Genomic DNA, 62,745 nt, shown 5'->3' with positions numbered 1-62,745 from the left:
TCAAATTGCTTTATATCTCCCATAAATTTTACATGGAAATGTTAAAGATATACATGCTAATGTTCACTAAAATTTACCCTTTTAAAATGTTTTATTGATTTGAGATTTCACACATGCATACAATACATTTTTTATATTTACCACTTACAGTTCCACAAACCTGCCCAGAACTCCCTCTCACTTAGTGTGTTTTTAAAATGACTCTCTGAGTCTGCCTTTGACCAGCTGAAGAGGTGTTGGACTTTTATAAAGTGCCTGTTCCACATTTATAGTTTTTGAAATGCTTTCTCCTGGTCTTCATGGAAAAGGAGACATTTTTGGCACACTGATATATCTTAGGACTTCAGTGTTAGATTGTGATAATGAATCCTGACTCCCAACTTGACTACATCAACTAAAAGCCAAGATTCGGGGCACCCCTTTGAAAAATTTTTCTTAATCAGATTATTTGAAGTGGAAAGACGCACTCTAAATCTAGGCCTGGCCCGCTGGCGGCAGCCCAGGTACAAGGACATCAAAGAAGAAAACTGCTTTCTGCCTGCTTGCCCTCAATCTCGCTGGTGAGTTCACCTCTCCTGCTGCTGTGGCATCACTGATACTAGATAACCCCAATCTCTCTGGGATTCCAACAAAAACTGAAGACCTGCAGCGCTTCAGGAGTCCTCCAGGCCTTCAGCACTGGAGTGGGACAGCTGAGACCTCCAGCCTTGTGGAATGAGCAACTACGGGATTCTCAGTCTCTCCAGTGTGAGGTAGATACTGATGGACTACCTGGACCACATCCTGTAAGCCAGTCTTTATATATATATATATAATGTAATTATAATATAATATAATATAATATAATATAATATAATATAATATAATATAATATAATATAATATATCAATTCTGTTCCTTTGGCGAACCCTGGCTAACACATAGAAAGATCATAAAAAAGGGTGAAGACTTTCATCCTATTAATTTACTTTGAATTTTTTAAAACTTTCATTGGTTTGCTTTAAATCTAGCAATCATAGCTGCTTGCCAAGGTTTTTTCCTATGTTTTGAAGTCCTATAAATCCTTCATGTCACTTCCAAGTGTCTTAGGCTGGTGATCGGCTAAGGCATGCTAAGAGATTTTTTTTATAAGTGATAATTATATTTCATCACCTAATTTGGAGCATACAGAGATTGTATTATCTGTAAGTTTCGCTTTATTAAAGCAAAGGGGAATTATGAAATATTCATACATAAGTTAATACCTTTATGTGTATTTGTATGAAATATAAAGTAAAGTATATTACTCTGTAATTTATAATATCCATGTTTGTTGAGTACTGTACTGTACAATGTTATAATACAATTACAGATCGCATGTCTCTACATTATAAATCGTATATGAGTTTCATATGTAATATATTGAAAGGGGCTCATTTGATTAGTTGAAAGTTAGGAAAATGTTGTTCCAATGGCTCATTTTTCATAAACAGAACCTTTGAGTATTGAGGTTTAGGCATTTGGTATTCGCTAGCTATGAAGTTCTTCTCACAAATTACATTGGGGCTACGCTATGTCAAACTGATTACAGATTACAGTTGCCAGTGCTGTTAGGTGTTTATTTTTCTACCCCATAGTAATGTTCATTTCTTGATTTATTAACAGCATAGTGGAACACTGTTGGCTGAAGAATCAGTGAAAAATCATCTTGACCTGCCAAAGAAAAGTTGAACAACTGGGTGATCCAAGAATCACAGCTAAGTCAGAACCCCGCTCTCTAGATCATCCAGAGGACTGTTGACAGAAGATACACAGAGCTGGAGGAGATATTGGCGAGATGTGGAATGAGGGTGAGACCTGAGGAGTGATGCAGGTCGACTTAAACCACTAATTTTAAGGCATTTTTGTTGTTGCTGCTCCTGTTTTTCAAGACAGGGTTTCACTAGGGAGCGCTGGCTGGCCTCAAACTCACAGAGATTCACCTGAGTCTGCCCTCTCAGTGCTGGGATTATAGGTGTGTGCCACCACAGCTGGTTTTTAATGTCAAATTTAAGACTCTATTGGTCTTTGGGCTTTGTTGATGATTATCCTAGCTAGTTGCCATGGCAGCTTGTTAATACAGAAACTTCGTGAGTGAATTTTGACAACTAACGTCGATGGCGTACCTGGAAGGATTTCATATGCAACATCTGTTCAGAGTCACTGTAACAGATGTGCCGTCTGTTGCACGGCACAGGCGGGTCCAAATGGAAGTTGGGGCGGAGTTCTGGGGTAGGTACACTCATGTGAGTATGTACTCGATGCCTGTCTCAGTGTTAGTCTGTAACAAGTATCTTTTCTGTTATGATTTACCGGTTTCCGTGCTTACAATGTGAGTTGCGTGTTCAAGATGAAGAAACAGGACACAGAAGACAGAAAACCCAACAGAGGTAACAAAGCTAAGAGGCAGTCTTGGCTTTAGCACCCGCACTTTCGTCTGTCCTCTACGCCCTCTGCCTCTTCACTCAACTTCTCGGGACTTCCATCTCTCAAGCTGAAATAATTGGGGGCAGGTTAAATCCTGCGTGGAGTGGGGGTAATGTGTGTGCTGATGGAGCGTGTCAATCGCCAAGTGGGCCTCTGCTTCTACACTTCGCACTGAACTCAGTACTCTCAAATAACTCAATCCAGAAACTCATTTAAAGCCAGGTACGATGCCACACACCTGCCGTATCCACACTTGGGAAGCTGGAGCAGGTGGATCAAGAGTGGAAGGATAGCCTGGGCTACAAAAGGAGGCCCTAGGGGAAAAAGAAGAGTAAGTCAAGGGGAAAAAAAATATTCCAAGAATGAAAACACTCAGAAGCAGCCTCCTCAATCTCCCAAGGATATCCAGAGGGCCAAGCTCAATGGGAAGAAAGGCCTCCAACTATCACTGTATGTGAGGTTTATGGTTCCTTCAGCCTCACTCTGGTGGGTACCAGAGTTTGAGTGATAGATCCAAGCATTTCTCCTGTGGTGACAATACTCTGCGGATTTGGAAATGCAATTTTTGTTTGTTTGTTTGTTTGTCCATGTAGTTTTGGTGCCTTTCCTGGAACTCACTCTGTAGACCAGGCTGGCCTCGAACTCACAGAGATCCGCCTGCCTCTGCCTCCTGAGTGCTGGAATTAAAGGTGTGCGCCATCAGCGCCTGGCACAATGGTTTTTAATATTAGTACACAACGATGGATTTATTTGGAGGTAAAAGGCGTTGGCATGCTTCTATCTGAGCCAGCTATATGTCTGGGTTTGATTGATGGTTGTTTGTTTATTATTGCCAAAAACGTCACCCCATTCCTTCTTAAGGCTCCTTTAGGCTGATGATCAACTCTTGATTTCTCGTGAAACATTACCATCTGCCTTGACAGGTACCACTCTTCATCTCGAGTGATTGATGAGTAACTGCTACTTTGTGTTTCCGGTGCCTCTGCTGGCTCATCTGTGATCTAGTGTTTGAAGCCACAGATCAGGAAACTGAATCTTAGAAGAGAATCTGTACTGTTTCCAGCTTGGAAAGAAATCTCGGAGGTCTTTCTTGATCCAGTAATGCTGAAGCTCCGTAGGCTGTTTTGTGAGCTGTTGGAATAATGGGATGCTGTGGGTTTGCAGTTGTGAGATATACCTCCACATTCTCCCAAAAGTCCTTAGTGAAGTCTTATCTCTAAGGCCCAACTTGGTGAATCAATGAGTTTCTTGGAGTTTCTTACAAGAGTGTTGCATTGTGGAAAGTCCATGCAAGCAGGGTGACAGCTCATGGCTGGAACCCTGGAGCTCTGCACAACTTACTAGCAAGTCTGCATGTTGGAAAGTCTTCTCCTCAGTAAGTCTTTCTACTATGTCACCTTGAAGAGGGGGTCTTGGGAATCTGGTGCCAGAGACTTCCAAGTTGTTTATTTTCTGAGTCTTAAAGCCCCCTTCCAGGATGGAATGCTTTCAATTCAATATCTGCCCTTCTCTGTTTCTGTGTTCCTAGGAGGTGGGCTCCTGTGGACAGCAGTTCTTTGACTCCCTCAGTGCCAGGCTTCTGCTTGGGTTTGTCCATTGCTGGGCACTTTCAAAAGACTGGAGGTCAGAGCCACATCCACCTCGACACTTTAGCTATGAAATGACATCTCTTTCTGATTTCAACTCTTTGTATTGGTCCTCTGTATTAGTCAGGGTTCTCTAGCCGAACAGAACTTACAGGATGAATATACATGGGATTTGCTAGAATGGCTTATTGGCTGTGGTCCAGCTAGTCCAACAATGGCTGTCTACTAACAAAAGATCCAAGACTCCGGTAGTCATTCAGACCTTGAGGCTGGATGTCTCAACTGGTCTTCAGTATACACCAGAATCCTGAAGAAGTAGACTCTAATGCCAGTGTTGGAATGGACTTGCTTTCAAGAGCAACAGCAAGCAAGCAAAGAACAAAATCTTCCTTCTTCCATGCCATTTATAGAGACCGACAGCAGAAGATGTGGCCCAGATTAGAGCTGGATCTTCCCACCTCGAAGATCCAGATTAGAAGTGGGACTTCCCACTTCAAATGATTGAAGAAAAAAAAAATCCATCACAGGTGTGCCCGTCATTTGGGTTTTAGTTAATTCCAAATGTAGTCAAGTTGACAACCGAGAACAGCCATTACATCTTCCTTGTAGATGCTCCCAGGCACCGGGAACACTAGACCTGACCTTTGCCATTTTAGACCCATTAGCAGTTTTATAGCTCTTGGTTGCCCTTTTGAACCTTCTCAGACTTCTATAAATAGATTTTTTTTTTCTTTCAATCACTTGGCTGTCTGCAATAAAACTTATTTTCTGCCAGGATCCTAACACTATGACTAGCATTTGGTTAATAATGTAAACTATTGTTACAATATTATATCATTAGTAGTATTAATATGAATATTGAAATAGTTTAGCCGGGCGGTGGTGGCGCACGCCTTTAATCCCAGCACTCGGGAGGCAGAGCCAGGCGGATCTCTGTGAGTTCGAGGCCAGCCTGGGCTACCAAGTGAGTTCCAGGAAAGGCGCAAAGCTACACAGAGAAACCCTGTCTCGAAAAACCAAAAAAAAAAAAAAAAAAAAAAAAAAAAAAAAAAGAAATAGTTCAAGAAGTAAAACAAATAAACATTATTAATAGTAAATACCATAATATGGCAAATATGCATATTGAGTTGAAGTCGGGGTCATCGGCATCTCCCAAATAAGGCAGAGGCCACTTTATGTCTACAGATGGCTATTTTGCCTACATCTTGGGATAAGTTTCAAGTACTGTCCTGGCTAGTTGTAAGTCAACTTGACACAAGCTAGAGTCATTTTGGAAGAAGGAACCTCATTAAGAAAATGCCCCCACTAGGCTGGCCTGTGGGCAAGGCTATACTGAATTTTCTTGACTGATGATTGATGAGGGAGGACCCAGTTCACGGTGGCCGGTGCCACCCCTGGGCTGGTGGTCCAAAGAGCTAAAAGAAGGCAGGCTGAGCAAACCGTGAGAAGCAAGCAGCATTTCTCCACCGCTTCTGCATCAGCTCCTGCATCCAGGTTCCTGCCCTGGCCTGGCTGTCTTAGATGATGAACTGTGATGTGGAAGTAGAAGTGAAATAAACCCTCTCCTCCCTGAGCTGCTGTTGGTCATGGTGTTTCATCGTAGCAATAGTAACAGTGACTAAAACATGTGACAGAAAAGTGTAAGACCTTATATAGCACAGGGGTTGGGAGTTTAGTTCAGTAGGAGAGCACTTACCTAGAAAGAGCAAGGCTTCCAGCATTGAGAAAAAAAATGTCACAAGAATTTCTGCAACGTGGTAGGTCTTAGGGATAAAGATGATAAAATACTTTGATGGTTGTTGTTGGGGGTAGATGTGTTGTTCACCCTTGGGTCTGGTTTTCTCTACAACAACTCAGTCATAGCTACAGTATAGTTTAACTTTACATCTCCCCTCTGAAGTATAATTTTTTTCCCTTTAACTTTTCATCTCATGAGCAGGTGGCCACCATCTCAATCATACCCAAGAAGTTACAATGGTTACACTTTTAGTAATCCCTAGGCCTTTACCTGCTGAAATCCCTGAGTCAAGTCTTTGAACCGGCCACAAATGTGGGATTATCTGGACCCTGCCTGTGTATAGAGTACAGGTCATGTTCATTCTCCCTCTCTTGATAAAACTTGGCACTTTGAGCTGAGAAAGTACTGGGCGATCTATTAACTTGTTATATAAGGCATGGAAGTCTCATTCCGAGTGGGAGACACATTTGAAGAAATTGGCACTGTTGAGGAGAAAAATCCACGTCACTGGTCTTATGTTTATTTTTAAATAATATCCATCTACTCCACCTGTATTTTCCCAAGAAGAAATTGGATCCTATGGTACATTTGAGCCCAGCAACTTGTCTCTGGGAGATGGGCCCTTTGTTCCTAGTCTGTTATCTAACAAAACTGTACTGTAGGGTTATGTCAGCTGAATGTATGCACTCCATGTGGGAAATGACCTTGAACCACCCTAGATACTTGAAGGAATTTTATATTCCCTTCTTTGGTATACTTAGGAGAATCTATTGTTCTCCTAATGGTTCCTGGAATTTTATATTGACTTTTCCTGGGCAGACATGGGCAAACTTGGACTTGCCCCAGATAAGGCACCAATGACAGGCCCAAGGAACGGTTCTCTTCAAGTCTAGTTTGGTGACTCAGTGAGGATTTGGGCTTACTTACAGAGGATGCATAACCCCAACACAACTGCATCACTGAGAAGTCTAGTCCCAGTATGATGACTTCCCATGTCTGCCTAGATGGACATCCCTTCAGCTAACCTACCCTCTGGGTATGCTAGCACTTCCCAAGACCCACAGGCAGCTGGGACAGAACCCTATGCAGCCAGGAAGGAGTGGCTGGGATCACAAATGAGGGCCTGATGGCCTCCTCTAATCCTTCTTCTATGAGGAAACATCAGTGGGTCCAGTCCTGAGGGTCACTTGCCCATAAGCACAGCTTCTCTAAGTGGCTATGGCTATGCTTACAGGACAGTGTCTTACTACATGGGGTGAGGTGTGAATGTATGCAACACGTGAACATGGAGGTCACAGGTTATAAGTACCGCTAGCCCTTTGTTGTTGTTGTTGTTGTTGTTGTTGTTGTTTTTGTCTCTTGTCTTCGACACTTTGATGCCCTTTGACTCTGAGAAGTTCGTTCAACTATATCGTGCCTGATTTTCTGTCTTGGTTATTTCTGTGTCTGTGTAACCAGAATACTAACAGAAATCATCACTCAAAGTGTCATCGAGACTTTAGTCCATTGCTGCAGGAAGGCAAGGCGGAGTGGCTCCATCAGTGGCAGAAGGAACATCAGACAGTGGCTGGTTCATACAGAACAGACAAGAAGAGAAGGCCGGGTGGGACGAGGGACTAGTGTAACCTCAAGCCCTCTGCCATGGGGCTGGAGAGATGGCTCAGTGGCGAAGGGCGTGTGCTGCTCTTGCAGAGGCCCCTAGTTCAGTTCCCAGAACCCATGCTCAAACCATCTGTAACTCCAGCTCCAGGACAGTTGATGTCCTTCTCTGGCCTATGTGGCACCTGCGCACACATGTTCATGCCTGTATGCACACGCGAGCACACTCACGCGCACACACATATGTAAAAATAAAATGTATTTTTTAAAAGAAACCCCTAGAATAGATGGAATTTTCCATTTACACCACTGATCAGTTCTGTCCTGCCAGTGGTTCCCCACATAACCACACAGAGACTTATTATTAATTATAAATGCTCAGTTGATAGCTTAGGCTTGTTATTAACTAGCTTTAACAACCCATTACAACTTAAATTAACCCATATTTCTTATCTACCCTCTGCCATTTGGTGGTGCCTTCTTTTAGCACGGCATGTTTATCTCCTAATTCCTCTGCATGTCTCTGGAGTGCGACTCCTCAGACTCCTCCCTTCTTCTTCCCAGTGTCCTCCTTGTCTGGCTCTCCCACCCAATCTCTTTCTGCCCAGCTATTAGGCCAGTCAACTCTTTATTAACCAATGAGAGTAATACATATTCACAGTGTACAAAGATTGTTCCGCAGTCACCCAGTGACTCCCTTCTGCTACCAAGACTCTATTTCCTAAAAGCCTCAAAGCCTTCTAAATAGTACCACAAAACAGGGGCCTATTGGGGTCATTCCAGGTCCAAACCTTAATAGTTCCCCTTTTGTATAAAATGAATAAAAGTAAACAGAATTTGCTTTAGAGGATTAAATACTTAGAATAGAACTTGGCAGAGCACAGCCACCAAGGAGTGCCAATCACCCATTGCAACAAGACAGTTACTAAGTTTGACTGTTCATTCATTTACTTGCTCACAAGATCATGCCTTCCTTTGTTCACACAACTAATGATCTCTGAGCACATTTCTGCTCTGTTCCAGCCACTGTGCGGTTGGGAACAGTGATGGACAGGCTACTTCATATTTGCTGTGAGAAGCGTATCATTTTGCTGTGTAAAGAGATGATAAGCACATTTACGTGGGGACTAAGTGTGAACTCTGTGGATCCTGGATGTGGAACTGCATTGTTGTGTGCTTTGGACTAAAGCCTTTGAGGAGTGGGTTGTTTTGACTGGCTTTGAAACCATTCGCTGCAAGTCCAAGGGATCTGAGACAGAAAATGCACATTCCTGTATACAAGAGCAATGTACGACATTGTTCCTGACTTCAACTTTTATTATTATTATTATTATTATTTGCTTTTTTATTATTTTATTTTATTTTACAATACTATTCAGTTCTACATAACAGCCACAGATTCCCTTGTTCTCCCCCTTCCTTCCCCCTTCCCCTTCCCCCCAGCCCACCCCCCATTCTCACCTCCTCCAGAGCAAGGCCACCCCTGAGGACTGAAATCGACCTGATAGACTCAGTCCAGGCAGGTCCAGTCCCCTCCTCCCAGATTGAGCCAAGCGTCCCTGCATAAGTCCCAGGTTTCAAACAGCTAACTCATGCAATGAGCCCAGGACCTGGTACCACTGCCTAGATGCCTCCCAAACGTGGCACATATACACAATGGAACACTACTCAGCAGAGAAAAACAATGACATCATGAGGTTTGCAGACAAATGGATGGATCTAGAAAAAATCATCCTGAGTGAGGTAACCCAGACTCAGAAAGACAAATATGGTATGTATTCACTCATAGGAGGATACTAGATGTGGAACAAGGATGCCTGGACTGCTACTCACATCACCAGTGAGGCTACCTAGAAAACAGGACCCCAAGAAAGACACAAGGATCGCCCAATGATGGAGAAATGGCTGAGATCTACATAATCAACTTTCATGAGTGGAAGTGGGAAGGGGAGTGGAAGTCCAGAGTTTCGTCGTTCTCTGTACTCAGCCTACCCATATGGAAACCCCAGCTCAACTCCCACTTAGTGTGACCGGGGCCAGTGATTTAGCCTCTTGTTAACTCATTTTCATTATCAGCAAAACATACTTGAGCTTCTTGGGAAGCTGCAGAGGAGTTGTCTAAAGAGTGTTGGTCTCAGATGAGTTGGTTCAAATGAACTGTGGGTCCTCGGTGTTTTCAATCAGGGTTTAGGTCAGTCTCACATCATTTTTTTTTTTTTCCTGAGGCTGTGGAAGGAATGTTGATCCGCTTCATCACAGACCCACAGAAGATTCAACCAGCCACAACCCCGAGAGACCCCCATTTCATCATCCGTAAGTAGAGATAGCAATGCTAGACCATAGGAGATTACCCTGAGGGTAAACGAGATGGCAGCCTTCTGGGCAGTCCACTGCCTTTCAAATTTATTTCTCTTCCCTCATCCCTTAAGCTTCAAAACCATTTGTGCAGATAGTATAAAAGATCAAGGCAGAAAAGGATGAAATATAAATCTGGAGAAATGAGTAAAATATGATGTAATGAATTCTCAAAGTTGCTTGTAACATTAAAAATTATTTTGGGGACCGGAGGGAAGGTTCAGCAGTTCAGAGCACTGGCTACTCTTCCAGGGGAACTGGGTTCCATTTCCAGCACCAACATGGCAGCTCACAACCATCAGTAAGCCCCTGGGGATCTGATGCCCTCTTCTGGCCTCCTCGGGCATCAGACATGCAAGTGGTACACAGACATACATGTAGGCAAAATATCCATACACATAAAATAAAAGTAAATAAATCTTAAAAAAAGCCTTTATTTTTTAAATAAATACTGTATATGCACAAGAGAGAATGACTTACCCACTTTCATTATTTCCTGTTGTTTATTGGCATAGGAGAGAATGAAATGGAATTTACTAAATGATCCTATAGCTCTCTCAAGAACCCGAACAAAACCCCAAATTGGGTTTTCTTTAGTTATTCTTGTTTTAAAGTGCAGGGTCTTTGCACCTGTGCTGCCGTTCATAAACAGTGAGAAACATGTCTCAAGAAATCCGGGCTCTCTTTCTAAGTTAGGAAGGAGACCTTTGCCAGCAGGGTGAGTGGAGGACCAGGGTGACTCCCGTGCTGGCCCGATGTATCCTCCCAACCCACAGACACTTTCTGTCCTTTTGGTTTCTGCTGTTTCACTGAGATGAGAACCAAGAAGGAGAAATGTCAGGCTAATGTCCCCATCCGATTCTCTCAATGACTGATGTAGCATAATAGCTCAAAAGTGGGGCACCCGAGAATATTCATCAAGGCCTTCCTAAATGTTTGGTGGTGTTAGGAACACTAGGCAAAGAGCAAACTCTTTAGTTTGGGGCATCACCTGTATACTAGAATGCCTTTAAAAACTCGACTTCAGCCGGGCAGTGGATGCGCACGCCTTTAATTCCAGCACTCGGGGAGGCAGAGCCAGGTGGATCTCTGTGAGTTCGAGGCCAGCCTGGTCTACAGAGTGAGTTCCAGGACAGGCACCAAAACTACACAGAGAAACCCTGTCTGGAAAACAAAAACAAAAACAAAAACAAAACTTGACTTCAAATTTCTTCTCTTGCCAAGGCAGGTTCTTTTTTTTTTTTTAAATTAATTAATTAATTAATTAATTAATTAATTTATTTTGGCAGGCTCTTTTAAATCCAGCTTCTTTGCTGCCATTTTTCTTCCCTCTGACTGGTCAAAATTACATTGCCCTCTCTGCCAAAAGCTCCAGTTTTGTCTGCAGGCCCTGGCTCTTGGCGTCCCCGGGAGGGAAAACACAGAGGTATGAAGAGATGGTTTTCGTTTTCCCCTTCCTCCGGTCTCCCTGTGCCTCCAGACCCAGTGTGGTGGGGGAGGGACTCCTTGGGCTTCTCTGGGTCAAGTTCTATTTGTAGATACAAGGCAGGGGTGGCCTGGATCACTGGGTTCTCTCGCTCGTCTCAATGTTCTGCCACAGTGGGACTGACCAGTTCAGAACCTCAAGGGACAGGGACAACTGTCACATTGCATCCCTTTCCTTCCAGAGCTGGCCTCCAAGCTTGGAAGCTGCCTGCTAGCCACCTCAGTCACTGACCAAGCCGGGCCTTGCAATTGTTTGAGACTATTCCCCAGGGTCCAGCTTCCCTCTGCAGCAGGCCGCTTGCCTTTGTCTAAGGACCCTCTCTCAGTCTGCATGGACAGGTAGGGACCGGCCTGAGTAGACACAAGAGCGCCCCCCCCCCACACACTTATTCCTATCAGAAACATTTGCTGCGGGGGGGGGGGGGGGGGGGGGGGGGGGACAGGCTGGGCCTCAGCTATTCACACGCCTGAGGATGCAAATCTTTCTTCCTAGCAGGGTTTCCCAAAGGCAGTTTCACAGATGGTGTGTGATCCACAGTTGAGATCACTCTGATGGTTAAGGTCTGTGTAAATTAGCGAACACTTTCTAAAATATCTTTTATTGAAGCATGGAGGGGACAATTTCATAGGTTAGCAGTCAGCTGTAAATACAGTGAGTAAACAGAAGCCATCCCAAATGAGACCACAGTAGGGAGTGAATACCGGGCCTCCATGTTCTTCACAAGTACATTTTTATGATGTTGACAGCCCGATCTCCATTCTTTTTCCTCCCAGGCATTTTTTTTTTTTTTTGGTACTCCCTCCCTCCCATTGTGACTATTTTGTTGTTGTAGTTTAAATTGGTAGTGTCTATTTTTAGACAAGGTCTTCATAGCCCAGGCTGGCCTAGAACTCACTGTGCAGTTCAGATCTGCCTTTTCAATTGGGTATGGGTGCGAGTCACCACCGTGGGCTCTTGTTACTATGAGGTATTTTCCCTATTTTTCTTTCATGTAGAGATAAGCATCGTGTGTGTGTGTGTGTGTGTGTGTGTGTGTGTGTGTGTGTGTGTGTGTGTGTTTCTTGGGAGCAATCCACCTTGGTTTTGAAGTCAGGGTCTCTACGTGAGACCTGGGGCTTTGTGATGGGGTCAGGCTCGGCCTCTCCACTGCTGTGGTTACAATAGCTTATTTATAATTGGGTGCTGGGGATGGCAAGCTCTCTCTACAGGCTCATGAGTAAGTAATATTTTTCAGGGGACTTCCCCATAACCTGAATAGAAAGGGGCGTGGGGGAGAAGGGCTGTAGCCTACCATCTTCTCATGGTGGTGGGTGTGGTTAGGTTCCGTACCTTTTCTGAATTCTCAACCCTCGCACACTCCTTGACCCTCGCACACTCCTTGATGCAGGCAAGATTCTGAGAATCTCATTCTGATATGATAGATAAGGAAATAAGCTGGAAAAGGCTGGGCAGCTTAACCGCAGCCAACTTAGCTGACGGTAGTCCTTGTCTAAGTTAGAACGCAGGCATTGCTGGGTATACAGGGAATTCACAAGCTGTGAGACTTCGTCCTCTTCAAGAACTCAACGGACAAAATGTGCATGGGGCAGAGAACAAGTACAGACCACGGTGCAGGCACATCCCCCGAGCGAATGGTGACCGCACATTCGTTAGCCACTGGAACCCCGGGATTGTCTGCAGTGGGCTTCTGTGACAGCGTGGAGGGCAGTGCTCGGTAGCTCCGGTGCGAGCTGTCTTGCACCACAAGCTAGGGTTAGTTTGGCACAACTGCGGGACACCTGACCATCCTCACACAGCTTCTCCCTCCCTCTTCGTCCAGCCGGACGCCCTCCTTTCCCGCGGAGTTGTCACAAAGGGAAGCCCTTGGCATCTTTACTCTCCATTGCCAAGGAGCACCGACTTGACAAAGTTTTAGGACGCGTTCCTCTGGGATCGCTGCCCAAGAGTATAGCTTCGGCCAGGAGGCTCTCAAGTGGCCCCGGGAAGCCAGGGAGATCAAGCGACCCTTGTATTCATGTTCAGACCCGACCTCGCCGCAAATGCACACGGTGCTGGGCGGGGACACACGGGGAGCCTTGTGGGGACCAAGAGGACTCGGGTCCGGCCCTCCCTCCTCCTAGCGGGGCCTGAAGCCACCGGAGTAGACGCAGCGCCCCTACAGCCAGCTTTTCCGCCTCCATCTCCTCCTCCTCCTCCACCTCCTCTTCCTTCCCCCAGCGGGCGTGCAGTCTCAACCGGTTCAGACTGGCCAGGGTGCCTCAGCAAAGAAGATCGGCGAATGGGACCACCCCGGGAAGTCACTCGGGGGGGGCGGGAAGGTGGAGCCGGCGGGGAGGGCTGCACTCCATGTGTCCCCGGGGCAGAGGGCGGCGGCGGTGAAGTGCGCCCAGCGGGACCGGTCGCCCAGCGCACGGCCGGGATCAGCAGCCGCGGCCCAAGCTGTGTCCGCGGCCCCAGACGAGCCCGGGACTCAGGTAAAGGCCCCAGAAGCCGGGAAGGTCCAGGTCGGAGAGACCGGTCCCTCAGCAAACTGCAGCGAGAGAAGGCGGCGCTGTCACCCGCGGGCGCACAGCTGGTGGTCGGCTTCTGGTCCGGCTGTCTGCCCAAGACTGAGAGTGCCCAGCGAGCGCCACAGCGCGCTCTGCACCCCCCTTTTAAAAAAGAATGCTTGCCTTTGCATAACACTTCCAGGAATCCAAGGGCTGCATTTTGCATGGAGTAAGGGGAGCAAGGGAGATGAGATCCGGGAAGTAGGCGGGTGCCCCCTGATGAGTCTCCCGGGATACCTTCTGCCGGTGCTGGTGGCAGATCAGAAAGAGGCGTGCAACCCAGGTGGGTTCTTACTTCCCAGAAGGCCGTTCCAGGAAAAGTAGGCTCAGGTGCTGGGGTGAATCCGGGTTGGGGCTAGAGGTGCGTCTAACTACAAGGACAGCCGCGCAGGGTGCGGGCGGGTCCTGCCGGGTTCCAGGCAGTGCAGCTCCCGGGCTGCGCTCCAGAGTGGGAGAGCCCAGCTGCCAGGCAGCTCCTTGGCCACCTGGAAGCTCAGAGGAGCAAAACTTGGAAGGATTTTGGTGCGCATGCTTCAGCTCTGGTTCGCCTAGGTAACCTACTTTGTCTTTAGCAGGGCACGGAGGCTTTGGAGAGGGCGGCAAGCTAGCCATTGAACTTGACTCACCAAGTCAGGATAAAACTTCGTTCTTGGGATGTCAGGTGTATGCAGCCCAAACAATTCGGAAAGTTTAGGCAGCGTTTACACTACATATATTATTTACGTATTATTATTTATGTTGATATCTTAATAACTTCATTGGACCCATCTCATGGGCTACAGTTCAGTTGGGATATCTAGACTTCTTGAATAGCCTAGATCGTCGTGTTCACCTAGAGCGGAGCAGAAACAGCTTAGATATTCTCAGGCTTTAACTCAGGTTTGAGTTAAAGAGGATGTAGAGGAAAGAGCGTGTTCATACTGGTTACAGCCTCCATTAAACCATACCCTCCCTGAACAAGCAAATAGAAATTAGACAATAAAATCGTTTCACCTGCCAACTGGCAAAATCTTGTATCAGCACTACTGATGTCCCAAGAACAGACTTCTTGGATAAGTGGAGAGGCAGGCACCCTTCTTCTCCAAGGAAGACTTTATGGAAAAGTCAAGGGTGTGTGATAAGGTGATATGGAATGGCAAGCATCCTTCACATCTCTAAGGAAGACGGGAAGGGCAAGGAGTGCGACAAAATGGTGGAGAAGGACCGAGGAACTCTCGCCTGGCTTCTTAATGTTTTCCTGGCTGCTCTGCAGCACTAGCTAGCTATGATGGCGGGCACGGGCTGGTGTCTGAATGTCAGAAAGGGTGTGCTTAGCTTCAGGTAGACCTGGCCACTGTCTAAACCAGTGGTTCTCAACCTTCCTAATGCTGCGACCCCTTTAATCCAGTTCCTCGTGCCTTGGTGACCCCCAACCATAAAATAATTTTCATTGTTGCTTCATAACGGCCATTTTGCTATTGTTACAAATCATAGTGTAAACATCGGATATACAGGGTATCTGATATGCGACCCCTGTGAAAGGGTCTTTCAACGCCCCCCAAGGGGTCTGGACCCACAGGTTGAGAACTGCTGGAGCAGACCGAGAGGCTGCGGATTAGACAAATGAGGTCAGATTTCCCGATTATATTTCCTCCCCTGTTTTGAACCCTTCATTTTCTTTTGGTCCTTTTTCTACATTAAGATTTCCCCCAAATTTTACTGATAGATTACAGTTGTGTGGAGAAGTTGTGTGGGCCAAGGTGACAGGAATCAGTGTCTTGCTTGAAGGATTGTGGCCCTCGGGACAGGAATCATCTAGCATTAAGTATCTTCAGTTGTAATTAAAAATTGTCAAAGAAGAAGAACATGAATTCTAAGCCAGCTAGTGTTTATGTTTAGTTTTGTTTTTTTTTTTGTACATACCAAATGGTTCTTTGAGGATGAAAGGGTTAAACTATAATTTATTATTGAGTCAAAAAAAAAAAAAAAAAAAAGGCGTGCTCTCCGTTGAGTTTAGTAGGAAAGACAACATGCTCCTATGAATGTAAGATGCCGTGGAGGGAGGAGGAGTCCAAAGGCAGCCGAACCATAGTGTACTATTATCGAGTAACAAGAAAAGAGGGCTTTGCCGGGCAGTGGTGGCGCACGCCTTTAATCCCAGCACTCGGGAGGCAGAGCGAGGCGGATCTCTGTGAGTTTGAGGCCAGCCTGGGCTACCAAGTGAGTTCCAGGAAAGGCGCAAAGCTACACAGAGAAACCCTGTCTCGGGAAAAAAAAAAAAGAGGGCTTGATCCAGGGTTATGGATGGAAGAGTTTTGTGGTGGGTGCAGGGTCTTAATTGAGACTGGAATGGAAAGAGGATCTCCCTGATGGGAAGGAGTCCTCCTCAACCAGAGCTTAGCACAGAGAGAGCCGAGTCTGGTGTGTTCAGAGGAGATATAGCCACTGGCAGTAGCTGGACCCTGGAATTTACACTAGATGATGCTGGGAGGCGAGATGGTGCGGAAACGCCATACCTGATGCTAAGACATCGAAGTGTGGCTGAATATTGCCTTTATGATGCGCCCCAACAATCTGGGTGTCCTTGACTACGTTTGTGGCTTTCAGTTTGGTTTTGTGAACTACCTCTAACTAGATAATTGATTAAAATCTCAGTGTTGGCTTCCCATTCACATTACTGGGAGGAAACAAAAAACAAACAAACAAAAAACCATAGCTGGGCGGTGGTGGCGCACGCCTTTAATCCCAGCACTCGGGAGGCAGAGCCAGGCGGATCTCTGTGAGTTCAAGGCCAGCCTGGGCTACCAAGTGAGTGTGGTCGGCTCCAATAACTATTCACATCCAGTTGTGATTTTCTCTAGCCCTGTGTCTTATGATTTTATGATGTAGCTGTGCTCAGCCTGAACATAGCTTTCCCTTCCTGGGCCAGCAGAGTCACAGCATTTTCTGTCCCGTCTCACTTGTTTGTAATTCTGGTAACCATTAATGCTTGTTAAACCTGCAGTCAAGAGAACCACACGACTTTTGCATTGTTTTGATTTTAGACCGAGAATTTTGATAAGTTCACTCGACTAAGGAAACAGTTGTCTTGGGGCTGGAGAGATGGCTCAGTAGTTAAGAGCGCGTACTCTACTGCTCTTGCAGGAGGACCTACACTCTGTTCCCATCCCCCACGTCAGGTGACTCACAGTTGCCTCTAACTCGAGCTCCAAGGGGATAGAGAGAAGTCTCTGACCTCCACGGGCACCAGCAGTCATGTATGCGGACACACACATACACACAATTAAAAATAATAAATCACGTTTAAAAAGAAGAGAAATTAGTCGATCCAACATTTTAACCCGAGCCTGTCCTTTGAGATATTGCTTTGTGTTGTGAGATTATTCATAAATGTTGACTCTTATTAATACTGTGAAGTGCTGAGCCTCCTTCCCGCAGACCTCACCCCTGTTGTTCTCATTGATGTGTTCAGTTATGGGGTGTATTTCAGTGTCTTTATTCACCTTAAAGCTGTTACACTGAGGTAGGAGTGGTGACTCACACCCCTCATACCAGCATTCAGGATGATGAGGCAGGAGGATTGGACATGGAGACCAGCCTGTCTATACAGTAACAATCTCCGGTAAACAACCCAGCAAACCCTATCACGTGATGTGCCTTCAAAGAATTTCTGAAGTTTGAGCAGCAGTGGGATATGGAATAAGAAAAATGTTAGCAGACTCTGACAGCCTCACATACGAAGATGAGCGCAGCCAACGTCTGTGAGGGACTATTGATCTCCAGAGCGCTCATTATTCCCCCAGATCTCCCAGTTTCTCTCTCTTAGGTTATCTGTGCTATTCGGCCATTGTGATGGGGAAAAAATACTATAGAACAATAGATAGTCTTCCGAGTCATTCAGTTACTTTGAAAATACAGTAGAGGATACTTTAAGTAGCTAGCGCAGTGTTGAGCTTTCAAAAGTACTATCTATTTTCCCAGGAGAAAGCAATCATCATGCCTGTTAACCCCATCAGCAGATACTTTGAGGCCTTGTATGACTTAGCTTTTCACATCACTGTGACAGCCTCTTGGTAGACTGGTGAAAGGGAGGAGGCTTTATTCTGGAATACAATTCGGGGTCATATCGAATGGAGTCTTCAGCAATCAGATTGGATCCTGAATAATCACATGGAAGTTGTATAAAACTATGAAACAGAAGGACACGTCAGCAACTTTAGTGACATCATCATGGATACCTTCACCAGGACACTCCCGGCCCGAGCTTTCGGCTAGACTGTAAGGAATGGCCATAGCAGGATCCCAGCAGCCAGAGCCCATGTGAGGGCAGGGCACAGAGAGGCGATGTTGCCGATCTGTGTCTAGGTAAGAGCTGGGCGTGGTAGCTGTGTGTTTGTATAGGCTTGATGCTGTTACACACCTTTTGACTCCAAATAGTTGACGCATCCTGTTTGCCGTCTTCTCCGAGGTTGGACGGGACTTAGAATAGACGGCTACTCATTGGCTTGGTGAGTAAAGTCAGTGGCTGGTGAGACAGGCACGGAGTGAACAGAGAAGCCAGGGACTGTGCCCAGGACACCAGAGAAAGCAAGATGAGACACTAAGTTCCCTGAGTCTTCAACCAGACTCCGGGACTTCCTAGAGAGTCGACGAAACTGGAGAGATGTTCGTCCAACAAAAGTGACCTCACTGAGCACAACCAAACAATCGTGGGACCAGATTTGGCCTCAGCATGGACAATGTGTGATTCAGTGAGTGACCTTAGCCTGAATTGACTCGGCCAGCCTCTTCCTTCCTGGCTAGAATGTGTCACTCTGCTCCTTTGGTGGTGATCTGTGGCAAGTGTTAGGCTGCTGTCCTGGCTTCCTCTCTTGTGGCTGGGCTAAAACACTGCCCATGAGCAACTTAGGGAGGAAAATGGTTTATTTGGCTTGCATTTCCAGGTTCCAGTCCATCACTGGGGGAAGTTAAGGCAGAGCTCATGCAGGAATCTGAAGCAGAAACCATGGAGGAATGAAGCTTGCTGGCCTGCTGGCAGGAGCTTTCTTGCTTGGCCCAGAACCATCTTCCCAAGAAGTAGTGGCCTGGACTAGCCTACAACAATCATTCACCAAGAAAATGTCCCCACAAAGGATATCCCCTCATGCCAGTTTGATCTGGGTAATTTCTCTCTGAGGTTCCTTTCTTGGGTGATTCCAGAATCCACTGTGCCAAATGGACAAGTCAAGCTGATAGGTCAACTGACATGTCAGTAGGTTCAACTGCAGACATCTACCAAGCCTTGGAGGGTCAAAGGGCAATCTTTGCTCATGACCCTGCTGTTGATCACAGAGACTTCAGCAGCTAATGACTCCTGTTAATTATTCCTTCCAGTGACACTTAGTGTGGCTGGATTCCAGGACCCAGAGGTGTTTCTCTGAACCTTTTCCCTGCTCTTCTTCTATACTCCATCCCAGTAAGACATAAGACTGTCTTCCCCTAGGACAAGGTGTATTCAGAGGCCAGCTCATGGTGCTCAGAACTCTCCATTGCCTTCATCCTGCAAGATTTGCCCATGCATTCTCTTCCTCCTCCTCCACTTCCTTCTCCTCTTCCTCCCCTTCTCTTCCTCCTCCTCCTCCCGTTCCTCTTTTTTCCCCTTCTCCTTCTGTTCCTCCTCCTCCTCTTCCTCCTTCTTCTCTTCCTCCTCCTCTTCTCCTCCCCCTTTTGAGATAAGACCTTACTATGTAGCTCTAGCTGGCCTGGGGCTCACAGAAATCTGCCTACTCCTTCTTCCTAAGTGCTAGGATTAAAGGTGTGTCATCATGATGCCCAGCCCTCCTTAAACAGAACAATCTGTGGATCTTCTTGAATATCAACTAAATGAGTTAAGTTCAGGATTTTGCTCTTGTAAGCTGAACTGTAATAACAGTTTTCATTGTTTTATAGTGCATTTATCTGAGTTCAAAAAGGGAAAAGAAAACAAAGTCATAGGTTTCTTTAATGATTCCCAGGGAAATTATGCAATGAACTTCTTTAACTGAATTGAATTTTTAAATTGTTATTTTATGTATGTATGCATGTGTGTATGTATGTATGTAGTATGTATGCATGCATGTATGTATGTATTTTGGGGGCAGAGTCTCACTGTGCAGCTTTGTCTAGCCTATCTATCTGTAGAAAAGGCTGGCCTCAAACTCACAGAGCTCCACCTATCTCTGCCTCCCCAGTGCTGGGAAGAAAGGCCTTTGGCACCACACCCAGCTGCACTGTATTTTCAGAGATGGATTCTGGGATGTGACACGCTTGTGTGGACCCCTTGATCCACGCCAATGAACTATTTTATAAACAAGTGGGCCTGGCTGTGGCTTGAACTTCAGAACAGCGGTTGATGAAGAAAAGAAGAACACATTTGAACAAACAAAATGAGAACAGTGCATTCAGAAAGGTCATGGACCTTATGTGCCTGAGCTGGCCTGGAGAGGGTTCACAGAGGGCTCAACATGACAGTTCAGAGCCACAGTATGTTCTTATTCTGGGCTCATACACTAACAAGTCACATGACAAATCAACCCTACACTTAATGACTATAGTAGCCATCTCTGAATGTTTAACTTAAAAAAAAAAAAGGATATGCTGTCTTTCAGCATTTGTTTGAGTCTTATTTTTAGTTGACATAGAATTTGTACATATTTGTGGAGTATGGTGTGATAGTTAAATACATGTGTGCAGGGTGTAACAGTCAAATTAGTGTAATAAACAATCTCTATTGCTTCAGATATTTATCACTTTATGTCTGTTTCATTTATCTTGAAATATGTGATGAAATGTTCCTAACTGTAGTTACCCTACAATGCTAAGGAACGTTACGATGGATCCCGCTTTAACTGGGTTTGGGTAGCGGTTTTCCAGCCTGTCTCCCTTCTTGTCACTTGTATTAGCGGTGGGTGTCCTCTGTTCTACCAGATGCTCTGAAGTGATGAACTTTCTTAGCTTCTACATGTGAATGAGAACACTCAGTATTTGTCTTTGAGGGCCTGGCATATTTCACTTTACAAAGTGTCCACTTCCATCTGTATTGTTGCAGTTCACAGGATTTTACTCTTTTTTTTGGTGGGGGGGGGAGGACGGGGGGCGGGGAGAGGGGGACGGGGACTGAATGCTTACATATGAAAGAGTCTGGTAATTATCTCTAGTTGTCAGAGACATATTATCTGACATTATAATTTAAGACTTCCTATTTATCATCTATCTATCTATCTATCTATCTATCTATCTATCTATCTATCTATCTATCTATCTATTTATTTCTCCTGACAGTCTTACTATATAGCCCTGGCTGGCCTGGAACTTGCTATGCAGAACCAGGCTGGTCTTGAACTCACAGAGATCTATCTACCTGCATGACCATCTGTGGTTCTCGGGAGAAGTTTTGGTTGGTGTGTCAGAAATAGTGACTTTCTCCCACATCTTCCCAAGCATTTCAAAGACAATCAAGTCAGTAGCTTTGGCTGTGGTTACTATTTCTACAAGAATTTTCTTTTCATTTCTCCTTGAAAGTCTAGAAGGCTGTTGGATCAAGATTTTCAGACCTGGCTGTTGTGGGTGGGTGAGTGGTGGTGGGGTATTCTGTGGCCTAAATACTGTGTCCTCTCCTTGTCTAGAAGAAATATGGTTTATTATACTTAGATTTTAGCATGTCCAACAAGGCTGAGGCAAGAGGGGAAAGCTTTCTAGGCTAGCCTGTGCTACATCGGAAAACTTGTCACTGAAAATCCTCAATAGCATCAAAATTGGGATCTCTAAAACAATGAGATTAGAAATGTTAGGCATGGGGCCCTCGGGAAGAGATTAGATCCTAAGATGTAGGGAGCTAAAAAACTCCACTCCCACCCACCCCAAACATCACTGAGGACTCAGTAAGATGACAGTATTCACTTGAGTAGAAAGTGACCCTCACACACAACGGAGTGGGCCTTGGACTTGGCCTAGTGGTTCTTAGGAACTGTATGATAAACTTCTATTGTTCATAAACCACACAGTTTATAGTGTTTTGTTATAGCTTCCTGAGGGTGCAGGGCTGACACTTGCCCTAGTCCCTCTGTTTGCCCAAAGCCTCTTCCTGTCCTCTTCTTCCTGTCCTCTTCCTATCCCCTTCCTGGCCTCTTCCTGTCCTCTTCCTTCCCTCCAGTGTCTTTCCTCACTGAGGGAGCCATGGGACGCTTGGCCAGGATGTCTTCTTCCATTCCTTGGGACAGTGACTCTTGCTTCCACAGCATTAGAATCACCCAGGAAGCTAATTGGAAGGGGCAGGCATGCCGGTGGAGTAGTCTGGTAGTGAGCGCTGGCATTGGTGTGTGAGCTTGCTCAATGACTTTCTCAGAGAGTGACTGCATGAGCTGGGTCAGAACCACCATGATCTTGACTCACTAAGACATTGAGACCTTGAGCTAGAAACTCAAAAAGGAACTAAATCCTAATCCTGGTTGAAGATCCCTTACCCAAAATGCTCTAATCAGAAGTGGTGGAGATTTGTTTTTAGATTTTTGGATTGTTTTTCTTCTCTCTCTCTCTCTCTCTCTCTCTCTCTCTCTCTCTCTCTCTCTCTCTCTTTCTTCTTTTTGAGACAGTGTTTACCTGTGTAGCCCTGGCTGTCCTGGAACTTGCTCTGTAGCCCAGGCTGGCCTCGAACTCACAGAGATCCGCCTGGCTGTGCTTCCCGAGTGCTGGGATTAAAGGTGTGCACCACCACTGCCAGGCTTAGATTGTGTTTCTTTTGGGGGGGCATTTCTGGGGATTTAACCCACAGCCCTGCATATGTTGGCTGGGCATGCCTACCATGTGTAGTAGCCCCTGTCCTGGAATGTTTGCATATACAAAATGAAATGTGTTGGAGAGGAGACCCCGATTTAATTATAAAACTCAAAATTTATGTTTTATGCAGACCTTATGTATGAGTGCCTGCCTTGCTGTGATCAATCCCCTGGCAAAAATATACCAGGAGTGGTAGTCCACGTCTGTAATCACAACACTGGGGGAGCGGGACAGGAAGATCAGAAGTGTAAGGCACCCCCAAACAGTAATTTGCGGGGCCACCCTGCACTACATGAGACCCTCACTTAAAACAAAAACTGTTTTATCAAAGTATAGTTTGCAATAATAAAACCAAGCAAGGAAAAAAACCGTACCATGAGTTTGAGCAAATGGGCCCAATTGGAGTGTATATTCATTAATAAATAATAAATAAATAAATAAATAAATAAATAAATAAATAAATAAATAAATACCGGTTGTATTAAGTCCATTTCCCATACCATACCAATCACCTATGTAAAATTCGCTGTTTGGTGATAATTAACATCTCATGAGTAGAGTGGCCATCTTCACTACCAACTGTCGGATGTTCTCACACCAGAGAAATCTCAAGATCATTAATAGTCACTCCAAGTTCCTCCCCGAAGCCTCAACGTCCCTGCCTCCTGGGAGTGACCTTTCTCCCTGGACTTCTTGCTCTTAGCATAAGGCTTTTACAGGTTCACCCATTGATTTATCCCGTCTGGTAATTGCCAAATAATCCTCCATTGTGTGGCTGTGTCATAGCTGACTTCTGGACTCAGTGATGGACATTGGGTCCTTTATCTGTAAATATTCATTAACCCTATCACTCACATATAGAATATTTCATCTATCCTGTCTGTATTCTATGTCAATAATTATGTTTCAGGTTCCCGGTATCTCAGTTCCCTACACTGAAGTGGTGGAGACTAAACAATAATGTTCAGAGGGGCAGCAGTCACTGTTTAGGGGAGTGTGAAGTATCGGCGGCGGCGGCAGCATGTCTTCTGGAAGAGCAGGGCTAACTTTTAGTTTATGACACTTGTTACCTACATTGGGGTCAGGACTCAGACAAAATGTTTTGTTAGATTTCAAGTGCTTTATATTAACTGCTTTATTGAGATATTCACATATGATAAAATAGACCCACGTGATATGTCCTAAAAAAAATTTTTTTTCATGAATTCACAACATTATGTTACCTTCGACACAATCTGCTTTTGGTACAGTTATTATTAGTGTGTGTGTGTGTGTGTGTGTGTGTGTGTGTGTGGAGGGTGGTTGGTGCACATGCCATGACACGGATGTGGAAGTCAGGACGATGTTGTGGAATCCCTGGAGTTCATTCTCTCCTTTCACATGGGTTCAGGGTCGTGGAACTCAGGTCAGGAGGCTGGAACAGAAACGGCCTTTACCCACAGCGCCATCTCCCCAGCCCTGCCTTTATGCAGTGTCGGCCCCCAAAGGAACCCTGTACCCTTCAGGTTCCCTGCCCTCAAACTGCTTCCCAAAGTGGCTCTGCCTCTCTGTGTGCACCAGCAGAGGACGAGGGTTCAGTCTTTCACATTCTTGCCCATGTTTTTCAGCTTTCCATGCACCCAAAGTGGCATGCCTGGTAGCTGAGGGGAGTGTGGGGGCCTCTCTTCCCCCTCCTCTCCTTCACTGTCTACTCTTCCTTCCTCCCTTTCTTCCCATTCTTTCTCTTTAGCACAGTCCCCCTGCCTCAGCCTCCTCAGTACCAGGATCCCAGGTATGAGCCACCATGACAGTTTGAGTTACATTTGTAACGTGAATCTTAAAAGGTCTTATTAACAACACAAAGCCGGAGCCAGGTATTTGGGGTGAACGCTGACATATCAGAAAAACAGAACCAGCCACAGCTAATCTCACCTCGCCAATTCCCCAGCTGATCCTTTTTCCTCGAAATGGAAGCCTCTATGTCCTCAGCCAATGGATCTCAGCTGAACTGCTGCTAGAAGCCTAAAAGCTTAACCAGGCTCTAGTTCCTGGTCCTCACGCCTTATATACCTTTCTGCTTCCTGCCATCACTTCCTGGGATGAAAGGCATGTGTCACCATGCCTGGCTGTTTCCAGTTGTGGCTTTGAACTCACAGAGATCCGGATGGATCTCTGCCTCCAGAATGTTAGGGTTAAAGGTATGTGTGCTACCATTTTCTGGCCTCTATATCTAGTGGCTGTTCTGTTCTCTGACCCCAGATAAGTTTATTAGGGTGCACAGTATATTGGGGGACACACTATCACCACATACATTTTTTTTAAATTCACTTCCCAGGCGACTACACTAGACTAAATCAATCTGTAGTCAACCATTTCTCCAAAGCTCTTGAGATCAGTGGGTTAGCACCGGGCTATTTTGATTGTGATAGACGACGTTCAAACAAACAAACGAAAGTACTGTCTTCCACCTCTTTTCTTATTTCAAGTGGAAAAAACTAATCTATGAATCTTTAGAGAGCAATTACAAATGATTTTCAGAAAGAGGCCATTAGAGATGGATGGGCTATGGTGGGGAAGGGCATTGTGAATCGCTCTGTATTTAAAAAAGGAAATCAGCACAGTACATATGAGTGCATTTCAAGAAACTTCCATGTCCGTGCTAAATGTTAATCGAAATGTCAAATGCGCCATTTCTGACAGCTTCTCTCCCAGAAAACAAAACCAAAAAAAATTTCTGCCAGTTGTTAAGTTTAAAACCCGGGACAAACGGCTGAGGTGCCTATTTAAGTATCAAAGCTGGGCCAGACCGCCAGGTTCTCCCAGCATCCCTCAGTCCCTACCTGTTCCAGGCATGACTTGCACACCCCACCCTCTACCCTGAACTCTCCAGCTCAGGGGCTGGGCTGCCCTTCCCCCAGAGGCTCTTTCCTGTCAAATCCAGATAATTTGGTCACCTGCCCCTCCCCTTCTTGGCTGCTGCTCCTGGTTCCCCTCTCTCCACTCTCCCGTCCCCTCCCGCTTCCCACATGACCCAGCTCAATCTGGTCATGTCCACTCTGGACTCTCCCAGATGTCCCTGCCTCTTCTATGCTCTCCCTTATAGCTACAATAAACTTTCTCCTCCACCATACCTAGGAGTGGTCATGTCCTTTACTTTTTATTTCTTTTCTTTTCTTTTCTTTTCTTTTCTTTTCTTTTCTTTTCTTTTCTTTTCTTTTCTTTTCTTTTCTTTTCTTTTCTTTTTATTCACCAGTGTAAAGAATTGAGGGAAGAAATGAGTGTGGAACAAGGTGTAATGTGAAGAAGGCACAGGGAACATGTTCACCAGGAACATGGACTTTCCTCAATGGGGCTTTTCACATTCTGGAGGAAGTGCTTGCAGCTCACTCCTAATAGAGCAAACCCCAGCTCAGTGGCAGAGACTGACCCTCTCCCCATAGCCCAGTTAATTGCTGGGGTAACTAAGTTTATGCTTTCTCCTTCACGGGTGGTCCACAGTTCACACGGTTCATTATAAGTTAAGAAGAAATAGAGTGTCGTGCCCTGAAAGGGGTGTCTCCACCAAATTCCCTCCCTCTGGCTTCAGGGAACGTGTGTGTGTGTGTGTGTGTGTGTGTGTGTGTGTGTGTGTGTGTGTGTGTAAGAGGAGGCAGAAAGAAGTGCAAGAGCCTGAGGGCATGGAGGACACCAGGAAAACAAGGCCTCTGAATCAGCAAGACACATCTGAACTCCTAGAGACCGAGGCAGCATGCAGAGGCGCACGCATCTGCACCAGATGGGCTCCTAGAGCTGAAAGGAGAAGTGGACACATGCCCTCACGCCTAACCCAGAAGCTGTCTCCGGCTGATAACCACTCGCAAATAAAATTCTAGTTTTCTTCAAGGGAGTCTCATTGGAGCCACACAGAATGCTTAAGGGCCGGACTCATGTCCAGTAGAAGATGGCCAACCGAAAACCTATTCAGTGGCATCTTTGGAAGTTTTTTGTCTCATAATGAAGGGTCAAGACTTTCTTTTTTTAAATTTTATTTTATCTTATTTTTCATATTTTTATTTTAATATATATATATATGTGTCTCTTTTTTTACCCTGCAGGTCCTTTGCATACATACTATGGCTTCCAGTTTAGTGTTTTTATGGGATTCCTGAGTGTGCAAATCAGTGAGTCTCGAAATCTATACCTCTTTCTTGTGCCTTTTCTTGGGTTCTTTTTCTGTGTGTTTGTTTTGTCCTATTCCGATGTGTTAGTTTTTGTTTTATCTTATTTTATTATTATGCCTTAGATAATAATAGAAGCCTGTTTTCTAATAAGAGACAGAAAGGGGGTAGGGAGGGGAGGGGGGAGGATTGAAGGGAGGGGAAAGCATAATCAGGATATATTCTGTGAGTAACAAACCTATTTTCACTGAAAGGAAAAAAAGAAGAAGAACTAGAGTGTAAGTTAATGTCAATCTACAAATAGCCTACTATACCCTGTTGTTTGACAGAATTACACAAGTTTTAAGTGGCCTCTGAGTATGGGTCAGTCCTTGAGTGATAATTTAGTGAAAAGAGATTTGAAATTCTCAAAGAATTTACTAGGATGTACAATGTGTGCCTTTCCTTGATGCACATTTCCGCACACCGGTACATGAATAAGATTCCTCAATGCTGAAAGTGCTTATGGGTCTTGATGCCCAACAGTACAGTGTCTTCTGGTACCAGTGGGCCTTGGGATTGGGAGAGGGGGATGAAAATCCATTACTTAGATATAACATGAGTGGCTTATTAATGTTAGGAGTTTTTGTGTGTGACGATTACTCTCCTGTGATCGTCAACTCGACTGGATTCAGAATCACCATGGAAACACATCTCTGTGTGGGTCGATGAGGGTGGTTTTAGGAAAGTCTGTCTGAGCAGGGAAGAGACATCCTCAGTGGGAACTGCACCAGCCCATGGCCCAGGGTACGAGACTGAATATAAAGGAGGATGAGCCAAGCATCCGAGCCTGACTGCTCTCACTCCCACGGCCGTGCCTCTCAGTCGTGATGGACTGTGTCCCCTCAGCAAGTCAAAACAAACAAACCTTTTGTCAGGTTGCTTTTGGCCATCTTGTCACAGAGACGAGAAAATGTCACCAGTGCGTTGTTAAAGCATAGAAGGAATCCTTTGTTGGATGTAAGCATAAGGTACACGTCCTCACATGTCAGCAGAGTGAAGCGGGTCTCATCTTGTTTGCCTCTGTGAGCCCTGTGAGTGGCCCCCTCTTCATCCATCCCTCCCCTCTGCTTAGGTTCCCGTTGCTCCTCATGCCCCTGACACCCGTTCATGAATCCCACTGTCTTTAAAGCCAGCCCCATTGATAAGAAGGCATCTGCTCCGGCTCCTGCCTTAACTGCTTTCACTTCCCCTCCGTGTTTGAATACTGAGAGTCCCTCTACCTCAGCAGTCAAGAGAGCAGCTGGGCAGTGAAGGGAAGCACAGGGAATCCTTACACAGCATTGTTCGCTGCCTCAGGCTCCATTGTCAGATGGAATGACACTTGTGTGACCTGGGAGATGATGACACCAGGGATCAGGTGTCAGTCAGCACCATGAAAACTTGTCTATCAAGTCCCAGGGGATAGCTTAAATAGGCACTTCCTTTCTCAAAGAGTTGCTGCCCTGAACACTTCCTGTGAGAAATTATTCTTGCCCTCTGTGTTGAAATATCACCCGGACTTGACCCATGACAAGGTGGGACAAGGGTTGTCACTGAAGAAAGGAATTCTTTAGGTTTATGAGGGACACGGTGTTGACCCTCACCTTCCAGAAAATCCAGATTTCTCCATGGTCTGCCTCTGCCTGTCAGCCTGTACTTTCCCAGAGCATTATAATTTGGGATTTTCAATGGAGTCAGCTCTCAATCATCTTTACAGAGCCTGTCCATTCTATTAGATGTTTGATCGCTCCTGCCTTAGAGCATCTAATTTGGGGTATTAAAACTCTATTTTCCTTAAAGGGGATTCTGAACAGGAGATATCAGTTCAAGCCCTTAGAGAGGCTGGGGAGGTAGCTCGGGTCAGTAACGTGTTTACCAGAGAAGCACAAGGCTCTTAATTTGATCCCAGCACCCACATAATAAGCCAAGCTTTGTGGCACATGTTTGTAACTCCAGGGCTGGGGGTGGGGGGGTAGGGAGCAGACGGACAGGTGAATCCGTGGGACCCACCAGCCAGCCAGCTTAGCCTAAGTGATAAGTTCAAGGCCAGTGGAAGACCATGTCTCAAAAACTAAACTAGGGACCAGCGAGATGGCTCAGCAGGTAAGGGTTGCTTGTTGCCAGGCCTGATGACCTGAGTTCGCCCCCTGGAACACACATTGGAGGCAAAGAACTGACTTCCACAGGTGGTCCTCTGATATCCACACCTGTACTGTGGGTGTGCATGCTGGTGCACACCCAGAGACACAAGCGAAAAGAAAAAGCAATAAAATAAAAACAGAAACCATAGACATAAAAGAGATAGGACATCCAGGATTTTTTTCAATTTGGAGTCACTGCACTTTTTTCCCCCCTAATCAATGTATAAACTAGTGCATAAGTGAGCAGACAGCCATATGGTAAGCTACTGTGTACTGATTTAAGACAATAAGAAAGACTAGAATCACGTGAAACCTCACAGGATGCTCAACATGTGGAACAAATGTCCAAATGCTGGGTTTTGTCAAAAGACAAAATGTAAGCATGCTTGCTTGGCTTTGCTTACTTGTGTATGGGGTAGCCCTGGGAGAATGCTCAGGTTGGCTAAGGTTGGGATGTGCCATCAGCTCCCCTCCAGACTCCAGGAGTCAAAGCATCCTTGTTCCAGCTGCTGGAATCATAGTTGGTCAAAGGCCTTCAGCCGACAGCCCTTGGGGACAAGAGTCCCTCACCCGAGCTCACCACAGCTTCTCATGGTCATCAGGAGTGGGCGGTCTTGATGGTGTGAAGGCCAGCCCCAGGGCTGGACTGAAAAGACATCCCAAGTGCCCAAGCCCCTTCGTTTTTAAAAATTCCATTGTAGGGCTGGAGAAATGGCTCAGAGGTTAAGAGCACTGGCTGCTCTTCCAGAGGACCGGGGTTCAATTCCCAGCACCCACATGGCAGCTCACAACTCTCTGTAACTCCAGGTCTAGGGAATCTGACACCTTCACACCAATGCACATAAAATAAAGGTAAATAAATTATGTAAAACAATTCCATTGTATTTATTTATTGTGGGGGTTGCGCATGCTCATAGTACAGCGTGTGTTGGAGGTCAAACCACAACTTAAGTTGTCTGTTTTCATTTTCCACCATGTGGGTCCAGGGAGATTGCATTTAGGGAGATGACAGAGCAGGCTGGGGTACCTGCCTCCAAGCCTGATGACCTCATTCAAGCCTTTTCCGTTAACCTCTCCCTCTCCCTGCTTCATAGGTTCTGACCCAATGACACTCCTATTATGTCTCTTTCTTATTAACCCTCCACTTCCTGGGGAGTCTCAGAGATAAAAAGCTAGGAAGCTAAAATCACTGGTTTCTTATGATTGAAAAAAGAAGGGAGCCTGGTGAAGGAGGTCAAGGTTGGGAAAGACATTTCACGATCTGCCTTTTGATAATTAAAAGAAGTGTACCAGTGGTTGTATGATTTATATAAATTATAAATGCAATGTGAACTTAACAGGGCAGCCATATTTTGTAATCATCCATGTATATGTTTAGATAATCTTTTTTAATTTAGGAAAAGATATTTAATTTTTATTTATTTTGCTTTTAATTGTGTGTGTGTGTGTGTGTGTGTGTGTGTGTGTGTGTGTGTTTGTGTGAGTGCAGTGTCTGCAGAGTCCAGAAGATGGCAGTAGAGCTCTTTTTTTCTTTTTTGAGATAGGGTTTCTCTGTGTAGTGTTTTTTGTTTTGTTTTGTTTTGTTTTGTTTTGTTTTGTTTTGTTTTGTTTTGTTTTGTTTTGTTTTGTTTTCTGTGCCTGTCTTGGATCTCGCTTTGTAGACCAGGCAGGCCTCAAACTCACAGAGATCTGCCTAGCTCTGCCTGTGATGTGCTGGGAATAAAGGCGTGTGCCACCACCGCCCGAGCTCTTAAGCAGTAAAAGTTACCATTAGTTGTTTGCCACTCAATATGGGTTCTAGGAACCAAACTTGGGTCTTCTGCAGTTAACAGCCAGTGCTCTTAACTGCTGGGCCATCTTTCCATGCCAGGAAGAGGTATTTTATTCCCAAACCCTGTGCCCATCACATTCTGAATGTTCTTTTCTCTTTTCTTGTTGTTTTTTTAGTACCTGCAGAGAAACACCACGTTGATTTCATCTCACAATGGAGTTTCAGAAGTCACCTGACGGAGGGTGGGGCTGGGTGATTGTGACCGTCTCCTTCTTCACTCAGTTCCTCTGTTACGGATCCCCGTTAGCTGTTGGGGTCTTGTACATAGAATGGCTGGATGCCTTCGGTGAAGGAAAAGGAAAAACGGCCTGGGTGGGATCCCTGGCGAGCGGAGTTGGCTTACTCGCAAGTAAGTGGATATGTTTGTGTGTTTTCATACTCTCTCTAATCATTTAATGACGTTTGCTGTATCGTTAACATTGCCCGGGGCCTGGAAGGCTTTTAGACATTTGAAGTATAATGTGTATTTTCCTGCTCGGCATCGAGATATAGCGATGTTCCTTCACTGTAATGAGTCTGTGTGAAAGTACAGGAATTCCACATGCCTACCTACAATCCATCTCGTCATCCTTGTTAAAGTGACAGGCAGCCTGCTAGAGGATGGACATGAAAAGATGAGGGGCTAGAGAGATGGTTCTGAGGTTAAGAAGGCATGCTGTTTTTTTCAACAGACCACAGCATCACATCGGGCATCTTACAACCACTTGCTCCAGGGGACCAGACATCTCCTTCTGGCTTTTGTGGCACCCTCATACACATGTGAACAACACACACACACACACACACACACACACACACACACACACACACACACACACACACACGGCTCACCATCTAACAAGGAACACACATATTCCCATGGATATAATAATTCATAGGATGTGTGCGGTGTGCAGGCATGTTCACAGTATGCAGGTGATCTCCATGTCTTCCAAGCTCTGATGCATCTCATATTCAGCACTAGGTTCCATTCACATGTCCATCAATTACAGCAACCTCCTCAGAAAAGATCACACAGCAAGGGCAGTCTATCTCACGTGGTGATGTTCTTTAGGCTTTTCCCAGGGGTTATAGGGGAGAACTATTTTGGTAAACAGTAGTTTGTGGTGTAATAGTGATTTCTGTGCTTAAAGCAAACAGGAAAGGATTTTTTAAAATTATCTTTTGACCATGAATATCATATACCACTTGAGTGTCTGAAGTCACAGTTTGAAGTCTGCAGCAATTCTTAAGGGCTCTGTCTTTACCTTATCTGGCACTATTTCAACACCAAATGGGCTGAGACAGGCATAGATGGATGGGTACCCCGAAGCCTCTTCCTATGTGCTAAGACAGGAACAGGTGGGTGGGTACCTGAGAGGAGTCTTCCTGTGTGCTAAGACAGGCATTGGTGGGTTGGGTACCTGTGGAGTCTTGCTGTGTGCTGTGAACTTACCATGATTCTGGGAACAAAACCCAATCTCTAAACTGTGGAGAAGCTAGGAACACTGGGTGTGGTGACTCATAAGGTGTTTTTGAGTTTTAAAATGAATTTATGGAGGTCTGCTTAAAACAAGCCTGCATTAGTCATCCCCCCGCCTTTTTTTAAAAGATATGTTTGTCTCTTGGCTACTAAGGGGGTTGCTGTGGGAAAAAAAAAAAAAAAAAGCAATGGTATCCATTTGTTATATCCAAAACAAGATACATAGCCGTGGGGAAAACCTTGCAGGCTCCTCTGGCCTTCTCAGATAAGATAACTAAACATGACTAGACAGATGAAGAAAATCGTGATGTTCCAGAATCAAGAGAAACAGGAAATTTGCCCAGGATTTGTTTGAAAGGGTTTTTTAAAAAATAAGGATTGTAAGGCTGGAGATGGCTCACTGGTTAAGAGCACGGGCTGTGCTGAGAGAGGACCTGGGTTGGCTTCTGTATCAGGTGACTCACAACTGCCTGTAACATTAGTTCCAGGGGATCCAGTGTCCATGATCCCCATGGGCACCTGCGCATACATAGTGCACACGCACACACTCAGGCACACACACAAACATGTGCAACTGTAAAATTAACGAGAAGACTGCTTGTAAAATTGTCAAAGTGGCTAGTCACTGATACATTCATAGAGCGATTCGAACACGTGGCTTTCTAGAAAACACCCTGGTGCGGCGAGGAGATTTTTACAGTGTTTTCTTGTATTTCATCATTTCTATTAGCAAATTCTTAAACAGAACTGTAATTATTGGGGCTCCCAGAAAAGAGTCAAAGGAGAATCGCAATGATGCTCCCTTTAGCACGTGGTAGGAGAACCAGGCTCGGAGAGTTGATTCAGGAGGGAGAAGAGAATTAATGGAATTGGGGAAGCAGAACGCATGCTCTGGTGTAAAGGCTGAAGTTGATGGTGGCTGGGATATGGAACGTGGACACTGGTATAGAAGCTGAAGTTGGTTTCCCTTAAAAACTTACCTGTAGCTCCACAACATCTCTGTGTCCCTAGGTCAACATCTCCATGTCTCTAGGTCATCATCTCCATGTCTCTAGGTCAACATCTCCATGTCCCTAGGTCATCATCTCCATGTCTCTAGGTCAACATCTCCATGTCCCTAGGTCATCATCTCCATGTCTCTAGGTCAACATCTCCATGTCCCTAGGCCAACATCTCCATGTCTCTAGCTCATCATCTCCATGTCTCTAGCTCATCATCTCCATGTCTCTAGGTCAACATCTCCATGTCCCTAGGCCAACATCTTCATGTCTCTAGCTCATCATCTCCATGTCTCTAGTTCATCATCTCCATGTCCCTTGGTCAACCACATTTGTCTCAAGGTCTGTCTACATAATTTATAAACCCCTGGGTGACATGAAAATACAGAATCCTTGCTTAAGTAATATTAAGAATTTCCTGATACTGACAGCAGATCATGGCCCTAGAAGCTAGGCCCTGTCTAGTCTAAGAAGCCAGCCTGGTTCAGAAGAACTAGAAAGATGGATGTGAGTGGAATTCAGGGGGAAGGTGGAATTCTGAAGGGCAGTTTGGAGGGTTGTTACTCAGGTAATTCATCTTAGTGTCTCCCCCTTGGAGTCTTGGGGTTGCTTTGATACAGAACTAAGTCATTTCTCTACTGTTACCCTCTCCCGAGCCACTCGAGAGCCCAGTGGCCTCATGCCCTACCTTAGGGGTCCTTCTGGTCTAGGCCTCTGTGATGTTGGGCCTGCCCTTCCAAGTCTCTTAAGACCTTTAGGAATGCCAAGAATTCTGGCTGTGTTTTGAATGTAGCATTTGGTAGTCTGTGTCTGTGCTCACCTCTTACTAGAACAACACATGTGGGGTCTGGGGTCACGCAATAATGGGGGACAGACCACCAGAGTCTATTAAACTAGAAGCAAACTTGGTTCCAAAAGAAAAAAAGAAGAAAAAAAAAATCACTGTGGGGCACAAGAGCTTATCAGCTAGCTGAGACCACAGCCAGAGTTGGATTTTGAGCCTGTGGCCATGGGGGCGGGTACTGGCCCCCTTTTTATAGTAAAGGGGAAAGCATCAGGCATGGGGTGCATGCTAGGAGTCATGTAGAAACATCTATTAAAAGTTAACTTTGGTCCAGGCACTTGTTGGCTATCAGGGGCAAGGGGGGTTAAAAGTTAACCCTTAGCTGTTAACAGAGGAGCTGGCTGTATGCAGAGCTCCATTGTTAGAAGTTAACCTTTGGAGCTCATGCCTGTCAGCTTTTATTTTATTTTTTTTTAAGATTTATAATTTTATATTTCTATATTCCTGGACCCTTCACACAGAGAAGGAAGAGGCATGGTAGGCCAGTCCTTTGAAAAAGTTAAGTTCTCAATCTAGTTGGGTATTAGCTACCTGATCCAATTTTTAATTTTTCTTTTAAAAGAAAAAAATTGTATATCTCAAGCATGAGCTCATTTTAAAATACACAGAAACCATTATAAACTTAATTTTGTACAGGCAAATTTTTGGCTGCCAACTCTGCGTGCAGAATGAATCATATTCCACAGTGCATCCAGGAAAAGCCGAGTGTGTCGGGAAACCACTTGGGCAGTGTGAACTCATTTTCTCACACATCTCTCTGACCTCCTCTGATGGTTTCGAGAACGCCAATAACAAATTATCTCATTAATCTCTAAGTATAAGTCAGTGGGCTATTACTGTACATCCTTCTGATATCCTAAAAGTAAAAGTAAACATATTCTAAATGAGCCAGCTCCAAATTGCCGGCTTTTCAGCTAAATGAACTTTTCACTTTCTTCAAGCAAAATGATTATATTCTAAGATAGATGGAATTGGAAACATTAACAAAATCAGGAAGAGAACCAGTACTCAAAGGGGCTTGGGGTAAAGGCAGAGTCGAACTCACGTCATGGCTCAACCACCTTTAGTCAGGTGACCTTGGGCAGGCCACTTACCTTCTTGGGACCTGACACCAGGTACTAGATGAGGAGGCGTTTGGATTCGCAGCTCAAAGTCTGCAGCTCAAAAAAAATTTGAAGATGAAAATAGAAAAGAGAAGCCCTGGGGCTGGAGAGATCGCTCAGCGGTTAAGAGCACTAACTGCTCTTCCAGAGGTCCTGAGTTCAATTCCCAGCAACCACATGGTGGCTCACAACCATCTGTAATGAAATGTCATCTGCAAGGACACTTGCAGGCAGAATACTATATACATAATAAATAAATATTTTTAAAAAAAAGAAAGAAAAAGAAAAGAAAAGAAAATCCCTGAGAGCAAACACTTGTAGAAGTGTGTGCTGTGCTGTGTGTGTGTGTGTGTGTGTGTGTGTGTGTGTGTATTCTTAAGTCTATTGGTACATGCATGTCTGAATGCATGTAGAGGTTAGAGATCAACCTTAAGTCCTTCCCCAGGTGTTACATGCCTTCAGCTCTCAGATTCATTGAGGCTGGGCGGCCAATGAGTCTTCAGGAACTTCCTGTCCCCCCTCTCCCAACACTAGGATTACAGCATAGACCACTAAACCCTTCTTTCTAGAAGGTTCTGGAGAGGAACTCAGGTCTTCATGCACAGCAAACATCTTACCAACCGAGTGACCTCTTTAATCCTCATTTCCATTCATATATTGCTTTTTGGGGATTTTTTTTTGTTTATTTATTTTATTTTATTTTTTCAGACAGGATTTTTCTGTGTAGCCCTGGCTGTCCTGGAACTTGCTCTGTAGACCAGGCTGGCCTTGAACTCGCAGAGCCCTGTCTTGCTTCTGCCTCTCAAGTGCTGGGATTAAAAACATGAAGGCATGTACCACCACCTCCTCCCCGCCACCTCACTTTTTTTTTCTTGACTTGTTTTATTGAGATTGTCTGAGGTGGGCTGCCAGAAGGACAGATTGTCATGGGCAGCCCGTGAGGGAGCCTGCAGGCTTTGCCGAGTCCTTGGATGTTAAGACCCAGACGGAGTCTACGCCGTTCATAACACGTTCTGGTGAGATGAATTTGACTGAAGGAGCAGGCTTTTGCTGGGAGATGAGAGTTTTCTCTGTCAGTTTGGCTAAGCTACCTCCATCCTCTGGTTACTCAAGTGTCCTAAAGTTGACATTGCTGGGAAGGTTTCTTTGTTTTTGTTTCGGTTTTTAAGGTGTAAGTATGCAATTGTCTTTCAGAGAAAGAGTTCATCCTAGATAACTTCTGGGTGGACTCCAGAAGAGAATGAAACTTTCCCAGAAAAAAAGCAGTCCTGCCTGCGGCCTGCAGCTTCGGCCTGTTGCCAGGAGTCCCAGCTTGCCCATCCCCGTGGCTCGCCCCACGGATCATAATCTTAGACTTGCCTACCTAGGCAAGTATCGCCTGGCCCTTAGCCCGCAGATCCCTCACTATAGATCCCTTAATAGTGTTTCCTGTTGGCTTTGTTTCTGTGGCTGATCCAGACGGTCACGGAAGGAGTGGAAGGAAGGGTCACTGAGTCAGAGGGCTGCCGTGGCCTTGCAGCGTTCTGATGCCCTAAAGCACCCCCCACCCCCACCCCCTCCACACACCCGTGCACACACACGTCATTCTCTCAGTTCAAGGAGCAGAATGGAGCCAACCTCACTGCTGAAACAGCGGAGGACTCTTTCGCCCTTTAGTTTGAGGAGGCTCCACAGATTTATTAGTCCCCCTTCCCCCACTTTGGGTTCTTCATTCCTCCAGCCTTCCACCTGCCAGGGTGAGTCAGTAGAAGACGAGGTTGGTGCAGGAAGGCCCAGTGGCTCAAAGTGTTCCCAGCGCTGACAGGGCTGCTGCTCGTGAGCATGAGCCCTGAGCTGGGAAGTACCCCTCAAGGACTCCCTCAAGGACTGACTTCCGCCCTCTGTAGGAGTCTGTGGCATGGGCCAGTCCCCAGGGACCAGGCCCCTCTGGGCTGATGGTTAAGTGAGGTTTTGTTGTTTTTTGTTTGTTTGTTTGTTTACCATTTTGTACAAATATCGGCAAACCTACCAGCCAACAGAGTCAGTCAATTTGTATGTGATCAAAGATGATCTTTCCAAGGGTGAATTTGAGATTCCAAGGGTGAATTTGAGATTCACGATGTCGGCTGGAGGGAAGAGCCAGCCACACTGGGCTCCTCGCTGTTGAGGACGACTAAGGCCCAGGATCACTCTGTTAGAAAAGTCCTTGTTGCACACCAGACCTGCCTCTGTTTACCCCTGTGTTTTATTTCCCGTCGTATGCTGGCTAACTTATGGCTTCGATGCAGCTGTCCTGGCTGTCCTTTGATTCTTGGGTCCTCAGAAACTTTTTTAGGGGAGAGAAATGTAACGACTGTTTCTCCCCCAGAAAAGCATAATTTTTTTCTTAGAGCTACATTTCCTGTTTTTTTGTTTGTTTTTAGTTTGGGTTTTTTGAGATATGAGTCTCACTAGGTAGTCTTGGCTGGACTGGAACTTGTGAATGTAGACCAGGCTGGCCTAAGAACTCATCGTAATCTGCCTGCCTCTGCCTCCAGAGTGCTGTGATTAAAGGTGTGTGCTGCTGCACCCAGCTGATCTACCCTGGTTTGAATATGAAATGTCACAGCTCATGTCGTAAAGGATCGGTCCCCAGCTAATGGGTCTATGTTGGGGTACATATGGAGACCTGAAGTAGGTCACTGGAGTCGTGCCTTCAAGGGTATCTGTCCCTCTCCCCCCCTTCCCTTTCATTCCCTTTTCCCTCCCTTTCCCACTCCCCGCCCCCTCTCCCTTTCTGTTTCTTTTCTAGTTTTTTTTTTGGGGGGGGGGGGTATTGTTTGAGACAGGGTTTCTTTGTGTAGCTTTGGAGCCTTTCCTGGAACTCACTCTGTAGCCCAGGCTGGTCTCGAACTCACAGAGATCCTCCTTCCTCCGCCTCCGGAGTGCTGGGATTAAAGGTGTGCGCCACCACTGCCCGGCTCTTTTCTAGCCTTTGTGAGGTGATCAGCTCTGCCCTCCCAAGCTCCCGGCCATGATGCTGTGTCCCACTACAAGCGCAGAACTGGTAGAGCAGCCAGCCATGGACTGAAACCTGTTAGAGCATGGGCCCACTCTAAAAGACAGTGGTGACTTTAAAAAGGCCCGTTTCCCAGAGCTCGAAGACTTCAGTCCGTGCCTTCCTGTGGCCCTTCCCAGGACACGGAGTCAAGAAGAAGCTGTCTGTGTGGTAGTTTCACAGCAGCTCCTGATTTATGGCCTCAGCCAGTACCTGGCTCCTCCAGGCTCCTGGTCACATAAGCTGTACTGAACTAAATCACATGATGTGAAACTTCCTGCCACCCCCGAAGTGGCCAGAAAAAGTCAGATTTCTTTTTTCTGTTCGAAGATTCGGTCCTGGACTCCTCAGGAGGATTTGCTTAGGGAGCTGCTTGGGAGCTTCTTTCTGAAGGGGCTCCTCTGGTCTCCCTCTCTTGGCTGCTAGCACTCCCCTCCCCCTCCCCTCCCCCTACCCCCCCACACCACCTCAGCCCCTGTGTGTGGCTCTCTCTCATTCCCAGTCTTTTCTGTTTTTTTTTTTTTTTGAGACAGGGTTTCTCTGTGTAGCCCTGGCTGTCCTGGAACTCACTTTGTAGACCAGGCTGGCCTCGAACTCACAGAGATCCACCTGCTTCTGCCTCCTGAGTGCTGGGATTAAAGGCCTGCGCCACCACCACCTGGCTTCATTCCCGATCTTAATGAAACTTCTTTCCAGGTCGTAAAGGAATGCCTCGCCTCCCCTTTAAGTCCCTATCACATTTAGATCTCCATTTATTGCCGTGGTTCTCAACCTTCCTAACACGGTGACCCCCAACCATAAGATTATGTTCGCTGCTACTTCATAACTGTAATTTTGCTACTGTTATGAGTCATAATGTAAATATCTGCATTTTCTGATGGTCTTAGGCGACCCCTGTGAAAGGGTTCTTCAGCCCCAAAGGGTCTCGACCCACAGGTTGAGAACCACTGATTTATTGTATTATCTCTGTCTAATACTTCCCTCACACTTAATCATGGCCTTGAGGTCCTCACATAGAAACAAACCTCATTCCCGAAGGGAATGATGAGCTCTGCTGGCTTCCCTTTTCTTTTATCATTATAACACAGCCTCTGAAACCCTGATCATCTTTCCCTCCTTTGTGTTTCTTGGGTATCTGTGGCAGCGAAAGAACACAAATGCTTTGCAATCATCAAGACCTGCTTGCTCCATTTGGAATGCTTTTGCATCCCGTTTGTGACTGGGATGATACTTCACTTTACTCAGGGCTCAGGTCCTGGGCCCTGGGTGACAATCCTCCTCTGAAATCCCCAAATCCCTTGTAACCTGCCTTTTTCAGGCAATGGAAATATTCTAAAGAGACACTCCTGTTTCAGAGGATCGAAACAATAAACTCTAAGAAATTGGAATTTCCTCAGGAATCTCCTACTGAGAGCCAACAAGGCTGAACCTGGGGGAAGCCAGAGGAGGAATTTGTCTGCAGAGCAACATTGACTCCTGTGAGATGACCCTTCAGAGAGACTTGGAGCTGAGGGGCAGAGATCATGCCTGCTGGACCGCTTAGCTATGTAGCTCGGGCTTTGTATTTAACTCGCCACCCTCAGTCCCTGATGGGTTTGGGAGGGTCACTGGATCTCTTGGTCTTTCTTCCCACTGTGGCCACATTAATAAATCCCCCCCTTTCACTCTTTTAATTGGCTTATTGAGGACAGGTGTCCAGAACAGGCTCCCTGGGGCTCAGACTCTCCGTGCCTTCATACCGGCTTGCATTTTGAAGTGATATTCTCAGGACTGTTACTATTTCCTTATTAGGAGAGGCTTTTTCTCCAGTGGACTAGCCCTGACAGTCGGTTACTCTGTTTGACATATCTCAGACTGAACACCAGCAAACCTCTCTGTTCCTCTTAATCATTTTCAATAGTTCATATTTGGGGCAAATATGAAAAAAAAAAAAGATCATTCCAAAGATCTTTTCTGCTAAGTGAAAGACTCCAAGCAACGTAAGAAATCTCCCTTGAGAATAGTCCCTTGATTGATTTGATTGCAATCTGGGACTTGGCTGGTGCTGAGGAACAAGGCTTAGTTATTGTATTAGAGACCTTGCTTCTTGAGACGGAGACCTGCCCCTACGAGTGTGTCCTGTCCTGGTCACACTTAGCTGGTTTGGGTACATTCTGTGAAGATCGTTACCCATCTTTCTTACCTTTGTACCTCACACTCTGTTTTCTTGTGACACTTGCTCACATGAATTAAAGAGCATAGATCTAAAGTCCCATTGAAAGGACACAAAATGAACCAACTAAAGACACCAGTTATGCTTGCTAGGTTTTTTTTTGGTTTTTGTTTTTTGTTTTGTCAACTGAACACCAGTTAGGGGCATCTGGGAAGAGGGAACTCAGACTGAGAAAATGCCTGCATCAGACTGGCCTGTAGGCCAGGCTATGGGCATTTTCTTGATTAATGATTGATGTGGTAGACTCCAGCCCACTGTGGATGGTGCCACATCTGAACAGGGCATTCTGGGTGGTTCAAGAAAGCAGGCTGGGCCAGCCATGGGGAGCAAACCAGTGGGCAGCCTTTCTCCATAGCCTCTGCTTCAGTTGCTGTCTCCAGGTGCCTGCCTTGAGCTTCTGCCCAGACATCCCTTCATGCTGGACTACAAGCTTTGAGGCTCTTTGTCCTGCCATGGACTAGAAATGGTAGTTTCTTGGAATTTCTCTTTCCTTCCACGTGAAATGAACTTATTGGGTCGAGTAACCCAACACCCTGTATTTCCAATCTGCTCGGTGCTATGATTCTGAGCACTCTCCCTGGCGTGGCTCCCGGTGAGACAGAATCGGTCTCAAGACCCAATTCCCACACAGTGGTTTTCTTACACTGAACAAATTCAGGCATGGCTCACTTCTGCCCATCGGTCAGCTGTGTACAGAACTCCGGGAGGTGCCCACTGTGGATCTCCATTTTCAGATGAGGAAACTAAGCCTCCTCGGGGAGTGCAAATAAGTTGCCTGAGATTCAACAACTTAACAAGAGAGAAGGCCAAACCCTGGGGCCAGTCTGACTCCAAATAATCACCTTTCTCCCCAGCGAGCTCACCATCCTTTTATTTTCAAAAAACAAAACAAAACAACAACAACAAAAAATGGGAATAGCTACAGTATCTACTTCCCAGGGCTGCAGTGGACTGTGACCGTTTGACGGAGTACCTCCTGTCTAGCGTGGAGCACCTCCTGTTAGACGGAGCACCTCCTGTCTAGCGTGGAGCACTTCTAGAGTGCTCAGAGCTGTAGATGTGAGCCTTTCTGGGTTGCACTGTGCTGGAATCCTTTTGAACTGACAATGGATGGATCATGTGATCATAAGGAAGGGGTCACTGCTACCTAAGTGAAGGTCTCCATTTCTTTTAGGTCCTGTCTGCAGCCTCTGTGTGTCATCTTTTGGAGCGAGACCCGTCACAATCTTCAGTGGCTTCCTGGTGGCTGGAGGCCTGATGCTGAGCAGTCTTGCCCCCAACATCTACTTTCTGTTTTTTTCCTATGGCATCATTGTAGGTAAGGAACCCCGTCCCCACAAATCTTCTAACTCCAGGCCCGTATCATTTCACTGTTGTCTTATTTTATGAAGTTAATCCGAGGAGTGCAAATGTCCAGCAATATCTTACTCCCTATGACTCTCTTAAAGTTCTTGCTTTAGGAAATGTCTGCCCATTGAATCAAAGTGCCGGAAGAGACAACCACATTAAATTTTGTTGGTGGTGGTCTTTTATGATTTTATGTGTATCGATGTTTTGCCTTGCATGGGTGTCTGTGTACCATGCATGTACCTGATGCTCATGAGGTCAGAAGAGAGCAAAGGACCACTTGGAACTGGAGTTACAGTCATGAGCTGCCATGTGGGTGCTGGGAAACGAACCCAGGTCTTCTGGAAGAGCAGCCAGTGAGAGAGATGGCCCCTACTGCTGGACCATCTCTCTAGCCCTCGATACACACCTTATGCGTCCTTGATGGTCCCCTTATCCCCACTTCAAGGAACAGGAAGAGATTTCAGGCTTTCATCTCTATATCTCAGCAAGGAAAAGTGAGACGGGAGAGTGTAAGCTCGGATGTTCCTAACGCTGGTCACGTCTCTGTTGGCTGCTGAGATTTAGCAACAGTGGGTGGAGTTTCAGTTTATTGCCAGCACCCAATCCAGGAGTTCCGGTAGACATACAAATAAAGATGGTGTAGTGGGAATGCTTGATGATGATTTAGTAACAAATGAGTACAGAGAGCCTAGACCACTTAACATTTCATGAAAATCCCTTTGTAATATACTGTACTTAAAGGTGTTCGATGTTAAAAACCACTAGACTATGGTCATAGGAGTTTCTATCCCGTTCTGATACTTTAATTATGGAAATGAGATAATGGCCATTTCTTAGTAGTATCATAAACTTTTCCCCAAGTCTTCACTTAAATAGTTTTATTATCAAAGATAGTTCTCACAACTGTGCAATTGTGTTGAGCAACTATAATTTTCGGTGGGTTTTGTTGTTTTGTTTTGTTTTGAAGCAGAGTCTCCTTATGTGGCCCAGTCTGGCCCTGAACTCTAGATCTTCCTGGCTCAGTTTCCCTAGTTTTGAGATTACATGTGTGCACCACCACGTCTGGCTACTAACTATGATTTTGAGTGTTGTCTGAGGCTGCATCTGTAATGTACATGCCATAGACATGAGTGAAACGGAGGTGGCCATTTTCAGTACTACACTCCAGGTATAGATGACACATATTTACATCTTCAGTGTCTTTTAACCCAGTGTGATTGTGCTAAAGGTCGGAAGTGAGAATTCATGAGTCATGGAGCTCGTCATCTAGGCAGAAGGACAGACTGACGTATGCATAAGCAGAAGCAAGGGCAGTGGCCAAGTGAAACCAGTACCCGGTGCTGGTGTACCGTGTGTATGTGTGGAGAAGGGCGGCAGGAATCACAGTGTGACCCAAGGCTGTAAGGACAAGTAGGGTGTGGCCAATGGATGCAGACTGGAAGAGAGTTGAGGGTATCGGAAGCTACCCAGAGCCAAACACCCAGAATGGGATACGGTGGATAACACGTAGCAACCTTTAGAGATTCAGTGTGTGTGTGTGTGTGTGTGTGTGTGTGTGTGTGTGTGTGTGTGTGTGTGAATATGTATGTGTGCGTGCATGCCTGAGGAGCCAGAAGGGGCATCGTATCCCCAGCAGCAGGAGTTACAGGTGGTTGTGAGATGCCTGGCATGGATGCTGGGAACCAAACTCAGGTTCCTGGAAGAGCAGCAAGTGCTCTAGCCCCTAACAGCAGCCTTTCTTACACACACACACACACACACACACACACACACACTTTTTTTTAAGGAATGCATGTATGCATATATCACATGGGAAGTTGCAAATATGTCATAGCATCTGATAGGATCCTGATGGGGAAATGTTGCATCTTCTGTCATTTTTATTGTCAAAACATGAAGTGATGCACACAGCAGCGTAGATGTAACATGAATTGCTAAAGGGTTTTATCAATAAAAAATCCGGAGCCAGAAATTGGGGTGAAAGCTGAAAGATCAAGAAGCAGAGCAAGCCAGCCACAAGTTCTTACCTCTACAAAATCCTCAGTCTAAAGAGAGAGAGTTCCTGTTTCCTCATGCCTTATATACCTTTCTGTGTCCTGCCATATTACTTCCTGGGATTAAAGGCATGGGTCACCACTGCCTGGGTCTGTTTCTCTCGTGTAGCCCAGTGTGGCCTTGAACTCGCAGAGATCCAGACGGATCTATGCCTCCTGAGTGATAGATAGGATTAAAGGTGTGTGCCACCACTGCCTGACCTTTATGTCTAATTTGTGGCTGGCTCTGTCCTCTGATCCCCAGGCAAGCTTTATTGGGGTACACAATGTATCACCACACTTAGATAGGCAGAATTGTGCTTAAAGTCCAGGGAGCTGGGAGGAGGTCAGAGTTCAGATGAGAAATGCCGAGGAGATGAACTGGCAGCTGGAGGTGGGTCCTTCCAGCTGTGGGTGTGATAAAGAGCTTATGGTCTGGCTGCGTTATATGTCCTGCTGAATAACCGCGGGAGAGTCTTCAAAGACGGTCTGTGTTTATTGAACAAGTCAAGAGCGTAGCAGTGGGGGTGCACACACCTTAGGAAAGGACGGGTGTGTGTAAGGAAGTCTGTGAAGGTGAGATAAAGAGAATTATATAAGCTGTTTTCAGGCAAAAATCCTTGACTATGCAAATCTATTCCAAGGTGGCCTGGGTCCAAACTGAAGCTGTCCCTGGGCAGAAGTCCTTGTTGGCAGTGCTTTTTGTGTGTGGTTGCAACGGCCTCTGTGCAGATGTGGTTTGCAGAGTCATCTGTGAATGGCTTTTGACATTTCTCACTTCCAGGGATATATGCCTGAGATCCCGTTCTTCATACCCTCCCGCTGTATCTATTTATTTCTGCTTTTGTTTTATGGCTTGATAAAAACGGCTCCATTTTGATTCTGTTTTCACGGAGTGGGGGTGATACAGACAAAAAAGAAAGATTCTGGAGTCGGTGTCTCATCCAGACGTAGATGAAAAAGCACACACGAGGTGAAAAAGAACCATTAGGTCACTAAATTACATTTCATGGTCCCCTGTATAAACAGAGAGCAGTGATGTGCCGCTTGGGTTTGTGCCTTGAGTACTCAGCAGTATAGACTTGAAAGAATTCAGTGTGTCTCTTCACTGTACATGGTACTGTGTTACGTAAGGACAAGTATATACTGTACGCTACACATTCCCTTCAACCTCACTCCCTCCCCCATCTTCTCCCCCTCCCACTAGTCCCCTAGACAGTTGCACTAATTTGCCTAAATATGGCTATTTGATGTTAAAATTGCTATGCTCCTCAGAAGTTTTTTCACTGCTAGAATTTGATCAAAGCTGACTGGCCACCAGAGAGTGTTTTAAGACAATAGTTTGGAAACTTTAACATCTTGGGACTTTTTATTTTCTTCCTTAGGACTCTAAGGAACTTCAGATGGTATGGAGTATATATTTCCTTAGTGTATTACGTTTTAATATATTACATGTAAAATATAATAAATTTGGGGCTGGAGAGATGTGTGGTGATATATTGTGTTCCCCAATATATTGTGCACCCTAATAAACTTATCTGGGGTCAGAGAACAGAACAGCCACTAGATAGACATAGAGGCCAGAAAATGGTGGCACACATGCCTTTAATCCTATCACTTGGGAGTCAGAGATCCACCGGATCTCTGTGAGTTCAAAGCCACACTAGAAACAGCTAGGCATGGTGACACACGCCTTTAATCCCAGGAAGTGATGGCAGGAAGCAGAAAGGTATATAAGGCGTGAGGACCAGGAACTAGAGCCTGGTTAAGCTTTTAGGCTTTTAGCAGCAGTTCAGCTGAGATCCAGATGAGGACTCAGAGGCTTCTAGTCTGAGGAAACAGGATTGACTGGGGAATTGGCGGGGTGAGGTTAGTTGTGGCTTATTTTGCTTCTCTGATCTTTCACAATCTACCCCAATATCTGCTCTGGTTAGATCATTTAGAAATTCGTGTTACAGAGATGTCTCAGCATTCAAGAGTACATACTACTCTTGCAAAGACCCACATTCAGTTCCCAGCACAGGGAGCAGGCGGCCCACAACTGCCTGTAACTCCACCTCTAGGGGGTTAGATCCCCTCTTCTGGTCTCCACAGGCAACTGGGTTCAACCAGTTATACAGACATAGCACACCAGCAAATCCAGCATATAGCAACACACAGGCACATATAATACACATAAGTTTTTAAAGAAAATCTTTAAAAAATAATAAATGCAGAATCTGATGCACATGGGCATTCTTCCACTCTTTGTGATACTGGATCCATTTGTTTGTGCTTGGAGAAGATCTACATTCAAACCCGATTATATTACACTATAAATTGCATGCCTGAAAAATACTGGTTCTCTAAGAAGTAAAAGGACCTTAAAATGCTAACACATTGTATTATAAAACACCAAAAGCCATTTTTGTTATTGTCCCCAACTCAGTGGGTGTGGTGGTGCCTATCGGCTGCGCCAGTACTCAGGGGGGCTGGTGCAGGAGGGTTGGAAGTTGGAGGCCAGCCTGGGCCTTACAATAAGCGGCTGAGCGCCGAGTTCCCGAAATGCTTACTCGTACGTTTGTTAATGGCATCTGTTTACTGAGCGCCTAGGTAGCTGTTGAAGTAATGAAAATGACCTCAGTGCACTTAATGAGCCAGGGGTGCCTTCCCAGCCAGTGGCTTGTGTGTTATTTTTAGAGTGGTCATCATCACGACCAGATAACACAGCAGGAAACAGTAAGAAGTAAATGCAGGGGAGCCACACGAGATGCTAAGGGAAAACAGCCGATCATAGCAGAGTGTACCAGTATTCCCAGAGACCAAGAGATAGAGCCAACAAGCTAGACGCGGCCAGGAGACAAGTCTTACCCTGGGGACTCAAGAAGACACAGGTAGCTAGCTGCGAGACTGCTTCTGATTATGGAAAATTTCAAACCTACAGGAAAGTAGGGAATACCATTGCAAGCGACCACGTGCCTGCTTCTTTTACTGCTTGTGGCTATCTTATTGTATTTGTGTCCTTTTTTCCCTCCAGAGTTTCTTCAGCTGAAGCTAAATAGTCACTGTTTAGTTAAATAGGCTACAAAGCAGCCCTAAAGACGGGGACTTACAGACTCCAGCTTTAGGGTGGTGGGATGATTGAGAATCATTTTCAGATCCTTTGTTTTTGCTGACTGAGGTGGGAAAGATAAACTCCAGCAGAATAGCTTGGGGTGACGAGGTGGAGCTGGAGAGATGCCTCGGTGGTTAGGATCACTGGCTAGTCCTCCAGAGGACATGGGCTCAATTTCCAGCGCCCACTTTGGGTAACTCACAACCACCTGTGACTCCAGGGGATGCAATCCTCTTTCGGCCTCCACGGGCACCTACACATGTATCAAACCGATACACATACACATAAATAAAAGTAAAATGTATATATTTTTAAATTGTTTAGATCCCCTGGAGGAAGAGCGGAGTTACTGCAAGGACTAGAAACACAGATCTGAGGTGCAGGCATGATTAAGTTTTGGTGTATGGTGTATGGCTCAGACTCATTCTCGTGTCTCCAATTACATGTGAACTATATATATTTTGGTTTTTCAAGACAGGGTTTCTCTGTGTAACCTTGGCTGCCCTGGAAATCGCTCTGTAGACCAGGCTGGCCTCGAACTCACGGAGATCTGCCTGCCTCTGCCTCCTGAGTGCTGGGATTAAAGGTGTGCATCACCACTGCCCAGCATTTTTTTTTCTTTTTTGATTTTTTTTATACTTCAGAAATTGGACTATTTTTATGTTTACTTGACTCTGATATTAAGGTGGGTGAGAAATGATGCTTCTCAGATGTCCATTGAGTCCACAATGCTGACAGAGGGGTCTCAGGACTCGTGTTTAGGCAGCTGGTTCCACAGCTTCCTAATGGGGCCCTTCATTTTCTTCTTTTGCGTTGAAATTGTGCACCTGTCTGAATTCCTGCCGTCTTCTTATGTTCAGGTCTCGGATGCGGCTTACTATACACCGCGACAGTGACCATTACATGCCAGTATTTTGACAGCCGCCGAGGCCTCGCGCTTGGCCTGATTTCAACAGGTACCTTTTCAAAATTAAGTACAGTATTGTCACAAGTTAACGTTCTAAACAGAGCGAAGAGGTGTGAACCACATGTGTGCAATCAGCCTCTACCCAGCTGTCAATCAGAAAGCAAAGTGGTTTCTTCCAGCACTCCTAGAAGGCAAGTATATTTCCCACCACAAATATGGGAATAGCTTTCAAAAACCCCAAGATCCAAGCCAGGCAGTGATGGCACACACCTTTAGTCCCAGCACTTGGAAGGCAGAGGCAGGTGGATCTCTCTGAGTTTGAGGCCAGGCTAGCCTAGTCTGTAGAGCAAGTTCCAGGATAGCCAGGGATACACAAGGAAATCCTGTCTCTTAAAACAACAAAATAGGGGCTGGAGAGATGGCTCAGAGGTTAAGAGCACTGGCTTCTCTTCCAGAGGTCCTGAGTTCAATTCCCAGTAACCACATGGTGGCTCATAACCATCTGTAATGACATCTGGTGCCCTCTTCTAGCCTGCAGGCATGCATGCAGACAGAACGACAGAACACTGTGTACATAATAAATAAAATCTTAAAAAAAATAAGATATATTTAGGGCTGGAGAGATGGCTCAGTGGTTAAGAGCACTGACTGCTCTTCCAGAGGTCCTGAGTTCAATTCCCAGCAACCACATGGTGTTCTCACAACCATCTATAACGAGATCTGGTGCCCTCTTCTGGCCTGCAGTCATACATGCTGTATACACAGTAAATAAATAAATCTTTAAAAAAAAAAAAAAAAAAAAAAAAAAAAAAAAAAAACAAAATAGACAACACGATACTCAAACAAACAAACAAACAAACACACCCCAAGCTCCATAAATGACAAATCTGAGTACCAGACCTTAGCGTGAGGGATGCCGAGGAAGCTTCCAGGCCCAGGGTGTTCACAACTATCTGGAGGACAGAGCTTGGATGAAAAGCACAGGACCCCTTCTAAAGCCACTGCTCTGCGGAGAACCGGAAAGGAAACAAGAGGCCGCAATCCCTGTCAGTCTCAGGTCAGCCTTACCACACACTGTGGAACATAAAGCCTGCCCAAGGTCTTGATCTCTGAACATGGCTCAGTGACCTAGCTACACATCCCAGCAACACTCACTCTCGTTATCCCTGTAATAACTCACAGAAGGCCACTGAAGGTGTAAAATAGCGTATACACAATGTGGAGATTCAGCAAGGCAGCTCCACATAGTTAAAAAGGTTTATTTTGGGGTAACTTACAGCCAGTAAAGGGGTTGGTTACAGGATCCGGGAGAGGTGAGGTGCAGTCCAACGGGGTTCTCTGGAGAACTCTGGCTGGGTCTGCCATCCGGCATCCAGGATCACCAGGAACCAAGAGGGTTGGCACATCCAGATCTTGGGTCTTAAGGGCTTTCATCTCAGCCCTGCCCCAGAGGCAGGTCATAGGTAGGCATGGCAGTTACCGGAAGCCTCACTTAGGGGTAGTACTTCCAGGTCAAAGGTGGAACAGCTACCCACTACATATACATTTTAAGCCATGTGTGGTGGTAGCATATGTCTTTAATTTCATACTTAGGTCAAGGGCAGAAGACATGTGACCATGAAGCTAGCTGGGGCTATATGTATTGAGAACCTGTCTCAGACAAACAAACTATATATATATATATATGTTTTCAATATAGTTTCTGGCCTCCTCCAGGTATTTTGGGGTGATACTTCACGTGTTAGATGGATTTTAAAAACTGCTTAAGGTTGTATCAATTTCTGTGGCTGATAGTTTATCAGTCTATTTAGGGCAATGGTTCTCAACCTGTGGGTCCTGATCCTTTTGAGGGGGGAGGTCGAATGACCCTTTCACAGGGGTCACTTATCAGATATCCTGCATATCAGATATTTGCATTATGATTCATAACAGTAGCAAATTATAGTTATGAAGAAGCAATGAAAGTGATTTTGTGGTTGGGGGTTAGTACAGCATGAGGAACTGTATTCTGCAGGAGCAGGAAGTGTTTAATTTTCAACTGAAAATGGATTTTTTCCATACAATATATTCTGATTATGGTTCTCCCTCCTGTGGGCATCCTAGATCCTTCCCACCCACCCGGGTCCACATCCTTTCTTGTTCTCTCTCATTAAAAAACAACCAGGCACCCAAGAAAAAAACATTTAAAAAAATCATAAAACGAAAGTCAATGAAAATAAGTCAACCTGAATAAGACAAAACAAACAAACAGAAAGAAAAAGATCCAAACAAAAGCACAAAAAACACATATAGACACAGAGACACACACATTTATGTGCACAGAAATTCCCTAAAAACACAAAATCAGAAATCGTATTATATAAGCAAGAGACCTACCTGTAGGGTAGGAAGAAAAAAAAAGCAAACAAACAAACAAAAAAGCCCAGACAAAGCATTATGAAACAAATAAGCATAAAAACAAAAACAAACAAACAAACAAACAAAAAAACACCTCCAAAAATATCATTGAGTTTGTTTTGTGTTGGCCATCTACAAGAGAAAACCCATTTTTCATGTGTGAGTGGTTATCCATTGGAGATAGCCTCTGGGTTAGGGAGGGGGCTGGTGTCCACTCTCTCCTCGTTGGAGAAAGTGTTCTTAATGGCCATCTCTCCAGCATCCTGGAGCTGGACTTCTGGCACTCCCTTGTTGGAAAAGACACTTCACTGCTTGGCGTCTGTTTCCTGAACTGTAAAATAGGAACAGGAATATCAGACATGACATTGGGTTATTGGACTGTAAAGGCACACATGGACTGTAGGACGGCTAGTGATTGTCATTGTGGCCAAAATATCCTGTCGTGTCCACATTTACTGATGCTGAAGACACGGGAAATATTCTGCTGTTGCGGGCTTTTGCTTGGCACCCAGCCTGGAGGGCGGGGCAGAGGGGCTGAGTGCGCTGTAGCACAGCAAATCGAAAATGCGCCACCCACCGGCAGTCGAGATTTGAAAGGGTTAGTATCAACCCACGGGAGCTAGGTGAGTTAAAAGGAGAGCCAGGCATGGATCCTCCTTCATCTAGGGAGATCATAGCAAAACAGAGTCACGGTAGCTTTTCCAAAAGAAACCACAAGTCAATGACTTGAAACATGACCACCTAGTTGAAAGGGGTGAGATGTAGAGATATAAGCATATGACAAAGCTTTGAGCCTGATGTGATGGTACACATCCGCCACTCCAGCACTTAGGAGGCTGAGGCAGGGGAATGTGAGTTCAAGGTCAGCTCTGGGTCCGTTGCAGGGACCTGTATCCAAACAGCAACAAAACCCTGAAGGCTGTGGGCTGTGATCTTCCTCAATAGTGAACAGGGGTTAGAAAAGTAGTCTCTGCTCCAATCTGCTTCTCTCTGTTTTTGTACATTGCACAAGCATTTTTTTTTTCTATTTTTACCCTATTTTTAAAAGTGAAAAGAACATTTCATAATGTGTGAACATTTGGGGAAACTGAGTGTCCATAAACAGCCATGCTGTCTGCTGTCTGGTGTTTCTGTCTCCCTGGGAGAGCTGAGTACTGGGGACAGACAGGTATTGTATGGCTCACAGTGTCTTAAGTGTTTGTCCTCTGACCTGTTCCAGAAAAGCTCGAAAGAATTGGTATTGATGAGCTAATTAATGCATGTGTGTGTCTCTTCCAGTTTGAGCTGAGGTTCCCTAAACACCAATTATTTTTCCTCTCTGTAGCAGTGTGAAATCTAGACTCGGATGAAAACATAATTAGTGTTTTTTCTCACTTTGCTCTTTACGTTGACTATTTTTCAATTAAGATGTTCTTGTAGATGGTTAAAAATTAGAGCTTTGCATTTTCCAAAGCACCACGAGGAAACTCTTGATATTGGTTCCTATTGCACTGAAGAATCACTGCATCTTTCTAAGTCACGGCCGTGTTCTCATGGGATACAGGCCAAGGTATAGAATTTGGCCTGCCCTGTCACATAGCATATGGTAGCTGTTAGTAATATCTACTGAAGTGATTTGATATATTTCATGAGTTTGACAGATGGACTCTGTTGGTCAGCAATGGCAATTCGTTCTCAATTTAAGATCAAAGTGGAACTTAAAACTTTAAGTTATATTTCTTTATTTGTGTGTGTGTGTGTGTGTGTGTGTGTGTGTGTGTGTGTGTGTGTGTATATGTGAATGTGAGCATGCACACCTACTTGCCATAGCTCATACAGAGTTCATGAAAAAACTTGCTGAATTTGGCTTTCCTTAACCAGCATGTAAGTCTCAGGCATTGAACTCAGGCCCTCGGGTGTGGTGGCAGGGGCCTTTCTCTGCTGATCCATCTTTCTGCCACAAAAACAGAACTTTAAAAATATCAGGAGGCCGGGCAGTGGCGGCGCACACCTTTAATCCCAGCACCTGGGAGGCAGAGGCAGGCGGATCTCTGTGAGTTCGAGGCCAGCCTAGTCTCCAAAGCGAGTTCCAGGAAAGGCGCAAAGCTACACAGAGAAACCCTGTCTCGAAAAAACCAAAAAAAAAAAAAAAAAAAAATCAGGAACACTGGGCGCTGGGTGGTGGTGGCACACGCCTTTAATCCCAGCATTCAGGAGGCAGAAGCAGGTGAATCTCTGTGAGTTCTAAGCCAGCCTGGTCTACAAAGCAAATTCCAGGAAAGGCCCACAAAGCTACACAGAGAAACCCTGTCTCAAAAAAAACAAAACAAAACAAAAAAAATCAGGAACGTGTTTAAGGGTCTAGAGAGCTGGCCTAGTGGTTAAAGAGCATGGCCTTTCTTCCAGAGAACTGGGTTTCTGTTCCCAGCCTCCACATGGCAGAATACAACCATCTGTTACTGCAGTTCCAGGGGATCCAATGCCCTCTCTGACCTCTCCAGGCATCAGGCACACACATAGTGTACAGGTGTGTATTCAAGCAAAACATCCATACACAATACATTTAAATATTTTGAGAAGAACATGTTTAGTGTCTAATGGTGTGGCATCTTACTAGAGTCTGTATATCGTGTTAGATAAAAGTCACCAACAGTCCATGGGTGAAGACACAGAACGGCTGTCTTGAAGTTCCCCATTCTTTGTTTTCTGAACTGTTTTTAGCTGTGGAAGCACGTACCATGGTTCAAAGATAGGGAAGGGATTTTGAATTTGTCTATTATTTTTATTTTATGCGCATGGCTGTTTTGCCTGCCTGTATGTCTGTGCACCACATTCACACAGTGCCCGAGGGGACCAGCAGGAGGCATTGGATTCCCCCTGGAACTGGAGTTACAGATGGTGGTGAGCTGTCATATGGGCGCTGCGACCTGAACCTGGGTCCTCTGCAAGAGCAGCCAGTGTTCTGAACCACTGCACCCTCTCTGGGTTCCTGGTTATAATATTGCGTGATGAGATGAGTTTTTAGGGTATGGATGCTGTGATCATCTGACTCGGAATTTTAAAAATTAACCTGTTTAAGTTTTCCTGCTGTTTGATATGGCATTTCCCAGGGATATTTAAATTTTTTAAATACTCAATTTAAAAAAAAAACAAACCCAAAAACTGTGTTTAGGGAGATGGATGCTGAAGAGGAGACGTTTTTGTTCCCGTGTGATGTATAAGCCAGCGTACTATAATTGAAATACTCCATCAAATCCCACTTCAGCCTCTTCTCATACTTCCATTAACGAGCTAAGAATACAAATCGCTCATTCTGGTTATTCAGCAATGAATGTAAATGATCAAACCATTATTAATATCCTAAAACTAATCTATAGCAGTCGTCTTAAAAGTGAAATGTAAAGCCGGGCGGTGGTGGCGCACGCCTTTAATCCCAGCACTCGGGAGGCAGAGCCAGGCGGATCTCTGTGAGTTCGAGGCCAGCCTGGGCTACCAAGTGAGCTCCAGGAAAGGCGCAAAGCTACGCAGAGAAACCCTGTCTCGAAAAACCAACAAAAAAAAAAAAAAAAAGTGAAATGTAAAAAATTGCTTTTCCAAAGGCAATAAAACGTAGCATGGAGCCCAGTACATAATAAATGTAAAAGGTAGTCAGAGATAGTGTTTGTTAAGACTATAAGGGCCAGCAAGATGACTCAGTGGATAAAGGCATGTGTGGCCAAGCCAGATGACCTGAGTTCAAGTCCTGAGACCCACATTTTAGAAGGAGAGAACTGACTCCTGAAGGTTGTCCTCTGACCTACACACACACACACACACACACACACACACACACACACACACACACGCTATGGAAAGTGCATGGCTATATAAAAATATACACTAAACAAACAGAAAATGTAATTTAAAAAATTTAAAATAACTAAATTCCATGGGTTCCTGGAGCCAGGCTGACTGAATTATGTTGTTTTACATCCCTGAGCTCTGCGGTAAATGTCTCAAGCTCTCTAGCCCTTGTTCATTTCATCTGTAGATTGGGGGTTATAGTAGGATGTACTCAATAGGTCCATTAAAAGCAATGAATGCGATCATGTATCTAAAGCACACTACAGGGAGCTGGAGGGATGGCTCAGAGATTAAAAGCACTGTGGCTCTCACAGAGGACCTGAGTTCAGTTCCCTGCACCCACATCAGGCATCTCACAGCCTCTGAAATTCCAGCTACAGGGGATCTGATGCCTTCGTCTGGACTTTGTGGGCACCCACTCCACACAGGCACACACACACACACACACACACACACACACACACACACACACACAAACACACACATAGCCCATAGGCGTTGGCTAACTTGTCAATCCCTACAGTCTTTGTGGTCACATATGGGAAGATGGACCAATTACCAGAAAGAACACTCAAGATCCCAGAAAGTATCGCCAGGGTGACGTAGCTCTTGGCAAGGGGGATTGCACACAAGGCCAGATCCGTGATGATCAGGGTAGCTACATAGAGATACAAGGTGTTGATCCACTTGAAGTCAGCCTATAAATGTGTATGAGTGTGTGTGTGTGTGTGTGTGTGTGTGTGTGTGTGTGTGTGTGTGTGTGTGTTGACCCACTGGAAGTCAGCCTATATATACGTGTGTGTATGTGTGTGAAGTCACACATGTGTGTATGTATATGTGCGTGTGTGTGTATGTGTGTGTGTGCATGTGTGTATAGTTAAAAAATGAGATAAATCCTGGCAGGACTGAAGGGATGGCTCCATAGTTAAGAGCACTGGCTGTTCTTGCAGAGGACGGGACTTTGGTTCCCAGCACCCACATGGAGTCTAACAACTGTCTGTAACTCTGGCTCCAGGGGATCCAATGCCCTCTGCTGGCCTCCATGGGTACTGTGCATATGTGGAGCACATATAACCATGAAAACTAAAGCACTCATACACATAAAATAAAAAATTTAAAATCCTTTTTAAAAAAATCCTAAATACAAACAGGGTCTTCGGATGATGATTCTGAAGATGGATGTTCCATCAATACCGCCGTCCTGACATCTCAGTGTTCTCATGGCTTTAATACAAAGGCCCCATGAATATCAGTGTTAATGATAAGTGTTGCTGTGATGCCACTGGTGCATGTTCTGGGGCTATAAAAACCATCAGACTAAGACTGAGAGGTTCTTGCTCTCTTGCAGGTTCAAGCGTGGGCCTATTCATCTATGCGGCTCTGCAGAGGGTGCTGATAGAGTTCTATGGCCTGGATGGGTGCCTACTTATTGTGGGCGCTTTGGCTTTAAATATACTAGCCTGCGGCAGCCTGATGAGACCCTTGCAGTCTTCCGACTCTCCTTTTCCTGAAAAAATAGCTCCGGAGAATGTTCTAGATAGATACTCCACATACAATGAGAAAGAGAAGAGCCTGGAAGAAAATATGAACATCTTAGACAAGAGCAACCGCAGTGAAGATAAATGCAACAGCACCTTGCCCCGTGGTGACTGGGGACAGGAGACTCCTAAAAATCCTACAGCGGCAGCACACGCCAAGGAGCCTGAGCCTTACAGAAAGAAGGTCGTGGAGCAGACTTACTTTTGCAAGCAGCTTGCCAAGAGGAAATGGCAATTATATAGGAACTACTGTGGTGAGACTGTGTCTCTTTTTCAAAACAAAGTCTTCTCCGCCCTTTTCATCGCCATCTTGCTTTTTGACATCGGAGGGTTCCCACCCTCGCTGCTCATGGAGGACGTAGCGAGAAGCTCCAACGTGAGGGAAGAGGACTTCACCATACCACTCATCTCCATTATCGGCATCATGACAGCCGTGGGCAAGCTTCTTTTAGGCATCATGGCTGACTTCAAGTGGATCAACACCTTGTATCTCTACGTAGCTACCCTGATCATCACGGGTCTGGCCTTGTGTGCAATCCCCCTTGCCAAGAGCTACGTCACCCTGGCGATACTTTCTGGGATCTTGGGTTTTCTAACTGGCAATTGGTCCATCTTCCCGTATGTGACCACCAAGACTGTGGGGATTGACAAATTAGCCCACGCCTATGGGATACTCATGTTCTTCGCAGGACTTGGGAATAGCCTCGGGCCACCGATTGTTGGTAAGATACTCATGTTGAAGTCAGCTCAGTTTCTTGTTCCTCACTGTGACGTTTCCAGATAGAGAAGTTCTCAGCAATAGCATAGATTTGCACAAAGTCAAATGGATTATTTCATGGTAGCTTATTTAAGATTAGTTTACTAGGGCTAGAGTGTAGTTAGAGTGGAAGAGTCTTTGCCTAGCGTGTAGGAAGCCCTAGGTTTATTCTCCAGCTCTGACTAAAACCAGATGTGGTAGCCCACACCTGTAATACTAGCACTTGGGAGGATCTGAAGTATGAAGTTCGAGCTCATCTTTGGTATGTGGTGAGTTTTGGGCTAGCCTGGGCTACATGAGCCCCTGACCCAGTACACACACACACACACACACACACACACACACACACACACACCCATGTGATATAATTACAATTAAGCTGATATACTTCCTCTGGCTTTGTGCCCATTCTTTATTTGGAAGAAACTAAAAATAACCCACCTCAAATATTTAAAAGACCCCTCACTGGTAAAGCACCGTCAGCCACGTTGGAAGCAGGCGCGCGCATGCACACACATAACCCCACGTGAACACCGCTTCTGTGAAACTTACTTCGGTTGTTCTCACTGTTTTCTCAGGTTGGTTCTACGACTGGACGCAGACCTACGACATCGCCTTTTATTTCAGCGGCTGCTGCGTCCTGCTGGGGGGCTTCATCCTGCTGCTTGCCGCCTTGCCCTGTTGGGACACGTGCAACAAAAAACCCTCTAAGCCAGCGCCAACAACCTTTTTCTACAAAGTTGCCTCTAATGTTTAGGGGGATATTAAAAGGCATTATTTTCTCTATTTTTCTACTTTATACCATATATATATGGTTAAACGGGTTCCCTAGAGTCAAGACCTTGTTGTAGCAAAACTCCGGCTGACTCTGAAGGAGAACATACTTTCACATACCCTGTGTTTTTTTTTTTATGTATTGTGGACATAACCTCTGTCCCTTGTATTCCCCTCCCCCAAGAAATGGTCCTGTTCTGTTTCACCTTTGCTAGTGAGTTCTGGATGTAAAACTGTTGACTAGCCTCACCGAGTTTTCTCTGGGTCAAGAAGCAGAGTCTCCGCTTTCCCCCACGTGTTCTACCGCCAGGTACTCAGGGGGTCCCGTCTTAAGCCACGCACTCCTCCTGTCAGGATATTTGTGAAGACGCCTAAGGAATAATTGCTGTCTCCTCTATGCCAGACCTGCAAGTCCAGAGAAGACGCTAAGCCATTTCGTTTCCAGAAGTGAGAGCGATGGTTATAATGTCACTAAGACTTTGAAGACTTTAGACAAAATATTTTAAATCGCAGCTGTCCGTCTTATCCGTTTTCTATTGTGTTGTCCTTGTTGAAGCACTGTTGGGCATTTGGTGTCCACCGTGTGTGAACTCGTTCAATTCCTCCAGCCCCCTGCGTGGCTGGCTCCTAGGACCTCGCTCCCTGGTGCTAGTCAGCATGCACTCTGCTGGTGTCTCCTAAGAGCTACTGATTTGCCGGTTTCCAGCTTGGAAATACACCTCTGAACCATTCCGTCTGGCCAGTGGGAAGCATCCATTTGCTTTGAGCACCATGGGAATGAGCTGCAAGGCCTTGCCTGTCTTCCAAATGAAGCCCATGGTGGTTTCTCTTGGGCTTTTCCACTACTGCATTTTAATTCATGGACAGGGCTAAAAAAAGAAGAAGAAAAAAAAGATGCTCTGTGTGTCCATTAGACGTGGGAAAGGCTAGGGTGAAGAGAAACCGATACTCTCACCCAACCTTATGTAATCCCAAGAACATTGGAGGGCAGAAATAATGTTTAATAAATAGAAATGGGTTCAACTTTGGGTTCATTCAACCAATGGGTTTCCTCTATAGAAATGGGTTTCAACTTTGCCATGCTTCAGAATCCCCTACAGACCCTCCAGAAACTTAAGTGCTTGATACTATGCTTTTAATTGTAATTCTGCCTGTTGGCCCACGCATCTGCATTTTAACGAACTCTGCAGGGATTCTGGTGACAGGGCCCCAGGACGGCTGTAGACAGGTGTGGTGGGGCTGTGCTTCCCAAAGCTCAGGGGAACAATGAGGGCATGGCAGGTGGGGGAAGCCCTGAGTTCGCTGATCACTAGCACCACCAGGGGAAAAAAAATAAACAAAACACATTGGCAATAGACAAACATTTTCTTTTCTTTTTTTTTTTTTTTCTTTTTTCTTTTTTTGGTTTGTTCGAGACAGGGTTTCTCTGTGTAGCTTTGCACCTTTCCTGGAACTCACTTGGTAGCCCAGGCTGGCCTCGAATTCACAGAGATCCACCTGGCTCTGCCTCCCGAGTGCTGGGATTAAAGGCGTGTGCCACCACCGCCCGGCCAGAGTTCTCTCTCTCTCTCTCTCTCTCTCTCTCTTTTTTTTTTTTTTTTTTTGGTTTTTCGAGACAGGGTTTCTCTGTGTAGCTTTGCGCCTTTCCTGGAACTCGCTTTGGAGACCAGGCTGGCCTCGAACTCACAGAGATCCGCCTGCCTCTGCCTCCCGAGTGCTGGGATTAAAGGCGTGCGCCACCACCGCCCGGCTAACATTTTCTTTTCCTAAATAAAAGAAAAAAAAGATAAGCCATAAAGTTAGGTATTTTAAAACCAACCGCCAAGGGTTCTTTAAGTAAGGGCTCCCTTCCTGTGGTGCCAAAATTGTCTTTTAATTTTCTTAAAAGATATGGGAGATTATTTGGTGCATTACATTGCCTTCTCTCCACGCACCTGAAGCACTGTATTACACAAGCCCCCAGAGCGCCCCCCTGCGGTCAGGAACCAGCTGTGTCCTGTGTCATGAAACAAGCATATGATTTTGTTGGCAGTCCTGCTCAGTAACGTAACAATGGGGCTCAAAGCACATTAGACTTGTGCACCACACTCAGACTTCTGGAAAGTTCTCTGTACCTCATTCTTCTGTCTCTCAAAGTTAGTAAATAAAACATCACTCCAGCTCTAGGGGATCCGACACCCTCTTCTGTCTCCCATACACCCCTGTGTACTGGTGACACACACACACACACACACACACACACACACACACACACACACTCTAAAAAAAGAAATCTTTAAAATTTATAGCTATGATTTTTTAAGCAATAAATAAATAAATAATAAAGTTTACCTTATACGTGTTTGATTTCAAGCTCCTGTTTTGGTTAATATTATGTTCAAGATATCTAGTGACGGGGAAGGGTTGACTTTGCTGACATGTCTGCATCCATCAATGGTGACAATTGCCCTGATGTGTCCCACCCCATCAATACCACCCTGTGTATGCACTAGCCACTGTCTAGAGAATGAATTTTAAGTTCTGATGAAATATTTTGGTTAGTTTTTTTTTTCCCCCTCGGCACATTGTTTTCCTTCCCGGATGCCGTGACACTCCACGGGAATGTAAGTATATACATTACTGGATATAGTTTAGCTTTAGACTGGACCAGAGCAGACTCAAAAGCCAATGGACTAAACTACTTTGACTCCTGGGTTGGAAGAGCTAATGTGTCAGAACTGCAGGATCCTGGCCTGGAGGAGAAGTCTTATTCCAGAGCTTGCTTTATGAGTCAGGGTCTCCCTGCATTGCTCAGGCTGGCCCGGACTCCAAGGCTCCAATGCAGTCTTGTCCTAGTCTCTCCAATACCTGAGATGATAGGCAGGCAGGTACCAGCATGTCCAGCTTCATCACCTCCTCAGTGTGTTCCAGATTCCTACGGTCTCTCTCTCACAACAACCCTGTGATGTGGTAACTGTGGCCTTCGCTTTATAATACAAAATGGAACTGTCCTGATACAATCGCTCTACTATGAAAAGACAGGAAACTAATTTCCAAGAGCAAAATGAGCCGGTCTCTGTAGAGATTAGAGTTCTCTCTTGGGTTCCTAAAGTAGGTGGGAAACCGTGCCCAGCCTGGGAGTTTCGGTCAGACATGTTTCAGCAGAGAAATTATATAAAGACTAATGCCAGGGCTGCCCATTTTCCAAGAACGAGACTTTAAAATGAGCCTGATACATTTATATCGACCCGAAGCGAGTCTTCTGTGAATAGAGGGAGATTTCCGGACACTGGAAATGCTGTGGGCTGAGTGTGGGAAGGGTGCGGACTCAGGGAATGTATCTGCAATGCCCTGCCTAGAAGCAAGTGTTTAGCATTTCCTCACCGGGCTTTTCTCTGAGGAGCCAGGGGCCCAGGGAGTTGTGTTATCAGGAGAGAAGTTTCTGCCACTGGTGTTTAAAGTCCCCCGGAGGAACAATCTCCAAGGATCAGTGCTGGGAGGTCATGACTCCAGTGTGTGTGTGTGTGTGTGTGTGTGTGTGTGTGTGTGTGTGTGCGCGCGCGCTTGTGTGCATAATGTGTTGATGGTGAAGGTCTGTGGCTGCCCCCAGTCAGCACAGGATTATTCTTACACTGGAGACTCCAAGAATGAAGGAGAGACCCATTTTGAAGAAGAGAATGCCTCCCTTTTCCTTAGGAGCATTGCCCTGAGTGTGTGAAACACACGGTTAGCGTTACAGTACATTTTCTCCTCCTTAAACACCGTCTCGGTACCCTTGTTAGATGCTCAGTTGTGTCTGAAGGATGCCAGCTATGAGATCCCTCTTTGAGGAAGCAGTGAACCACCGCCAGGGATCAGAGGTCTGTAAGGATACAGCCCTCCTCCCCAAGGCCTTGGCGGGTTGGGCCAAGGTGCCCTGGTGGGTGAGGGAGACTCACAATGGCTTGGCGTAGTGGAAAGTCATTCATACCATGCAGACACAGCATCCACATCAAGAGTTTATTATAATAGAGAGAAGGAGGGAGAGAGAGAGAGAGAGAGAGAGAGAGAGAGAGAGAGAGAGAGAGAGAGAGAGAGAGAGAGAGAGAGAGGAGGTGTGTACCCCACACGGCCAGAAAGGGAGGAAGGAGAAGAGAAAGAAGGAGGACTTTTCCTTAAAGGAGGCCCATGCTCAGTCTAGCTCAGTCCCTGTGCCTGGGTGACCATCGCCCACCATGAGCACATTATCGGCTTCTCAAGATGCCGTTTTCCTCTTTTATAAATGACACCACGGGGCTATCTTGAGAATTAAGTAAGAGGACGCGTGGAGGTGACTGGAAAGCCGCCGCTGACGTCCACGAATGCTCACTATTTTTTTTATTATTCTGACTTTTATTCTCAAGAGCGCGGCTTCTCCTGTGGGAGGCAGCGTGTGCCCCTGGGCACGGGGGGTGGGAGGGTGGGGAGGGCGGTAATGTTTGCCCTGCAGAGTTTCACTTAGAAAAAAGGAGTAAGGGACCTTCTATTATCCCCTGCTTGTGGGACCGCCTCAGCTCTTGGCCTCGCCCAAGCGGGCGCTTGTCAAAAAAATCCCCGGGAGAAGGAAATCATGACTCGGCACATTTTCCTGGCTTGGCCATCCCGAAGCTCTGCCCACAGAACAAAGCAAACAGAACCAAACACAGGCTGTTCCTCCGCAAATCAAATGGGATCCGCTGTGTAAATTGAATGGCTAGGGGAGCGTGGACTCGTGTTTGTTTTTCTTCAAAAGCCTTCACGCCAGCTGCTCGGAAGGTGGGCCTGGAACCGGGCAGAGAGCAAACCAATCTGCCCTGTTTACGGAGCACTAATTGCCTGCGGCGGCGGCGCCGAGTCCCCGCCCCGCCCCTGGCCAGGACGCCTTTGTGATTTACTGGTGAGGGCACGGACTTCTGGGAGCTGGCTCCTCGCAGAACTCTCAGCTGCCTGAGTTTGCTTCCTACCGCATACGGTGGTTGTCAGAGTCGTTTATCTTATGCTTTCTCCTTTTAAGAAGATAAAGGGGGGTGGGGTGGGGTGGGGTGAGTGGAGAGATGCCTTAGCTGTCAGGAACCCTTGCTGTTCTTGCAGAGGACCAGGATTTGGTTCCCCATACAACGGCCTATAACTCCAGTTCCAGGGGATCGAATACCCTTTTCTGGCTAGATAGACTCCTCCTGTGAGTATTTTTGATATTAATAAGACTGGTTATTTTCATGGATGAGCTCAGAAAAGCCCTGAAGATCTCCAGCTTTACCAGGACACCGCCCACAGGTGGCTCTGGGACTCTAGCAATAAAGGAGAAGAGGCACTTTGCTGTGTGCAAGCTTCCTGTGCGCAAACTCGGTTTCATGGTTTGTTCCTCCCCAGAAAACCTCACTAAAGACGACAGATGCAGTCCAGTGCAGGGCCTTAGCATGGAAACAGGGTCACCAGAACACAGTGGTAGGGTGAGTCTGTGGCTGCCCTCCTTCAGAAGGACCGAGGTATTTCACAACTGATAGCTTGTCCTGATTAAGCTCCAAAGGCATTCACAAGGCTGGAGGCTGATTATCAAGATGTCTCCAAGGACATTTCGGGTATGGCTCTCTCCTGGCCGGTCCGGATTCATCCACCTGGGACATGGGCAGGCTCTTTCCCAGGCACAAAGATGAAACTGGGAGCTCGGCAAAGCTCCGGAGGATGGAAAAACAAAACAAAAAACAAACAAAACCCACAAAAGACAGCATGTGGTCTTCTCCAGAAATCCGGTTGTCTCTGACAGTGATGTAAGTGTTTGCTTGTTCTACTACTACGTGTGTAG

The 62,745-nt window shown here is 45.7% G+C and overlaps 1 protein-coding gene across 6 annotated transcripts; it reads left to right on the top strand.

Moving 5' to 3' along the window:
- The first annotated feature begins 13,518 nt into the window (after positions 1-13,518).
- Positions 13,519-58,341, top strand: Slc16a9 (solute carrier family 16 member 9). Of its 6 annotated transcripts, XM_042265869.2 has the most exons (7): positions 13,519-13,683; positions 26,604-26,669; positions 30,776-31,008; positions 41,469-41,612; positions 47,632-47,727; positions 55,246-56,157; positions 56,771-58,341. In XM_042265869.2, exons 3-7 carry the CDS (start codon positions 30,813-30,815, stop codon positions 56,947-56,949), a joined length of 1,527 nt encoding a protein of 508 aa, XP_042121803.1. In that variant the 5' UTR covers positions 13,519-13,683; positions 26,604-26,669; positions 30,776-30,812; the 3' UTR covers positions 56,950-58,341. The 6 variants fall into 6 exon arrangements, with proteins under 6 accessions (XP_042121803.1, XP_006979107.1, XP_042121804.1 ...); XM_006979045.4 differs by lacking the exon at positions 26,604-26,669; XM_076557010.1 differs by lacking the exons at positions 13,519-13,683; positions 26,604-26,669 and adding an exon at positions 13,698-14,041.
- Positions 58,342-62,745: the final 4,404 nt, after the last annotated feature.

Source organism: Peromyscus maniculatus, chromosome 21 (genome assembly GCF_049852395.1).
Source record: "Peromyscus maniculatus bairdii isolate BWxNUB_F1_BW_parent chromosome 21, HU_Pman_BW_mat_3.1, whole genome shotgun sequence".
Lineage (NCBI taxonomy): Eukaryota > Metazoa > Chordata > Mammalia > Rodentia > Cricetidae > Peromyscus > Peromyscus maniculatus.
Note: the sequence above shows the minus strand (reverse complement) of the source record. Positions and strands in the feature narration are given on the sequence as shown.

Coding starts and splice junctions, on each gene's coding strand:
- Slc16a9 (XM_006979045.4), top strand. CDS start 30,813: ATGGAGTTTCAGAAGTCACCTGACGGAGGGTGGGGCTGGGTGATTGTG. Junction 31,009..41,468: donor CGGAGTTGGCTTACTCGCAA/GTAAGTGGATAT, acceptor CATTTCTTTTAG/GTCCTGTCTGCAGCCTCTGT. Junction 56,158..56,770: donor CCTCGGGCCACCGATTGTTG/GTAAGATACTCA, acceptor CTGTTTTCTCAG/GTTGGTTCTACGACTGGACG.